Source organism: Setaria italica, chromosome I, assembly GCF_000263155.2.
Source record: "Setaria italica strain Yugu1 chromosome I, Setaria_italica_v2.0, whole genome shotgun sequence".
NCBI lineage: Eukaryota > Viridiplantae > Streptophyta > Magnoliopsida > Poales > Poaceae > Setaria > Setaria italica.
The window spans coordinates 34,333,330-34,403,120 of record NC_028450.1 but is presented as its reverse complement, the minus strand read 5'-3'; the positions used below and the strand labels follow the sequence as shown (position 1 = coordinate 34,403,120).

The following is a 69,791-nucleotide window of genomic DNA, read 5'->3' as shown; positions in this document are numbered from 1 at the left end:
CGAGTAGTAGTCCTAAATTAAGCCTAATTAATCCATCATTAGCAAATATTTACTGTAGCAACACATTATCAAATCATGGACTAATTAGGCTTAATAGATTCGTCTCGCCGTTTAGATTCGTCTTATGTAATGGGTTTTGTAAATAGTCTACGTTTAATACTCCTAATTAGTATCTAAACATTCGATGTGACGGGTGCTAAAAATAAGTCAGTGGAAGAAAACGGGGCCTAAGACCATGGGAGGCTATGCAACTAAAGAGGAAGGTGCTCAGAGGGATAAATGGCAAATTGCTCCAAATTATCAAAAGGGATTGGAGTTTGAAAAACACCTTGCAAGTTTTTGTAGGCCAATTTGTGCTGACAGAGGCATATGGCAGGTTTCAATGTCTGAATTCACCTTCATTGTTGATTTGAATAGCAGAACATGTGGATGCAGGAAGTGGAATGTAGCTGGTATACCTTGCTGCCATGCTGTGTCAGCCATACAAGCATTCAACCATAAGCCTGAGGAATATGTGGATGATTTGTTCAAAAAAGAGGCATATTTGCTAGCATATGCAGGACAAATCATCCCTGTTCCGGATAAGACACAGTGGCTGCAGACTCCATTCCCAGATGTTGGTCCACCTAGATTCAATGTACAGCCTGGGAGACCTAAGAAAAAGAGAAGAAAGGCTCGTGGTGAGCGACATGTGCCATCAAGATCTTCAAAACGAGTAGCAATCAGGTGTAGCCGTTGCAAGGGTTTTGGCCACAATGTTATGGGTGCAAAATGAGGAAGAGTGTGGCAAACAGGGTTAGTTCCTATAGTAGTACCTACAGCTATTGGCATGCCAGTGCTGTTCTGTATGATAAAAGGCCTAACAATTTTACTTTTGCAGGAAGGAACCAAGACAAAAGGTTCACAAGAGAAGAGGGGAAGGAAGCCCAAGACTGATGCAACTTCTAGCTCACAACAGCAATCTCAGCACGTTACTCCGATCACTGCACCACAGAAGGGAAGCAAGCCAAGGCATGATGCTAACTCCGGTTCACAGCAGCAACCACAAATGATGTCCACTTCTCAGCCTGAGGTTCAATTATATTCACAGCCACCTCCTGATCCTATACCAACGAACAATTGGTATGGGTATGGCATGTTACACCAAGTTGATGGAGGCCCAACAGTTGACCGGATCAGAGCTTCAAGGGAAAGATTTCTTAGGAAGAAGAAGTAGCCATGTGAACAAGTTAGGGCTCATTCGTTGTATATATCATCAGTTGTAATATATCTCTAGAAAAAGCTAGTCATGAACAAGGATCATATTTTGCATCGCCAGCAACAAGCAAACTGTCATTATAAAGGCATTTTGTGTCATTTCACCACTGAAAATGCTCATTTCTGACCACAGATAAAAAAAAAAGCTACAGAACAATATTTTCAGTGCTAAGCAAACTGTCCTTAATTTTGTGCCGATCACAGATCAAACAGGCACAAGACATGTTGTTCAGAACATGCATTACATCTCCAGAACCATAACACCTACAGCTACTGAACCATAACACCTATATTTACTGAATCTGCATGTCTACAATAGCATAATCTTGACACCTGACGACATTCCTTGGTCGCCTTCAGCAACTACTCGCGAGCTTGGACTGCTTTCTTCAAACAGCATTTGCCACAAGCCTCTTGCAGGAGAGTCACTCAGCAACACGAGTAATTTCAATTGGTGGCGTGGACCACTTCTTCCAGTTGTGAAAATGATGCTCACAAATTCTTAGCCTTGGGCTCTGTCTAAAAACAAGTAGTACCCATTCTTCACGTCGTATGTCTTCATTAAGCTGCAGGAAAAACAATAGCGACATTAGATGGATATGCATATTGAAATTTGATGCAAGGACCCAAGATGAAAAATTCGCTATTAGTAATCATAGTTTAATACATATGCTGTCTAACTATGTCAATATAAGAGATTGATTGGTTATTAGCTATAGGAACAACAGAAGTCCAAAACATTATCTAGATATTTAGGGCCTGTTTGGCTCCACCCTATTAAAGTTTAACACCCGTCACATCGGATGTTTGGATGCTAATTAGAAGTATTAAATATAGACTAATTACAAAACTAATTGTACAGTTGGAGTGTAATTGGCGAGACGAATCTATTAAGCCTAATTAGTCCATGATTTGACAATGTGGTGCTACAGTAACCATTTGCTAATTGTGGATTAATTAGGCTTAATAGATTCGTCTTGCGAATTAGCACAGGGTTCTGCAATTAATTTTATAATTAGCTCATGTTTAATTCTTCTAATTAGCATCCGAACATCCGATGTGACACTGTTAAAGTTTAGCACCTCGTATCCAAACACCCCCTTATTCATCAAATCCTTTGCCCTGTTAAAGTTTCAAAATGTTTTAGGTTCATTTAAGAAAAAAAGTCACAGAAAAAATTTCGTGCGCATCTTAGCGGTCCCTGGCACTAGCAGCCGCTCCTTCAACCTGCCCACGAACCTGTCAAGATTCCAACATCCCATAATAAAATTGAGGCATTAAATCATCTGGCAATCCACCTATACCTCATCCTGTACCATCCATATTTGAATCGCATAAAAAACCAGCAAATCCAAACCCTAACCCCCAATTAACAAACCAAATCCTCAAATTCCTAGACCGTAATACCAAGAGTAGTCCAAGATTGAGGGCACACCTGGTCGGAGCACAATCTCTTTTGCCCGCGTGATGGTCCCAGCATGGCCGCCTCGTCGCGCCGCTCGCTCACTTGCACCGTCTTGCCGCTCGCTGCCTAGCTCCGTCTCGCCGAGAATGAAGCGGCGGCCGCGTCGCGCGCGTCTTAGCCCACAAGCTATAAATTTTTAGATCTACAATATATATTCAAAAATTTAGATACGAGCATTCACCTATAAAAGGCCACATTCCTACAATATATTCAAATTCGAACGAGTATTATAAAATGTTGAATTTTATGTTAAGTATATTAAAATTAGTTTTTCAAAATGTTAAAAGGTGTAAAATCATAAAGTCACGATGTGATTTATCGCAAACAAGTTGCGGTTAGTTTTCATGGGCTGCAACTACTGGGGTCAGTGGGCTTCTAGCCTTCTAGGAAATTGGCATGTTCGGATGTTCCGGCCCAGATACTCCTCGCTCTTTGCGAATTAGCCAACTTTGCAGAATTGCAGGCTTATTTGCAGGTCTCACACGATACATTCTCTTCAGAGCGCAGAGACGATCTGCTTTCGGCTTTCCGCGAGATCCCCATTAGGATATGTTACCTCGGTTGATTCATGTCAGGAATTCCATGGCACACACCTGCTTACTATTAGTTTGCATGCGGCATGCACTGAAGGTGCTTGTTGAAATGTTTCTGCGTATTTTTCATCAAATCGCAAGTTTGATTTGATATCTTACTTGCTAGTACACCGAATGCTTCGGTTAACAGGGTAGGGTTGTTATTTTCATTAAGAATAGAAAGAATGTTTTGTACCAGAGGTCGGTAGTATCTGGAAGCTTTTTCTGTACGAGCAACTACACATTTTAACAGACTTGAGTGCCACAAACTATTTTATTTTTATTTTGGTCCTTGTTCAGAACAATGTTGTGGCAACTTAACTAAGAAAAAAACTTTAACTAAAAATTAAGCAAGAAACTGATCCATTTTAACTTTTAAGCCCCGCATAGCATTGGTTAGTACATTTTCTTTTTTTTTATGAGTAGTCAACTCGAATAAGAACTCGAAGAAGTAGACTCAACTTAATGAGTTCCAATCCCTGCAATTCTAGTGTCACATTTTGCATTTCCATGTACTAATTTAGATGTCGTCAACTGTTGTCGGAGTTTCAGATCGCGTGCTGTCATTGGCTATGTCATGATTTGATTTTATACTGTTTCTATTATATTCTTTGCTGACTTTCTAACCCATCTATTATAAGTGTTATCACCGATTAAACAACTGGTGTATAAGCAGGATACTATTAAAAGGAACTTATGAACAATTGAAAAAATGAAGTCAACAGATTGTTATATTGCATGATGTGCCCCTGTACCTTGCCTTTGAAGCTCATTTTCCAGGCAAAATTTCATTGGGGATCACTTCTGGTTGAGGGTACTACCATCCAAAGTATTCTGTTGCAACTGAAGTTCCTTTTCCGTTCCTAAAGCATTGGAAATGGAGCTATCTTGGACAGCTGCATAATGTTTGTAGGTGCTTCAGTGCTCGCACCTGTTCAACTGGGATCTACTGAATGTCCATCTTAATCTTAATTCGAAGGAGAATTTAAGAATATTCAGACAATCCATTCAAGTTGTTCAGTTTTTTCCCCTTTCAAATATCTCCGGATATATTTTTTTTAGCTGTGAATAAACCGGATTTAATGTGATTTCGCTGCTTGGCCGGTTGTATGATCTGCTGTGAACATCTTTTGACTTTTTTTTATCAGTATTTACTAATTGTTTTTCATGTCTTTCAGCTATCTCCCTTTGACAATGCATCCAAATGTCTGAACTTAAATTGTCTCGATGGCTCGATGATCATGTTAGTGCTGGGCGTGGTGAGCAGACTGAGCACAAACCAAAACTATTCTTTCGACTTTCAGAACGGCATGTGCCAAGAATAAATCTGGTTAATGCTGGCTGTAGTAATAAATTCTGAAGGAAATGGACATCATAGATTACAGAAAGTGCCTGTTTTATTCGAGAAAAAAAAAAAGGAAAGTGCGTGTTTGATTCACCTTAAAGGAGCAGACGATATCTTACAATGGGATCCTTTTCTGTCCGTACTGGTTAAGGCTAATTCATACAGTTTTGATACACAAGACACTGTCACCTCAGTCGGGCAAAATCATTGGGTACTGATGCTGAGCGATCTACAGTCGTTATCTACAACGATATTGAGTGCGACATGGTACCGTATAGAGTTAACATCTGAAAATCTGATGCTACGGAGAAGTGGCAATCGAATAACAACTCTAGGAAATTCTGAACAGCCATCCGTTCTGGTTCAGAGAATTTCAAATTTGCAACTCTAAACTTCAGGACTTCTGCACAATGCACGCCATCAATAGCTAAAAGTGCCGCTTCCTATAGTTCCATTATTTTCGTGAGCACGATTTATTTTCTTATCACAATATAAGGCTGCAGTTCCATACCTCCATCGATCGCGATATGTCTGTTTCCTAGGATGAAAACCCGGTCGAAGTGAATATTGTTACATGCCTTCTCTGAAAAAAATTCTTAGGAACCTTCCTTGTTGGCCGGTTAGTGGCTATAATTTTTTTTCCTTGAAAGCACATGCACGCCATATCCTTATGGACACTTTCTAGAGACTGGAGTGACAGATTTTGTGATTGAAATTGCATAACTCTGCAAAACTTATCTATGCAAGGCTAACTTTCTTGAGCATTCTGTAACAGAGCCTTACGCCCTGCAGGCTAGCAAAGTGCTACTTGAAAAAAGGATGAGAAAGCCGTCGTCGTCGTTGTTTTCCTTTAGCAATCAGAAAAACAAAATGGAAAAGGCACCCTCCATCTCAGGCGTTATTAAACAAAATTATCGTACTTGACGAATAATTTCCCACTAAGTATTTAACAAATCATGTGTCAGTAATGTAAAGTAAACGATGTCTCGATCCAGGCCTTGTACAACAAGTTGACATTCTTTTTCAAAAAAAAAAGAAAAACAGTTTGAGTTGACTTGCTAAATGCCAGCTTGTATATGAAATGCAGTACGTCGATATGTCAACTGCATTACTAAGGCTGAACTGAGGGGTCTCAGGCCTTTCGTTAACAACTGAACTGATGCTGCCGCCCTGTCAACACGCTCCGATCTGTTTGAGTTTTTATTGTTGGAACGTGCTCATATCATATACTAGGCATCTATTTATTTATATTTTGTTATTCACAAGCACATTCTGTTCTGCGCATTTGATCTAGTGGGCACGTCTTCAGCTGCCGCGCCGGCGCTGAGTCAGGGTCGGTGCATCCCCGCGACGACCCGAATATTGTCCAACTGGTCCATGACGCCGCACTGAGCCGCACCGCGCGTGCGGCCGGCCGTCACGGCTGGCCGCCGCCCACGGCGACCGCCAGCCCGACGCCGCCACCGCCCCTACACTAGCCAGCCAAGCCAGCCGGCCCGCCTCTTCCATCCGAGACGTCCCTCCCGCCCACGTCGGGCTGGCCGGGTCCGCGCGTGCGCCGGCCGGCCGGTGGGGAGCCTTTGCCCTTTGAACCCCCGCGCCGCCCCATCGGTGGCGCTGCTCCCCCACCACTAGACACGCGCCCAGGCCCAGGTCGCCCCATCCCCCCCGTGCCCGTGCCCGCCCGCCCCGGCTGGCTGGCTGGCTGACGGCTGCAACTTGCAACCGGCCGGCCGGGTCGCGCACGGCCGACACGCCCGCGAGCCGCGCCTGGGCGAGCGTTAAAGAAATCCCCCACGAGGCCACGAGCCGTCGCGATCGGCGGTGCTGTGCCCCGTTGCCACCACGGCTCCCCCGCCGGCTGCAAGCGACGGATTGGGACGGACGTGGCGCGCGTGCTTTCGGCGAACAGTTGGTGCGCGAGCGGGATGTGTAGTAGGCCGGCCGGCTTCGGGTTGGCACGTCACTCCCTCACCAGAACCACTGGTACTACGTTACAGGAAGCTCGACGCATTGCGTGCCAGGATCGTCCGCTACAAAAAGTTGCAGGCAGTATCGATTTATCTTGTTCCACATGCACTCTTTACGCTCTGGTTGGTCCCGGACTGTGGTAGATACGTACCGTGAACTCTGAACTGAGTGTTTGGCTCGGAGGCAAAGGTACTCGCAAGATCGTAGGCGAACCAGCTTGGTCGTGTCGTGATCGTGACACGCCCATCGGTTTACGCTGGCGTCTGTTTCTACTAATCCACAGGTGGTCTAGAGAGCAGAGGCCGGGCCGGCAGGGGAGTTCGAGGACGAAATGCAACTAAAGGTAACTGTTGTTAGGTTTCAGACGAAATACGATGAGATGGTGACTAGCATCAAGGATAACTATCGCTTTGAGCCTTTGATAGATGTTGACCGGACATGGTTCTGTGGGTCACTTTGCTTGGTAATCAAGGGCATATCAAATCAATGATGATTGCCAATGCCAAAGTCTGTTGACTTGTTGCCTTCTTTCATTTCTTCTCCGGAAAACTCTTATTGGGGAAGGAATTGCGGTATTACCCATCTAACATATATATGTACAACTAAGCATTTCATATGGCCATACAGCAATGAAAAATAGTATGTTTATCATAAAAATAATTTTATATATTTTATTTTGAAAGTTATTTAGTCTGGTGTTCTTTTCCATTTTCCATTTGCAATTCTTTACTTTATGTGGTCTTAAAAATATCATGCACATGCATATAATAAAAATATCTTAATGATAAATATTCGAAAATATCAATTGTGCAAATAGGTGGTCGCACTAGGGAAAACAACATCCCCTTGCCTAGAACCAATGCCTCACAAAGAGTGATTCAATTAGAAAGTGGGATAAATTGGAGGTGGAGGAATATGACTGACTAGGTTCATGGGATATTTATGCATCAATTGTTGATTCTCTATTCTGATATGCTAGTTTTTTCTTATTTAACTAGTCATTTATCTACCGCATACTGTTACATTTTCTAAAAAAATCTATTAACTACTAGGTTTTTGTAACATTGATAAAATAAAAAAATATAGTAATAACCGAGCACCATGCTCCAGCAAAAGCATAAAAATGGCATCAGATGGATGAATATAGAAGACCTCAATCATGCCTCATCATGAGGGTTCACACTAATAAGTATTAGAAACAATATCCAACATAAAAGATAAAATGATTAAGATTATGCGATCATGATTTTTATGTGATTACGATGGTTTACATATAACCCACAAAAATGTTAACAAGAAATTCTAATAAAAAGTCCAGCTTCAAAGTACACCCACAAGTATAAAATGATAGCTCAAGCTATAACTTACAAATATACAAATATTAATTGAGGTCAATTGATTCAATAGAAATAATATGATATTTAATAAAATAACATTTCATATTAATATAGTGAAATCGTGATACTCTAGCTCATATTGTTGGCATTGCTACAAATTACAAAAGGAATGATGTAGATATTGTATGCTACGTCGAATATATAGGATGAGTTGTAGGTAGACTCCATTTATGTGTGCCTCAAGCACGTCGGAAGATCCAAAAATCATGGAGAAAAGATTACAATTCGACTAAATCTTACATATTGTAACCGATTAGAGAACACATCTTGGAACTTTACTCCAAGATTATGTAAAGCAAGGAAATGACCCCTAGATCCGTGACACACAATCTTGTATACAAACTGAAAGGATCTTGATGTCGCCTAGGGGGTGAATAGGCATAACCTGAAATCGTCGCCACTTAAAACAAATTTGTTAGCGACCTGCCGATTATTCCGGAAATACTTCCGAAGATTCTGCAAATTATGGATTCTTCGAAGAAATCTCCGGAATCTCCGTTGAAGGAAACACACGCCTTAAGCAGCGGAATAAAGCTGTCTGCCTGAAAATCGGAACTTTTGGTTTCAAAACCAGAGCTTCCGATTTTGGCTCGAGCAGAGAGCAACCCCAAAACCTTATGCGTAGCAACTGAGGTAAAGATCAAACCAGATTTAGAGAGTATGCTTAGATATGTATTAGTAGGATTAGAAAGCTCCTGCACTTCACAAACACTAACACCCAAGTAGATCAACCAATATTACGAGATCAAAAATGAGATGGAAGTGCAATGCAAATGTAAGCAAACCAGTGAGGAGATACAGTGATTTGTTTCACCGAAGTTCAGATTCATCCTGAGTGAATCCTACATCTCCGTTGGGTGCTTCCAAAGAAGCCGGGTTGCACTCAACCCTTTCCCCACTTCACTAGTTAGCTTCTTCCCTTTGAGAAGCGAAGCTCAACTTGCACAAACTATCCCATAGCTCATCACACCTTGGGAGCTCTTGGACGACACCTAGCCGTCTAGGAGGAACACCTCCAAGAATAACAAATACTTCACTTGAAACTTGACAAGAAAAACCAGTGCTCAAGTGTATGAGTGCTCTTCTAGTGCTCTCAAATGACTCATCTCTACAACCTAACTCACAAGATCTAGTAAAGATCACACTACCTTACAAAGAGGGGTTAGGGAGAGCTATTTGGCTTTACTTCAGCTTAGAACAGGCAGGAAGCACACGAGCAACTGCAAAAATAGCAATAAGCCACTGAGGGGATCGAGGGGTATAAATACTCCACTCCCCAAAAACTAGCCGTTGGAGTTGTCAGACCAAAACCGGAACTTCCGGTTTTCCAAAACTGGAACCTCCAGTTTTTTAAACCAACTATCTGTTAGGGTTTAAGTTTCGGAGTTTTTCGAAACTTTCTTCAGAAACTCTGGAACCTCCAGAATCTTCCGGAACTCTCTCCGTAAACTCCGGAACTTCTTATTTTGCCACATCCTAACCCATTAGTGTGTACGTGTGGCTTTTGTGTCTCTCATCCCTCACATAGGATACTTGAGCATTGAGACTTTATCAAATGACCATGTGATGCATCCCTCTTGATAGTACGATACACTTATACTCAAGATCAAAATATAAATACTATATTCATCCTCTTGAGCTTCATTCCCATGAACTATGCCATACTCGATAATCATATCTACTTTAGAGCTGCATCCATCTTTGTCTCTTTGGTTTGAGCACTTCAACCGTAAGCTAGTGACTTGGATCAATATTCAATCACATATGAATGAAACCCAATTTTCAATCATAAGTCACTTCTTCATATGACTTAATAAACATTTGATACATTCCATTGCTATACTCGGTAAGGCTTGACTTGAAACCTCCAAGTCCTCCAGGCACTAGCTGCTTCACCCTAGCAAAGCTTATGGCCCAAGTCACTACTTGACCTAACTTTGCCTAGTACCTCGTTGCTAATCACTTGCTTGATTTCTTCATCCAATCACTGCCGCATTTGAGTCTAGCTATGTTTTGACATCACGAATGAAATCTACTTGAGATCATATCTTCTTTTGACTTCTATATCCCATCTATTCATAACAAGTTTCTCATTTTATTTAGAGACCAACTAATATTCCAATGCCATCATACCTCTATCCTTACTTCAATTTGCTTGTCACGTATCACACATAGCCATCATGGGATCCACATAATATCCCTTATTAGGACATTCATCTTTAACCCAAGCAATCTTGCAATATGAGGCTATTAACCAAGCCGCAACTCTCTTGTACACCATTGCTTGCTTAGATGAACAATGCTATATACCATACTTGTTTTTTCATTGTATGAGCCATTTAATACAATATTTCTCACAAAGATTATTTGTCAATAGCATTATACTTACTCATAGACTTAACAAGTTCATTAGACCTTTAATCACGTTATCATTCAACCCACCAAAACCCACTAGGGGCTAGATGTTCTTTCACAAACCGATCCACTGGAACGCAGGGTATAATATAATCCATCAATATAAAAGATAGTATATTACAACTCCTTAGTAACTCAAATATATATAATTTTTTGTTTCCAGTGTTATCATTAAGCTCTAGTCCTTAGCCTAGCTCTATAAACAATATTGTCAGTGTGAGACACTGATATAACATAATTCATATTGAATGTCAAATTTTAGAAATAACGACAAAGGATTTTTTTCTCAAATCATGATAGTGGTTTAGTAATATGTGATGTGCAACTCCTAATTCACCAAATTTGGAAGCCCATTAGCATATTTGTTATGCAAAACAAGATATGTACATGTTGTATGCTGAAATTGAGCATGTTTGTAATATTCTAGAGCTCCAAGGGCAAATCTAAAAAGTTGTTATTATATGTTTCTTCCCCAACTTGGGAATAGACAGAGAGTTGAGAGCTAAGGTTAAGGAGAGGAGAGGAGATGTTTAAATCCACCAAATCCATCCAATAGAAACTGAAATCCGTGGGGGATTAGGAGCCTCCCATCATTATTGGCTCTCACCTCTTATATTACTTCTTCATATAGTGGATTGCTCGCCGCCGCCTGTGGTTTTTCCTCGCAAGGGGTTTCCACGTAAATCTTAGTATCTACTCTTGATTTGGTATTTTCCTTACCTAAGTCACCATCTTGCTCGTTGCTGATCCATATGTGAAGTGGTTGCTTGTATGGATAAGTTGGCATGGAGGCATATGTGTGTTTTTTGATATGTTGAGATGAGATGATGGGGATTGGTATTCTAGTAAGTTAGCTACTGCAAGTATTTTGTTATTGAATCATTGGACACTTTGTTGTTTGAAAGTTTGAAGCATAGTTGCTGTTTTGTTCATGCACACAAGATGTTCGGTGAAATGCTTGTGGCAAGTTAGTTTGCTATTTTAATTATTCCGCTGCTCCATTGTTATCACACAATATGATTTTACTTAAATGGTCTCGATATTTTGTTTCATTCGGACCCTTTGGCTTTTGTTAGATGCTTTGGTGCATATATAAAAGCTCAAACTTTATATAGGTATCAACGTACCAATACTCAATCTTATGAAAATAACGCATACAAAGTAAATACACTAATTCAGTAAGAATTGTTATGAACGAATAAAAAATGGACACGGTAATGAACTTGCTTTGCTTCTAAGTCGATGGCTAAACACGGTTGCTTTCATTCAAAAGGTGCTAATCGCTAGCCAACCCTCCAACCATCTCAGAATGGAGCTCTCAAATATCGGTAGTCGAGTTCCAGTCCGTTAGTTTGTAATCACCAAATCCAAAGATACCATTGACTTCGAGTGCACAACTCCTGGACATCCATTACTGCTCCTTATATATCCCATCGGAAATGAGAGCTTAGGCTGTTGATTCAAGCAAGAAGTGGCGATTGCTTCCACGCAAACGCCAGATGTTACCACGCCGAATCGCAACGTATACCAACCCCAAAATCTACTACTACCGCTACTTGCTAACACACATACATAAATACATACGGGCACATCTTTTCTACGACAAGTGAAGTAGTAGCACGCCGAACCCACATGTCCAGGACATGCGTGATGAACTGATGAGGAGAGCCATTTTTTTTAACCGACTACTAATAATCTGGAATATAATACGTCCTGCGCTGGCTCTTTATCTTTTTCTATAAGAACCTGCACTGGCTCTTGAGGCCATCCAAAAAATGTTATCTTCTCGGAGTCCCAAGAAGGCCAGTGAGAGAGAGGCAGGGAGCCACACTGCCCACAGGCTGACCATTTATTTTACATTTTTTGTAGGAAAAAAACGCGCCACCCGTGGCCGGCAGCGGCAGGCATGGCGGTGCCGCCGGTAGCCGTCACGCCCACGAGTTGGCCAGTTTGCCACTGCGGCCACCGTACGAACTCGGCGTATAATTATGCGCGGCACAGGCGGATCCACCTCGGCCTCGTGGCGCCGTGGCTGGTTCGATCGGTTGCGCCCTGCGCCCTGCGCCCGGACACCGGGAGCAGAGGAATCTCATCGCCTTCGCCGGGATGCGAGCCGCGCCAGCGACCCCTGCATGTTGTTCGGCTCACCAAGTTGTAGGATGTGCATGTACACTGTACAGCAGAGGTAGGAGTTTTTAAGTGAACTGATCTTGTTTAAGACTGCCATTGTGGAAGATTACATTGTTAAATACGGGGTATGCTGTCACGGCAGTTCAAACTTCAAACTGAGCTAAAACTCCGGACGGTAGGAGTATGCTCGTTTAGGTTCTAGCTGCTTCTACAGTTTCTGCTGGAGGCCTACTAAATTGGGATGCTAAAAATGGCTCTATGCCTGGAGCACTAAAGAAGCTGGAGCCATTTTGTTAAAGAAGTTGAAGAAGAAAAAAAGTAGCTACTCCAACCTCTCTTGATTTCAGGAGGAGTCCGAGGCTTGCCAAATGAGATCACGGGAGTAAGGTTCGTTAGCATGGGCGCCGGCTTCAGATCGCTGTTGATTCGTGTGGAGGTACGTCATGGAATCTCCGATTGTTAATGGCGAGGTCTTAGACTTTGCGGTTGCAGGCGTGCTCCTATTGATCAGCAACCTGGCCTATCGTCGAACGAGTCCGTGACTAGTCTATTGGTGGCTTTGCATCGGTTTTGTCGACGATGAATAATATACCTAGGATGAGATGTAAATGTGGCACGAATCAGTAACATTTGACTCGTTTTGAAATGTAAATTCATAATAAACCACCTCCTCAAATTAGGATGTTTTCTCTAATACATATACCGTGTCCGACTCAGTTACTTTCTCGTTCATTAGACCACATTTTAGTGTGGAGACAGAGGCGGGTGGATGTGGCTTCACCAACCATGATTCAACTCCTAGAGTTCAGGATTTACACGTGTGCGTCTATGCGACGCCTATTTTTCACTTGGAGCAGCTGTGAAAGTAGACAGTGAATTGTGGGTGTTGAGGAAAGAGGCTGCTCAGTGCTCAACCAATAGAAGAAAACGAATCCCTTCGATATTTCCTGTCAATGTTCTCATCTTCTATAATATCCATCATCAGAAAAAGAAAAGAAAAGAAAAGAAATCATTTACAAACAACCAATTGGAAACAAAATTTTCGCTCTGTCAGCCTCTGGTTCCTCTCCCGCCAAAAAATATGACAAAAGAATGGCTCGAAATGTCGATTGGCGCACACACGGTTGCCTGCCCTTGTGTCAGCATTGATCCTTTGGTCGCTCGATCACTACGTCGATAGTCACGCCCGGCTTGTCGTCTCCTCCAACTTCCATGCCCTCTTTGGTCTCCACCGCGCCAGCAGCTCCGGCGAGCTGCTGCGCGCGCTTGGCCTCGGCGGCCCAATCCGTCCGGCCGATCACCAGCAGCATGCGCACGACGCAGGCTGCCTGCGCCGCGAGGAGGCCCAGCCACAGGCCCTGGAAGTCGTAGTGGTACCAGAAGGCGAGGACGAGCGCAACGGGCGTGCCCACCAGATAGAAGGATCGGAGGTTGATGCTGGCGGCGTCCTTGGGCCGAGCGCTGCCCCGCAGCACGCCGCAGCCGGCGGTCTGCGGGCAGTTGCCGAGCTCGCAGGCGCCCAGGATCGGCAGCACGGACGCGGTGAGCGCCACGATCGCCGGGTCGGCCGTGAACATGGTCGCCCACGCGCCCCGCACGAGCCACGCGAACGCGGACGCCACGCCGCCGAACGCGAACCCGAGCATGAGGCCGGCCGTGGCCGCGCGGCCGGCTTGGTCGGGGCGGTTCGCACCGAGCTCGTTGCTGACGCGCGTCGAGACGCCGAAGCCGAGCGAGGAAGGGAAGATGTAGATGAGCGACGTGGTCTGGATGAGGATGCCCATGCTGGCCACCGTCGCCTGCGGGTCGGCGAGCAGGCCGCAGAGGAGGATCATGATCTCGTACCACCACCACTCGAGGCAGACGCTGACGCAGCTCGGCAGCGCGAGGCCGGCAAGCTCGCCCCAGCCGCGGAAGCTCTCGGCCGAGAGCGCGAAGCCGCCGGTGCGCCGGTGCACGCCCTTGAACAGGATGTAGGCGAGGAGGAAGAGAAGGAGGTTCAGGTTGGCGAGCACGGAGGCCAATGCGACCCCCCTGATGCCGAGGCCGAGGACGGAGACGAGCACATAGTTGATGGGCAGGTGGAGCGCGATGGCGAGCGCGGCGCACAGGGTGAGGGGCAGGTTGATGGACTGCGTCCGGAGGTAGATGCGGACGGGGTGGAGGAACGCCTGGAGGAGCAGGTCGGGGAGGGAGGCGAGAATGTAGGTCTCGGCTACGGCGGCGATGCCGGCGTCCTGTCCGCAAAGCAGGAGCAGGGGCCGCATGTGCGCCCACAGCCCGCCGATGGGCACGGCGGCCGCGAGGAGCATCAGCACGGTGCGCTGCGTGGTGACGCCGAGGAGCTCGTAGTGGCCCGCGCCGAAGGCCTGCCCGCAGATGGGCTCCATGCCCATGGCGAGCCCCGACAGCACGGAGTACCCCGTGATGTTGGCGAAGCCGATGGCGAGGGAGCCGCCGGCGAGCGCCAGCCCGCCGAGGCGGCCGAGGAAGAGCATGGAGATCATGGAGCGGAGGTACAGCAACAGCCCCGTGAGGATCATCGGCAGCGCCAGGCCCAGGATGGACCGCGCCTCCGCGCCCGCCGCGCCGGCCGACATGGACGGCATCATGGGGAATGTGACGGACAGGGACACGGACCAGGCTTCCTTCACCGCCCTGGCGAGCCGGCCCCTCGGCTTGCGCGTGAGCACCGGTGGCGCCGTCAGCTCGTCCTCCACCGGCACGAGGACCTCGGCCTTGGGGAGGAGGAGGGAGGCCGCGAGGAGGGCCTCTTCGCCGGCGGCATCCCGGCACGCCACCGTGGCGGCGCCGCAAGACAACGACATGCCCGAAACAGAGGAAACGCTCTGCCTCCGCGTGCGTTTCGCAGGGAGAGGAGAGGAGCCCCGTTACTCGCTCGCGAGTCCCGAAACGTGCAGGCTAGCGAGCGAGCTGTCTCCGGCGCGGAGGCGACGCCGCGACGGTGCTGACAAGGAGAATTGAATAAATTATGCGTGGATGGCGAGAGTGCTGCCCCTGCCGCCGGTGCTGCAACTGCAAGGGGGATGGAGAGGGGCGGGGAGTTTATATAGGAGGCCGCCGCACGGGCACGGCCGGAGTGGGTTGGACTTTTGGACTCGGCCACTCAGCGACCGCCCCTTTCTCCAATTCCTAGCGGTTTTTTGGATGGCTCTGTTTCTCTGGCTGCCAGCAGGGGCCGACGACTGAATTTTCAGCGGAGGGTGTCAACAACATGAGGCTCCGCGCGTCATTCTTTACAGTCCCGCACGATGCTATGAATATCCCTGTTCAAAACAAACTTATCACCTGGTCTTTCCGTAAAGCGCACTGGCACGCGTTGATCGCCACAGTGGGCGGGCGCTTGGGTAGTGGCCGAGGTTGGTGCCGAGCTGAACGGATATGGGTGGCAATTTTTATCGGCCCGGACGGCAGGCCGGCCGGCTTGATCCCGTCGGACGGCGATGTGGGTGGCTGCATGCCTAGGTGCGCAGGGCACGGGGCTATCGGCTATCGCCCCTGGTTTGAGTGGCCGAGATGTTGTTTGCGTCTTGGGGGTGTCTCGCTCATCACTCATCAGTCGTCTCTGTCGTCTTCATCGATCTTGTCTAGGTGCTTAGCTGCTTATTAATCACTAGGATTTTAACTTTAGACAAATGGATCCGGTTTATACTGCTGTCAGAAATTAAGTCATGTGACACGTGACTCGCATTGTCATTAACTCGAGCCAACAATGCAAATCTTTCATTAAAAAACATACATATGGACCAGGCATTTATGCGAGAATAACATGGCAGTGGTTTTCTAAAAGTGAAAAACACAGTTCTTACTATCTTTTGCAAATATACAATAAAAATTATGGATCAAAAGTTGTGCATTGTTAACATGCCAATATCCAAAATGACATTGTTTCAACATGTAGCCCAACTTGAGGAGATCGTATTGATTCGGTGTAACATGTGTAGGCCATCTAGAGTAAATAATTGCTTTGTAGAGTCTCCAATGGTAAAATCAACCACTTTTTATAAGAAGCTTACAAGACATTTAAAGATAGCATAATAGACAATGGATCAACTGTATCCCATTAATTCTCCTAAGTTAATATGGGTCCAGATGTCGTAGACCTTTTTTAACTATACGATTGTCGGGAAATGTGAGTAGACCATCTAGTAGTAGTCAGCTTTTATATCTCATAATCTTTCCCTACCACATAAGCAAAATGTCGACATAAACAGACTTTTAGCTAGCTAAGTTGGCGCCAATGGCCCTTATGGCCTTATGCTGTAACAAGACATCTTATACCACTTGGGCGACCCTCCTCTAATCTTAGATTTCTGGCTCTGCTCCTATATGTAACAAAGCAGTTCTTAGCTTGTACAGCAGAGCTGTGGCATTTTTTTCAGACTAGGGCCAATCTCCTTTGGGTTACCTGTATTAATTATACAAAAGATAAGACGAAGGTTCCTGACTCCTGAGAGTCAACTGCTTTGTTCCATCGATCCAGCATATGGGCTTAGCCCACGTGATAACCTTTTGGATTGCCCATTCACAACTTATTAGCAGTTGACGTTGATTTCACTTCTAAGCTCTTAAGGTAATGATGATTACTTCATGTATACTGGATATATAGTGTATGTACATATCTAGACAAAGTACTTATTGCTTACCCTCTGTACGAAAGATCAGTACTGCTTGCATCCCGGCTCGAATAATTTTTCTTAAATGAACTTGAAATTTGGGATTCGCGGAAGAGAGATATATAAAAATGCTATAGCCTCACTTAGATGTAAATTGGCAAGGGAATGTAGCATTTCCAGCGTAATTGTTATAAAAATCTGATTGCTCCCTGCTTCCTCCAATCAAAAATGTAAATTTATCTAGATATGTTATAAGTTATTTTTTAAACCTTGGCTAGCAATATCTACAAAAATACATTATTTTGAATTAAAAGAGTTATATGCCACAAAAACTAGTTTTCATAGAGAACCTAGCAATGTCTGAATGTCAATCTTATGTTGTCAACCGTATAAAATTTAGATATTGATGGTAAAAGTTAAAAATGTTTGACTTAGGTTAAAAATGTATAAACTTATATTTATGATCATACAATGAACAATAATGCAGTAAATTAAATATGATTTTACACATAAGTGTTTGTGGCAATGAGGCCTCTCTGAACACCAGTTGCACCAAAAACCATATTTATTTCCGTCGCTTATTAATATTATAACCAGGCCTTGAAACTACTACAGGCAATTAGAGGGGATTTAAAAATATTGATGTTTTGTGAAGCTGAAGCATTTGTACGCTGCATCTGGTCACCCATGAAGAGTGCCATCCGCAACCGATATCATTATATATTCCCTCTAATCATAAATAATTAATATTTTATATATCAATAATGATCTCTAAACACCACTTTGGCTATCATTTTTTATTATATCATCGTATAAAATACACCTGACTATTTTTTGACATAAATATCCAAACCCAACAAAATAAAGTAAATTTGAAGCCAAAGTTTGCACACAACCCTGTCACTGTGAAGAATCAATCAATAGAACTACCATCATTAACAGTAAAGGATAATGAGGAACTCTATTGTATGAGTTGGAATCTCACAACAAATGCAATTGTGCATCAGATTAATTGTAACTTTGAATATTCTAGCTGCACAACTGCACAGGCAAATAGGTACATTAAGTCAAAATAATAGCCTTTTTATGGTTCTTGTGGGGGAGCCTTTCGGCATGGTTTTGTCAAAATCTCGATCACATCATATGATTGTGTTGACTCTATGGTCAGAATTGAAGTTCCTGGTTCTAATAAAATTAATTTCGTTTTTCTATGATTTCTATTTTTATGTTTTCTACGTGTCGATGGAATCATAAGATCCTATTTTGCGATCCTACGATTAGAATCTGTGAGTTTTCGGTACAACATTGCCTTTTGACTAGAAAAAAAAGTAACATATAGAATCAGGAGGTAGCATTAGTACGAATTTTCATACGACTAAAGCTACATCTAGAAGCAAATTCCACAAAATCACTTCTTATATGCTGAAACGGACAATGCTTATATGTTTCGGTGTTATGATTAATGTCAAGTAGCCTCACGTCCAATGCCTCTCTCGGGGACCGTACACGTTATTATACACTTAGAACGCGTTTGGCATGACTCCGAATAGTTTTGATTTACTGTTTGAGCATTTAGTTGTAGCAGGTTAGAGGAGCACTGCAGCAATCGGTGAAGGGGAAAAATGACTTCACCAGCCTAATCCATTTTAGGTGGAAAGAGAGACAACTTCTGCTACAGTACTCGTTGTTACCAAACGGGCCCTTACTCTCTTTCGCATGCCATATCTTGGAGACACACGATCGATCTTAATTCACAGATCAGTAGCAAAACCAAGGTTGTTACAGGCAGACGACGCAAGTTAGATGCAGGCGAGCAGAATATACGTACGCGAGATGCTTGACCATATGCACGCATCGTCCATGCGTGCATGTTGTAGCAATGTAGCATGAGAGTCGATGATCTAGCCAATGGTCATTGGAGCAAGTATGGCCATATTATAAGCGGGCACCGATCGAGCATTTTTGGGTAGATGGGAAGAGCGTTTCGTCGTCTTCCGTCAGGAACGGATTCTCCGCGAGATCCATGCAGGCGTCCTTTTGTCTGCATCGATCTAGAGTGCTCTTATTAGATGTATATAGCTCCCAATCCCAAATGTTTGTCCGTAGGTGTTGTGTCCAGTTTACCTCCAGCCGTCCAAAGCTTCACATTGTTCAGTTCAGATACCCATTCATTCACATGTTGAGCTACTAGTAGATCGATGGTTTTGCATGGGCCATGGCGCCTCTAGCTATATCGCTACCAATATACTACTATACTAGGGCATCATTACGGCATCTACGTGCTTAGTAAAAATAAAACCTAGCTAAGCACGCAATGCCACAACATTAGCGCTAGCTTACAAACGCCCATGGGGAGTCCACGAGTGGACTTTGTAGGCGCACTTGCGTTGGATTTTTGGCCTGAACGCAACCGCTAACAGGACGAATTCGTACGTGGTAACAAGGGTACGATGGAGCCCTTGTTGTTTCTTGGCTATGCATTGTTTGTCGGCACCCAATCCCCGGGTAGCTGAAGGACGTTAATATATATAAGCTGCCTTCAGCCTGCTGCGATACGGACGCACAGGGTCGGGCAGGCTATGCATGCGTCGTCTCTGCGTGCGAGCCATATGCACACTAAAAGCGCCTCGATCTCTTGGCGCGTCTGCTCTCTGCATTCGGCCAAAACTCTCTGTCGCCACGCCTTCCCGCAGTTGCAGTTTATACTAAGTACTGCGCTCAGCTACTCCACTTGTAGTAATGTTTTACTTAGGATATTAGCTTGCCAATGAGACTGCGTACGTGACGCAGGTCTTTGTATACATACGGTGATTCCTGCCAAGCAGCCCACATGCATGGGTACTTACGTCCATCAGCAGCAGCTGGTATGGTATAGTAGTATATATTATCTCGCTTAATTGTTTACTTGCGGACAGCTACTACCTCTGATCGGCAAATTAAAATTAAACGGTGTGAAATTGTTGTGACTCGTACCAAGACATTTTTTTGTTAATTTTGAAATTTTACGCTTTTGACCTCCCGGTTGTTTCGTCTCATCTCAGTTTGTCTCGTGCGGAGAACTTTCCAATGAAAGTGTTGTGTACGAATGACTCGATAGCCCGCGAGAAGCCTTGCATTTGGCAGGCCGGAAATGCAAGTTCAATTCTTCAACCTGGGACACAATGACGACGCAGGTGCATTATAAACATGAGCTTATCGTGTTCATGGGGGCGGGGGCTCGTTTCGTTTCTTTTTGACTAAAAATGCACGGCCCTAATGTCACTTTCGTTATCTGAACCGACCAGGCGAGAGTAGTTAGAACTCACACGGCCGGCCAAGCAAAATTTTTGCAGTGTACCGATCGATCTAAGAGTAGGTAGGCACGCGTCGCCTCGATCGTTTCGGCCGGCTTGGCGGCTGGCCTGGCCGGCCCCCTGCTCGTTATCCTGATTACATGTGGCGATACGGGAGTCGATGGACGTCCAGTCGGAGCAATGTTTGAGCCCGTTTCAGTACGATGTTCAGGAGTACGTCTGCTGTCACATTGATCCAACCCTTTAACTACTACAACGAACATGATGATTCACGTGTAACAGTGACATTTTTTTTGGTCTTACGCGCCGTTGTCGATTACTGGATAATGCGCGTGTATGTCCAAATGTAAAGTGTTTACATGCATGCACGCACGCAATGCGTGAAAATTTTGTCTGTCGTTGCGGCGTGTAATAGCGCAGCCGCAGATTGCACACCGGAAAATTGGCGACCGGCCTGGACAGATTAATTAAAACTCGTTCGTTCCAAATCTTTCCGTTCACGTGGGAAAGAAGTCTTGCATACGTAGGGGATGACGAATTGAAGCGTCGATCGGCAGCTGACTTATAGAACGAAGGGCGAGACGCGACCGCTTCAACAGATGCGCACGTACGGCCGGCGAGCTAGCGTTAGCTTGGACTCGAAATGAACTGCTCGAAATAAACTACTACTCCCTCCATTCCAAATTGTAGTTTGTTTTAATATTTTTAGGTACATAGTTTTTACTGTGCACCTAGATATAGTGCATGTCTATACGCATAATATTATGTATGAACTAAAAAAAGCTAAAATGATCTATAATTTGAAACGGAGGTAGTAACGACGCATGCCACAGTTTAGTCTCTCACATGCACACTACAATTCGACTTGATTTTAATCGTCAATGGATAATTAATCGCTAGTTTTAGACCACTGTGAGTTAAGTGTCCGCGCACGGTCAGCACAGACCAATCAGTGGACGCGTGCTGCTTGAGAGAGACCCAACCCAAGGCAAACGCTGCAGCTAGCCTGCACGCCAGCTGCGACGCAAAAGGACCAGCTGCTCCGGGCTAGTACTCTATCCAGCTAGAGCTGTTGCGCCGCGCGGTGCATTGCACGCGGCGCAAAAGCCCGCGAAACCCCGCCCCTGCAACGTAACGCCACGCGCTGCGCCGCCGCGTGATGGTGCTGGCTGCTGACTTGCTTTTTTTTTTTTTTTGATGGAAAGCTGCTGACTTGCTGCTGAGGGGCGGGCCTCTCGTAACAGTGGCGCACGCGCACACCGCTCGTCGGCCTCATCTCACCTGGCACCTGCGCCGCCTGCGCGAACTGTGGAGTGGAGCATCTCGCGCTGGGGGCCGGGGCCTGCCGCCTGCGTCTGCGTGTGTGATGGTGGATCGGCAGAAGCAGCCCGCGCTCCTTTCTGGCTTTCTCCTGTTGCTGCGTTTGTGGGGAGCATGGCGCTGGCGTCAGACGGGCAGGCCGCAGGCGAGGCCGCGGCTGGCAGGGCAAACTCTGCGGCTGATGTACTCCAGCGATGACGCCTGCTGAGCCTGCCTGGGAAAGCTGCGATCCTCTGCGTGGATCGCATGCATGCCAGCGGGCAGGTACGCCGGAGAGTACACAGACGCATTTCCCATGCAGCACAAACTAGTGACGCCTGATAAGGCTGGGGGGCTTCTTTTGCCTGTAGCAAATAGCAGAGCCCGTTGCAAAGCACTGGAGACCCGTGCCCGTTCGGCCGTTCGTGTAAAAAGGACTGGTCGCAAGTTGCCTGAAATCGTCGACGGGCACGTATCGTTGCAAAAGTTTCAGGTGGTCCGGTCGCTGTCTCGTCAGCCATGCCACGCATGCATGCTAGTGCGTTCATAAAACTGTGCTCTGGCGCTGACCAGTAATTGTGAGCAAGTCTGCGTTATCTTTGGAACGGAGGCCAGTCCTAGCAGCGTCCCCCGGCCGGCCAAGGCTGCAGCAAGCGCGCGCCCAGGGCATGGGCTCGCGCGGCGCCGGGCCGGCCCCGCCCGTTCGTCGGCGTGTGGGTGGTGAGGTGTGGCCGCCGCGCAAGCTCTGGTCGCTGGCACGCCCCCATCCCGTGCCGGTGCCGCGGCGTGGCCGGGTGGTCGTCGCCGGGTGGGAAGGAAGGGAGGAAGAACGACCGCGGGCGTTGGCGCGTGCGCGGCACGGAGCGCGAGACGGATGGGCGGCGGTGGCGCGAGCCGCGTCGCAATCAGAGACCGGCTCAGTGCCGCCGGCGTGGCCGATCTTCCCTTTCCCTTCCCAAGCTCAGCCGTCCGTGGTCGCAGGCGTTGAAGGTTGGTCGTGGGCGTGAGTGCCGCATGATAGGAACAGTGAAAAGACAGGGCGCGCGAGCGGGCTAAAAATCAATCAATGGCAAAATGAGCTGAGTTGTCTTGGAAATGCCGAGATTCCAAGTCCAACCCGATCGTGCGCAGGACGTCATCCGCTGGAGCTGGACCGTTTGACCCGAACATTCTCTATCTGGAAAGAAAAGGTTGACTTGGTATACGCCTCGGCGTTCTTGGTGGTCTTCGTGTCCATGACGCCGATGCGAGTGGCATCTAGTGCATGATGGATCAGTGATTCAGTAGATGCCCGTCACGGTCATGACCGGATCAACGCCGCGTCCCGTCCCGTCGCGTCACCATTTACCAACAACACTGTAGGCGGATAGCGCACCACGTCCCTTTTATACAAGTCGTCCGGGTGCGCCCGAGCCCCCACGCACGAAGCACACTACTTGCAGTTGCAGCATACGCAGTCCACGTAACAGTATACTAGGCCATGGCCCAGCACGTGAATGAGTATGACGCGACCAACACCCAACACCACATCACCGCCTCTGCCGCACGTTGGGTTGGACCGGGCCACCCAGGCGTGCGTATACCGCAGCAGCAGCGGAAGCACCATTTATACGACGACAGGCTCCATGGTTCACACTTCATAGTCTATGACCAGCGTCCATCACCGCATCATGATGGCTACGACTTCAAAACTTCAGCTGCAATCGCACCAAAACTGCATTCAAAGTGAGCAGTGGAGAGAAAAAAAAAGGCCGAGTCAAAACACGGATGCTCAGTTCTAGGAGCTCAGTAGGTAACAAACTAACAACTAACACGATGGGATGTGAGGTGCGAGCAACAAGCGCATTCACACCTCCATCAGGCTCCAGGTGGAAAGGCGTCCCAAAGACATTCATCAACAGGCAGATGAGAACAAAAGAGTAGAAGGCTCGACAAGCCAAAAATGCTTTGCAACATGAAGTCATTATGTGGAAGAAAAACCCGACGGGAGTGACACGTTTTAATGACGGTCAATTGCGATGGAGTTCCGAAATATGAGAACTGGGGGCACCACACTATCCTTGTGCTAACTTTGATATGGTTCAAAAGGAGAATACATAATCTGAAAACTAGCTGTGTTATCGTCGTTGAAGCTCTCTCCCATCTTTCTTCTGTGTAACGATCACCCGAGTATATATTCCTCACTCGGCCTTCTGAGCCTTCGGCTTCCTTGCTGGTTTGATAACATTGCCCAGCAGGACACATACAATGGGAACAATTGTGCCAACATAATACACGCTCTGGTAGGATGCCAACGTTTCCTTGAAGCTCAGTACCTTCAGAAAACAAAATTAAACAGCATATTAATTGTCATGATCCTGGCCCAGGAAGTGAAACAGACATCCATTCCTCATCCTGCTCGAGGAAGTAGGCGCAAACTTTCTGCATTAAGATACGTGGAAACTGAAACTACATTAAAAGGCAGCATTATTTAACAATGACGTCCATATTTGCTAAAATGTTGTTCCCCCTCTGTACCGTCCCATCATCTAAAGGACTTATGGAACCAAAGATACTCACGGGAACTTTCTCACGTGTATAATCGGCTGTTACAAAAATGCAAAAGGAAGCATAAAGCAAACTTATATGTTTATTTTAGTCATCAGAGGTTAGGACCATAACATGAGTCAAAAGTTTATGCAAGAATCTTTTGCTGAAAATTCATATAGAGAAGCACCATCATGTTCCAACTCCCAAGACATGATATGTTCATAGGTTTGAAACTAACCTGGAACCCAATGCACGAGTAGTTAAGCACCAGCAATGTATATGCAAAATTCAGAAAAGCCAGGATACCGCGGAAAACTGAATTGTTCACTGTTTGTTGCCATCTGTATATAACTGTATTGAAAGAAAAGGGAAAATCAAATTACAAGTTCAAAAGCCTTCTTTAAATAAACACATCTCCAAAATTGAGCTTAGCAGAAGCAAACCCAACAGTAATGGGATAGAGAGGTACCTCGTGAACCATTTATCATCAATGCCGATTGAACAAAGAATATGATATACCCAGGATACAGTCCCTGTAGAATGAGAATATCAGATAGGAGGACAAATTGGTGCGGATAAAGTTACAAAAAGTGTGAATCACCACAAGACAAACTTTGTTGGGATAAAAAAGATCAACAAGAATTGTCATCAATATGCCAAAAGTAAAACAAGTTCATGATCAGTAAGCTAAGTGCGATTTACCATTTTCACACGTGGACTCTACATGGCGAGGAGTATAATAAGACATCAGGACAACAGCAGATCTAATTTCCAAAAAGCATTCTTCTAGTAATTAGAAACTATTGGCCCAACTAACGTCAGGCTGCTCTATGACATGACAAGAAGTACAAGCAACAATCACCACAAACTAAGGGGGCGTTCGGTTTCTTTGCTACTTTGCCTGACCTTGCTTTGCCAGGCCAGCCAATTTTGCCGGCGCAAGTGAGCCAGATTGGCTCTCCGGCATCAGCAAGGTAAAACCTTGCCAGCGGAGACCCCAAGACAGGCTAGCTGTCCTTCCAAACGCATAGCCCTCATCCCTATCCTTGCTTCGCAAGGCTAAATAGTAACCGGCAATGGTTCCAAATGGCCCCTAAGTACATAGGAGGTGAGAGGAAATATATACTCACATGCCAGACGGCGCTGACTGTCTGTGTACCCAACAACTGAAGGAAACCAGGTTTCTTTCCTTTCTGAATCAGCCTCTCATAGACATCTGAAACAGTTGTGGAAACATAAAAGTGAGTTAGTATTATGTAATGAATAATGTACTGTGGTATGAATGAATGTAAGGAAAGTAAATTGTTTCAGTAGTGGATCCTGTATAGCACAAAATATGGCAGATAACTTAGTTAAATCTTTACATGAATAAGTAGTGTTATATTCTCTCCCAAACCAAGCTTCACAAACAAGTGGTACAGCCGTACAGGCAATCATGAGTGGGTGATGTAATGGATTTTATCAAGAGACAGAACTTACAGTATCGTAGCCATGTGCTCACTTGAATATTCCACACAAGGGGCAATTGAACTGCACTTCCAGCTAATTCAACACCTAATACATCAACATTCTTTGCACGATCCCATTTGGCTTTTGGGGGAGAAGACTCTGACCAACCAGTAAAGCCCAGACCAGATATAATAATTGCAGCTTCTGAAATTGACCATATAAAGTAATATTTCCAACGAGCAGTAAAGCCTGACATGTACTGATAGAAGAGCCGGTGCCAGAAACCCCATTCATAATAAAGGGGCTCACTAAACCGTGAGAGTGGAAATTTAGGTGACAGGTATAAATATAACCCCATGCATATACCAGCCTGAACTAGAGCACGCAAAGTAGGTAACAAGGGTGAAGGAGTTGGGCTAGCCCATATCTGCAAAAGATTAACGAATATCAGGATGAGGCAAAAGATAGCATAACACACACAAAGTTGATGGAGGCCACTTACTCCTTTCCTTTCAGTCCAATCAAGATAATCTTTCATCTCGTACACCGGTCCAGCAAAGTGGCTCCCACAGCAGAGGCAGTAACCAAAATATTCAATTAGAGAAGGAAGCTTAGTCAATCGGTACTTTTTCTGAGCATCACGCAAACCCTCTTCCTTCAAGATGCCATCACTGTAGTTTATTGCGCAGGAAATGACTTTCAGCGTCAAAACCATTAAAGCACCTGCATTGCACAGATAAATCAAAAACCATTAAAGCACCTGCATTGACAGACAAATCAAATTATGGAAGGATACTATAACAGGGTCCGAGACAGATATAGAACAAACTAAAGTTTGTAGACACAAACTTAAAGAACAAGTTGACAAATGGCCTAAAAATAAAGGAACCTGTACTTGCTTCCATTCAGTTACATTATTACATATCATTGCCTCTATTTAGTCATTATGTAGCACTTTGCTTACGCTTCTACTAAACATGCAGTATGAATTATTCCTTGCCTCTTATAAAATGAAAGCACTGTTCTCACTATCTGATCATAACAAAACCCTGACGTAACGCTGTTAACTATCAGCAGCACAATATAAAGAAATGAATTGAAACCCATGATATAACTATTTTTTTTTTGCAAGTATTTCATATATGCATGAGCAATGCTGCATAAAACTGCACAGCAAACGCTAGCTTTACTATGTGAAGTACAAACAGCAATAGGCATACCAGTTGCATCAATGCCTCCCTCCTTCCATGCATCTCCACTCATGTAGTACACATGACTAGTAATAAGAACAAAACACGTAAGGGATTTTGAATGTGTTATTATTATGTAATATACTACTGAACATAAAAAAAATTATTTTAGTTTCTTGCAAACATTATCTAACTTAGAATCGAGTACCAACATTTTATATCATGGCCAAGATTTTACTTTGTAAGATCTAAACTTAAAACCAAATGCACCAATACAAGAAGCCCCTTTTGAACCCAATAGTGGTAACATTCCTAACTCCAACCACAGCTGACTGATTCACCTCACTTTTCAAAACTTTGCATATGACACAAGGATTTAAGGGACAGTAGAAAACACAATATGAGAAACAGATAATAGCTATTGGCAGTGTATATGCTACACCCATGCAAGTAAACCTACATGTCAAAGCAAGGTTGGACACACACAAAAAAAAAGTGGATTGATATTCAGACCATACTCTCAAATCTCAACTCTCAAGACAGATACTTGGATAAGTTGTCCTAATTACTAAGTTAGGACAGAGGTCGACAGGACGACAATTATAGCATTTTATGGAAAAGATGTTGTATTGGCATATATAAGGTCCTCAATTTCAGTTACAGATAATCAATATACGGCGCCTTAGTTTGACACTTGTTATGCAATCAGAGGTGGTGTTATGCAATTACACGAGGTATGAGGACCTGCCAAATTGTCTCACCTTTTTTTTGGACCGTAGTAGAACAACATGAAACTTATTGCAAAAGTAGGCCCACTATTATGATAAGGCCATATTAGACACAGCATCCGCATTGCTACTTATTATATATATTGAAGCCTTCAATACCATTAAATTGGGCTAGAAATGTCTGTTTCCTGAAAAAAGTATGCCAGCTGTTTTGGTTTGATTCGCTATCCTAAGTCCTGTTTTGCACTTCTAACCAAGTATTAGCCTAAATATCAAATTGATTATCCAAGTTAATCAAATCTGTTGGAATAGCACAATTTTCATAAGAGGGTAGAGGAGAAGGGAGCGTCATTGATGAGAATGAAACTATGATTCATCTGTGCCCACAAAGTCAGACGTCATTGGATGTGGGTACTGCAGTGAAAACCCCTAAGGGCCTACAGTACAATTACATGTAATCAGGTTACAAAATTCATTAGATAGATAAAATAACAACAGGATCATTCCTGGATTGTTTAACTATGAAAAATTGAAATATTGAATTGATGTGCCTGATCCTAATAAACAGCACAGAAAAAGTTGGGGCGGCTTTGGATTATTCGGGTAACAAATGAAAAGCCCGTTAAAGCAGATCCCAAAAGACCACTATTTTTTCCTGGATTATATTTCTAGAGTAGGTATATTCTAGCCATTCTCTCTCGCCAATACAGCATGCTCCATGGATAGTGCCATCTCGCAACGTTGCATTTTGTTGTGCCTAGTGCCTACCATGGATAATGCCATCTCACAGCACCAAGTAACAACAACATCATCTCACATGGTTCCTTGCATATCCACGATATCTCTAGCTTTTACACACAAATAGCAGCGAACCATCCAAATAAAAGGGGGAAATCCTCGGAAGATGTAGCTTAACAATTTGTGTTTTCTTCTCTTCTCTTGGGTTTTGCCAAACAAAGTTCATATTAACTCAACTCCTAAAAAAACTTGACCGGTGAGGGAAAGACCGCTCCCACAGCTTTGACTTCAGAAGGAAACCTAGCCAAACCGGCCAAGAAACCCCCCAGACACTGACCTTACACCATAGGGATGCACCATAACACCTGGGTCGGCAACCACTGTCACTACCCCTGGTAGGCTCACACCGTTACCCGCCGCTGCCCTATTCTGTGGGGAGGCACAACAGGGGGATTTTTTTAACCAGTCCTGAAATTCGCTCCCACAGGGAGTCGAACCCAGGATCTGGAGATGCTACTAAAGTGTTGCTTCCATTGAGCTACACGCCCGTTCGCACAAGTCTTCATGGTGAATCATAAATATAATCTCAGAAATACCATTTATACTTACCATACAAAACAAAATTGACTGCACACACAGAACAAAACACTTGAGCTGGTGACTAATAGGGGTAGAAACAATAGTAAAAACCAGGCATGCAGATGAAAAGTTCCCGTGTTACTTCCATTATTCATGCAAATGTTCCATTGAGTAAACCGATGGATACTGAGGCATATACATGAACTAACAATGTCCAGGACACAACCTACAATAACTGATTGATTAAAGCGATGCAATCCAAAATAACAAACTAATGCTAAGACTTGCTGCAAAGGAAACTAATGTTTGGATGGAAAGCTCATGAACTGCTTGCAGTCATATAGAGTGTAAATAACATATAAATGGCAACAAAAAACCAGAGGCCCACTGGGGAGATGCTAATCTCAACTCAAAGCCCACGGAACAGTCATCTTGCTCTTAAATCAATACATTACCAGAAAGGATGCATAGAACTCTACCCCTCTACAGCACAGGACCTAGTTTCTGATTTGGCTTTGTGTTTGAAACAAAACCCACATATGATGGGCTACTGGTCAAATCTAAACACTGGGTTTAGATGCTATGAAAAAACAGTTGAACCGGAAGATGCAATCCATGCAACAGTTGAAATCTATTGTACGATGTTGCCAAATCTTAGCAGAGGATTTTGAGGCTACTAGTATATGATTGGATCGGAACATGCAATGCATGCAGCGGTTATGAACATCTATTGTAATTTGTAAGCCACTGCCACAATTTGCAGTTATCTAGACCGCAAGAAAAAAATGGTTACTATTTGAACGCATTCATTTCAAACAATAAGAGTTCCCCTATTGAAAAGTTAGCGGGCATGAGGCAAATTGGTACATAGTTAATGCAAGACCACAGTTCGCCCCCTTCAAAATCTTACTTGAAGCAGGACCACAAGACCCCAGAGGAAAGGTCAGAAACGCTCAATCAACTCGAGTACGAAAAAAAATCCAATGCTGGCGGCACCACACCCCATCCTTCGTCGGCAATTAATCAAGTTCACATCCGAATAAACTACAGTCGGTGCAATTTTCCTGCTCGGTTCTACTCAAATTTGAACATATAAGTACCGATCCCTGCTCCCAATCACCGTAAACTAAGCCCTGATATTAACCCGCTGGAGAGTGGAGACAGAGGGAGGAACTGAGGAAGGGCGAGTTTCACCATGCGATGAGGAAGCCGAAGGCGCCGAGGAAGGTGATGAGCCCGGCGTGGCGGCGGAAGAGGAGCATGGCGAGGTAGCCGAGCGCCATGGGCACGACGAAGAGGAGGTTGGACGTGGCCCCGAAGGAGAGGTAGGAGAGCGCGGCGCCCGTGAGCCCCGCGTAGAGGTGTCGCCCCGTGGCGCCGGGCACCGCGCGCCACAGGAGGCCCGTCGGGATGGTGGCCGCGAAGCAGAGCAGGAAGCGGAGCACGGGCACCGAGACGCCAATCGACGCCGCCATCGCCTCCATCTCCAGCCCCATCGCCGCCGCCGCCGCCGGGTGCCGAGGCGGCCAGATGCGGTGCGGGCGATAGAATACGGAGGGCGATTTGGTCTGCTTGCTCGCGTTCGGATGCGAGCTCCGAATGGCGTGTGTGTATGACGCGGCCGCGGCAGCGGCAGACATGTTGCGGGCAGCTTTGTAGAAAAGCCCCTTCCGTTTTCGGTTAATCGGATTCTGTAAAAGAGTAATCACTCTGTGTTTGCCCTTGATTGATCCTTGACTTAAAAGCATGGTCCACCCGGGAGGCATCGACATGATGCCGGCAATCTTGTCCCTATCAATAGTACAAGTGATTTCCCGCATACTCCCCAGCATACTTCATCTTTTCTTATGCCCATTGAGCTGCTGCTGGCGTGAAAATGAAGGGAAACTCATGGCATATGCAAACTGGTTTAATTAAACTTATTCTTTGACGCTTTGGCACATACAAGAATATTCTCTTTGAACTTTTTTATTATGGAACAAATGCTTTCCAACAATGAGATGATCACCAAGACCTCCAATAATTACAGTAATTTTCATAAGATTATAGTTCATAAATGCGGTGGTTTTGTTACCACATTCAAAAGTAGTTTGGTCCCCGAAAGGTAAATATGATCTTGAGTTGACTTGTACTAGGATCGGTCAATGATCCATTATCACGCTAGCTATCCGCTTTCCTAGACTCCCAGTACATTTAATCTCAAAATATATTAAGAAGATCAAACTTCGCAGTCCTGACCGATATGTAGGGCTCGTTTGGCAGGGCTGCGGCTGTGGCTAAAACGGTTGCAGCTATGGCTTCTTTGGTGAAGTAGTTTTTTTGCTTCGACTTGTCTTAATGGAAAAACGTTTAGCAAAACGGCTTCTCGTAGCTGTGTAACATGGATAAAAATGATAAAATATCTATAATACCCTTATCCTTTTTATTTTTATTTTTTATTTTTCTCTTTTCTTCCTATTTTTTATCCTCTCTTTATTTCCCATTCTCTCCATTTTCTTTTTTCCTTTATCCTTTTCTCTCCTCTTCCTATTCTTATTCACAGCCGTAGCCATTCGCCCGTGGCCAGCGCGTGTTGTCTTCCACCCCGCGCCCGCCGCCGCTGGCCCGTCCTCCGCCCCCGTGCATCCACGCCGTCGCCAGTGCCCTCCTCGCACCAGCGCCACCACCAACAGCGTCCTCCAGCCTCCCTGCGCCCGCCATCCTCCGGCCCCTGTGCGTCCATGAGCAAGATGGGGACTTTGGCCCCACGAAGGGGACGAAGCCGCGGGGAGTTCCTTTTTTGGGCTTCTCCTCTCTCTCCTGCCTCCTCTCAGCGTGATTTTCGGGGCTTCAGGTAAGAAGCCGTTTCATTCGTCGCTGTTTGGTAGGGCTTCTCAAGAAGCCGATGGTGAAGCTGGTTGAGAAGCCCTGCCAAAAGGGACCTTAGTCTAGTTTTATGCATTTTTAGTATAAAAAAAGCTGTAAAGATTCACATTCCATATGTATTTTCTAATGCGAACTGAATTTGTATCGACTGATGTTGATGAATCTCTATATTGTTCTGAAACAGTAAAAGCAACTGATGGTTGAAGCATGTATTCCTAAATTCTAATAGCCTTAAGAAACAGAGGGAGTAGTTGTCGATCCTTGCACGTCAGCGAGTGCATAGAGAATCAGAGATTGCTTATCCGTCGAGTATTCTAAATGGTCTGCTGACAGAGTCACGTGATGTGCGTTTATCTGCCAAAACCGTTGTGGTTTGTAGAGCACATCACTATCTGAAAATAACAGCAAGTGCTTGGCAGTACCAGCAACACGCCCTTCCATCCAGAACGAATGAAACGTGCAGGAGCCAACACACGGATCACCGGGAACTTTCGACGGGAGGTCGTCCGTCGCTGTCACCACCGTTGTATCCTCCAAACGGTATCCTGTGTATCCATAACACCAGTCCAGACCGATGTTTTAGCTGCTCCAGCCGCTCGCGAATTCTTGGGGACCGGAGGGGCGTTTCTCCAATCTCGAGCCGCGAGAATCCGCCGTGCGGAGCAGTGGTGACTGCACAGGGAAACGATGGAGCGGAGAGGAGGACACAGGACAAGTCATTTCTCGCGGGGTCGGAAGGCCGCGATCGGATCCGGCGGCAGAGCGATTGATGAGCGCCCGGCCTACCTGGAAGGCTGGAACCGCAGCAGCTGCAGCTGCAGCTGCAGCTTGACTCGCGGGTCGCGGGCCCCGCCTCAATTAACTCCCGCCGCGCGCCGAGGGCCGCGGAGCATGACTCCCACAGTCCCAGCCCGGCAGTCCCACGGCGCGGTCCAACAACTCAGGAGGCGGGCGGGGGCCCCGAGGCGACACAGCGACACAGGCACGTTGCTAAAGTTTTCACTGTGGTCACGGGCAAAGGCACCGCGCGTCCGCGCTCAAGTGCCGTGCGCTGGTACAGTACCAGCGTACGCCAGCCGGCGCAAAACAAAAGGGTTCCGCCGGGACCCGGGACCAGCTCCTCCCTCCCTCTCGCCCCGCTCGTGAATCATGGTCGCTGGTCAGGAACGGGGGAATTGGAGGTGCCGCTTGTCTTGACCTGGCGTCTCCGGCAGGCTCGGTTGCTGAGAGAGGGTAACTGGTAACTGGTAAGACGCTCACGCTCACGCTCACGCTGCCGAATCTGAAACTGCTACTCGTCGAAACGGGGCGCCTAGCGTTTTGCAGTTGCAGGCACTCTTATTTGTTCGTTTACCCACCCTTGCCTTGCTTGCTGGGCAGGCCATTCTCGAGGTATTTTTATGCGCGAGGTTGCCGCTGGGGGCAAGATTTGGATCACTGGATGCGTGGTCATCTTGTACGTGGCGTGAGCCGTCAGGTGAGGTGACGTTTGGCCACAGATAAGCATCGTGGTAACATACTGATTAGTAGCCGCCGTCAGTTCACGGTTCTGATTAGCTCTGACTTGGTTAAGTTCTTGACACAAGCTTTTTTTCCCCCGTCCTTTACTGACGTTACTTGCTAGTCTAGTTGTCCCAGCAACTCCAGGGACGGAGGAGGGAGTAACAGCAGCCTTTTTTTTGTGGGGACAAAGGAAGGGGTAGAAGCAACTTGTTTTTAGAAAAAGGAAGTAGCAGCAACTAGCAAGCAAAATGTTTGTTTCAGCTTTGCAGATTGTGAAAGGAAAAGTTTCCAGATGGTAGCAATCCACAATCTGAAAAAAACCAGATGTTGAATTGATACGATCCACATGCCATACAGTTATGAGGCAACATCTCTCTCTCCCCTAGTCCTAGCCTCCACGTACAATGTTACAAACTGCTTTTACGATGTATGGATAACCTGAAACCAACTGGAGGACCTAGAATGTTTCAAAAAAAAAAACTGGAGGACCTAAACATGTTTTTAAGGAGGGCCTAAACAAACAGCAAGACCCAAGAGAATGGGCTGTGCCGGCCTTCTAGCTCGGTCCGTGACGCAGCCCATACCACGATGCGCGACGAACCGGGCTAGCCCAGGTTTTGCGATCCATCCACGTGAGGCCCAGAATCCAGCGGAAAGCCTATCCATCTTCTGGAAGGTGGAAGACGTTGAGTCTTCCGATGTTGGAGATTCGTGCGGCCACTGCTAGCCGCACGATCTCCATCTTCCTCACAGGCTGCTTCTCTCTCGCGCGCCGCCGCTTGTCTCGTGACGCGCCGCCGCCGAGGTGGAAGCTGGGAGGAGAAAGCTCGCCGGAGGGGCGGGAGGTGGGCGGGGCGGCTCGGCGGTGAGGTCGCCGCCGGCAGCGGGCGGTGGTCGAGGCCGACGGTACTTAGGGTTAGGGTTAGGGTTAGGGTTCGGGGGTCCGGGTTTCGAGGGTTCTAATGGCCACCGGCCTTAGAGGAGGGAGGTCGGCGGCGGCGGCAGGCCCGGCGGTGGTGGCGGTTCGGCCGGTGGCGGGGGCAAGGCGGCGCGGGAGCACCGCCGGCCGGGTAGGGCTAGATATCCAGTGGGCAGTGGCCGGCGGCGGGGGTTATGCGCGGCGTCGGGCTAGGAAGGGCGGCGGTGGATAGCGGGCGGCGCGACAGCCGCCGGCCGGGGTGGTGGAGGAGGTGGCGGGGGTGGGAGGTGACCGGGGAAGAAGAAGAGGAAGAGGAGTTTAATGGGCCGGAGGTGGGATGGAAGTTTCCTTTCTTATCTATCTTCCACAGGAGCCCAGAATCCAGTCCCCTCCACACATCTCGCATGTGATTGGACTGCCGTCTGTCCGCAAGGAATGATGTGTGACAGTGTGACTGTGAGCGCGTACTTCGGGGACTCTGCTCAAACGCTCAGCTGCTAATCCTGTAATCCACATCTATGCTTCCAGGCCTGCTGTGGTGCGTCCACGCTCCATATGGTTGGATTAGGAATGGCATAAGCATTAAGCAGCACCGATCACTGCAAGTACGATAAACTTTTACAGTTTTGCGAGACCAAATAAGGCCGGGATCTGAATTCTTGAAGGCCAAAAGGCGCAATTATGTACTCCCTCCAACTCATAATATTTGATGTTGGTCAGTTCTTTTTTGAACTAACTAACGTCATATAAAATGATATCTGGTATTCAAAATCCTGTGTATACGCTGCACGAATTGCCTTGTAACATATCGAACGCATCATTTGTTCGAACAGAAGAAACAGAGCAGAAGCCGTACACAAGCTGTGTCTGCAGAAAATCGATTTTTAGCATCTGATGAAGATACCGATGCTTAAAAGATACAGTTTTTTTTGGCCGTAGGGCTAGAAAGCAAAGAGGAATATCAATCCAGTTCGCGAAACATCATTGTACTGATGAAAATTAGAGATGCAGATGGCATATCAGGCTATCAGCCTCTTTGAACTAATAGTGTGCACTCAATGACTCAAGTCTTGCTTCATTTCACCTGTTTCTAAACTCCCCTATTCTCCACCTGTTTAACTAACACTACAAAGAATACAGGAAATACCTTACATTCATGTAAAACTCTCAGAATGAAGGGGCAAAAAAAGACAAAAGAATGTACAATGGGCTTTCAGGTAAGAATGGCCAGGTAAAAGTCTAGCCACTCACATTTGAATTGCCTCTTGTTTCATCTTGCTGGAGGTATGAGGCCAACTCCGCTGAGCTACATGCAGACTATGTTCGCCCTCTCAGGCTTGTACCCTTTAGGATATATAAACACCGAATCAACGCACAAGCCACCTTTTGTATGGGTGCAATCAATCTGCATCATTGAGAACTTGAGTTTCATGGGCTCATCGGGGTTTGATACGACAAAATCACCAACATGGTAAAGCTTCCAGCCTCCTTGTTCATGTAGATGTAGGTAATACTCAGATGTCACTTGTTGCTCATCAGAGGTTGAGAGCTGGAACCGTGTGGGCGTGACATCCCACCCGTGCATGTGCTCGGTTGCACAAAGCCGACGACCCATGCGCCTATAGGGTCGCCCCAGGTGAAGATGGAAAAAAAGGCTGTAGGAGCCAGCAGGAAAGCAGAACTCAAGCTCCCCATCCACCTCAAGCCACCAAATTTGCTGAAGATAAGCAACGCTATGGAATCTGCAGTACCAGAAAGAAACAACTCATCAATCCAACATTCACACAAATCTGCAGAGGACAGGAAAAGTTTGTATAAAAAATTATTGACAAAAGAACTGCACGTGGTATGCAAAGTGTTTCATTTTCCTAGATATATCAACAGGTGCATAAGAAATGCAGTAGCAATCACATGGAAGAAAGGTTCTCCAATTGGAAACCTCACATTGCTAAAGCTATGTGAATTCCTACATGCAAGAAATAACAAACTATCTTCTGCTGGAGTATTTGGTAATCCTCCACAACACAGGCACACTCAACAAAAAATTATATTAGTGGTAGGTCAGGTAGAAAGATTTAGTAGGAAGAAGAAACCAATGGAAGGAATGAGGCGGTGATAAGAGTTGCCAGATTTTAAAGAGGAAAGCACAAACAGCTTTTTATGCCACTGAAATTATTTGATCTGACACATCCTGAGTTAAAGATCATGAACCATAATGAATGGTTTCATTATATTATCTCAGGTGACCTAAAGGCTAAAAGCATACAATTGTGAGTTCCTAACTCTAGGCTCTATAAAATGGAAATCGCACAAATCCAAACAAATGTTAATAGTTGGTGCAAACAACTGTTCATTCTGCAAAAACACAAATCCTAAAGGCTTTTGGTTTTGTTACTGTTGAATATAGAAGAATTGCATGGCAATAATATAAACTCAAATGGTCCAATGAACTATCCAATTGCTTAGACTTTTAGAGAAGTCATGGTTGTTAGAATTTAGCTCAAAGAAAACTATTTTCATTTTTCACTAGTTACTGCCTGATGAATGACTTTGACCAATTAAAAATTTGCACCATAGGAAAAACTATAAAAGCTACTCATAATTAACCCATCCCAAGAACAACAAGTGCAATCAATTAGCAAACCAAATTTGTAACATCTGGTAAACATAAGCTTAGATCCGCACTTTCTCTGGTTGGCCTAATGAACATGCAGGGGAGTCAAGAAATGTGCACTAATTAAGGAACTAATAGTTCCAAGAAAAAAAAATCAGTGAAATGACCATCAATGCCCCTAACAACATGATAAGATAACTTTTCTCTTTCAAATAGAGAGCGAAAATACTGAATTAACAACACTCTTGATATCACCAATGGACAAATATTGTGGAACATATTCTCCCAAGGCCATGGACAAGGGTCTTTGTTGTCAGCCTCCTATACCCCTCCTATACCAGAAACTTGATAGCCAATAAGGAGTTATGTTTCACAATCAGACAAAAGATTAAATAATAGCAATATCACTATTAGGTTTAAAATGTCCGTGAGCATTTTCTAGTTAATGTCACAATCTGTGCACAGTGTAACAAGAGTATGACTATCAGTAGTGCTGCAAAAGCTGAACTTAAATTGAGATTTGGAAGTGGTTGCAGCAATGCCAATTCTAATGGGATTCATTCGCTAAGAGAAGCTATGCAAATTAAATTCTTAAAGGGGAAAAAAAGCTACCTTGATTCCTCTGTGGCAAGGTGGCTCCAGTACCTCCGATCATCAATACCGGTAATAGTCATCGCCTTTGATGATATACTGATGCAAAGACCTCCCTTGTTCTTCAGAATCCAGAATTCCTACAATTGACAGCATGAATGCCTTCTAAGCAAAACAAACAATTTAAGCAAACAGAAGGCCAAGAACAGAACCGACAGTCCACTTCATATGAATATGGCACGATAGCAGATCAGTCCTAACAAACAAGTAACCTTCAAAGAGAAAAATATCAAATGAGCTACCTTTCTGCCAGCATCAAAGAGGGTGGGTCGGCACAGACGCGCGTAAATCTCCTTCTTCGTCGCCGCTAGAAAGAAACGCTTGTCATTGTCATCTCCATCGCCGCGGACCTCGTCATCGGCGGCCGCGGCTAGGGCCGCAAGGTAGCGGTAGTTGGCGGGGAGCTTGACGGCCCAGACGCAGTCCGCGGAGGCCGCGCCGCGGAAGGCGCGGTTGAGGCGGGCGACCTGGCAGATCTCCGGCGGGTCGAGGTAGAGCAGCACCGCCGCCACGCAGCTCTCCGGCATGTCGCCGAGGGACGTCTCCCCCCACTCCCCGTCCGCGCCCAGGATGCTCGAACCCGCCCCCATCTACAACCCAATCGCCGCCTTGGAGAAGGATTGAATTGGGAAGGTGAAGGCCGAGTTCTTCAGGATCACTCTTCTGAGGCACACACGATCGAAGCTTCCAAGGAGCCCCCGAGCACTTCGACGCCGGGACAGCGCCAGCCCCAATCCGTGAGAGGGAGCCTCTCGCACGGATAACTGCAGCCTTCCTGGCGAATTTGGCTACCACACCTTTCCGATTGGAGAAGAAACCTCAGATTTGCACCGCCCTTCAAGATAAGAACCGAACAATTGTAGAAGAAACCGCCAATTCGCCTTCTATGAAGGTGAGCGCGGCTGCACAAGGCAAGAAGCTCACATGCGCAGGGAGCAGAATGGTTCTCGGATTGAACCCGAAGCACCGCCGATTCGATCAAGAGCTCACCAGGGTGCCCCCTGTCCGCCTCAAATCGCGCAAAACCGACCCCCAAATGCTCCGAATCCCAGCAGGTTGCCCTCAATTCGAGAACTCAGGATGCTAAAGTTCTCGACCTCTAATTGAGAATTGGATCGCTTCCTGCCACGATCTTTTCTTGTAATGGAACGGGGACGCGCTGGGAGGAGACAAGGAGATTTTTCAGAGGGCCTTTTAAAGGAGAAGACGACTCGGTCCTTTCTTCTCCTCGTTCTTCCGTGTCTGGTGTAGATACAGACTATACGGTAGGTAGCGGACAACTAACTGATCGTGTAAAATACTCCTTTGCTAGTATTACTTGGTTAAGGATACAGTAGCAGCAGATAATGTTGGATAATTGAGCGTTCATGTGCACGAGTATGTTTACCTGTGCGGGATCACGTCTGGATAATTCCGACACATTGGTCTTTTATAAAATCCATAGTATTAAATATAGTATTTTAATGTGCATAAAGCATAGGTAGAACACTTCAAATTGTGGATTTTGAATGATCTGGCCTTTGAAGTCTGAACCTAAAAATGGAAATACTGTGTGCTCTTTAAAAGAACAATATCAGCATGTACCTTACTTAGTTACTACTCATCCCATTCCAAAGTCTAATGCATTCTACCTTTATCGTCAGTTAAGTTTTAAAATTTTGATCAAAGTTATAATCAATAAAGAAATGTCTATAACATCAAACTACACCAGGAAATATAATTTTGTTGTGCATTCATTTGATTTTAGATGTTAACATATTTTCTAAAATTTAATCTGATTTAAATTAAACAAGTTTGACTTATGGAGTATTAGGGAAGTAAGTGGATACCTAATGTATATTTGTGGATCACTATATTAGTTTATTTTCTTTTGTTTTTAAATCGAATTAGTTTATTACTTCATGTATGTACTCCATGAATTTTGGGGTCTACACAATAACTAGAGAAATGAAAAGTCACATCCCATAATCACGAGAGACGGTAACCCTCTCGGGCAATGAATGAAATGGCTTACTCTAGATTTGATGTTAAACTGGCGCACTCTCACCGCCCCGGTCTCGAGGGGAAATGCCAAAGCTGAAAGTAACCACCCAACGATATAAAAACAACGGGCGATTAAGCGTGACAGCGTGGTAAGGAAAACGTTGGGATTGGCCGGAATAAACTAGCCGATCCCGGTGCAGGGCGAAGCAGCCCATGGTTTGATCAGGACGTGTTTGCTGCCGCCATGTTCAGCGATGTCTTTCAGATTGCTTTGGGGGAGGTCTTCGCTTCGTCGACCCCCTTTTTCCGGGGGGCGCATGTTCTCACTTCTCAGCCTGCCGGTTACGTGTGGTGCGTGTTGCACGACGGTGCAGAACAAAACAAACAGGTTTGTCTGGTAATTGGAGGTTTTCAACGTTAAGGGAATCAGGGATGAAAGATGGAAAAATCAGTACGTGGAACGTAGTACCATGCGTGTCTTCGTCTCTTGGAGTTGGAACAGTGAAAGTGAAAGCGAGTTTGTTTTCACAGAGAGAGCTGACACACAGCTTCGTTTGTTTGTTTGTTTCGCTTGTCGGACGAATAGCTTTAGGTTGTAACATCGAACGACCAGCAGCTGAGCAGCGTGCTGATTTCCTGGGTGAAATGCTGGCCACAACCTTATATGCGTGTGGTGCACGTATGCGCATGTTCTGAGTACGCTAATTGCTGGGATGAGGCACTCATAGCTGAACCCCGTCCTGGCATTCATGCTTGAACCCCGCCCGACACCGGCTGGTCCACGGAACCGCCTGCACGTTTTCTCTCTTGCACGCAGTAGCCGCTAGACAGGTCCACAGCCACATCGTCTGTTGAAAAAAAAAATACACACAAAGGTCAACGAGAATTGGGGGACAACAATCCAACTCCAATCGCCGTTTGCTTTTTTTTGCACAAAGCAGGGTGATGGACTGATGGTAGAGTAAGTCGGTACAAACGCCCGCACGTACACCACCTGTATGCTACTGTAGACGAGCTCACCTTTCACCGGAGATGGCGCTAGTTCCCGTCGCCACTCGCACGCGAGCATACGCGCCGCCCCACGCGACAATACGAGCTGTCCGTTGCGCCCCCCGCACCGCGCCGGACACGACAGCGAGAGCAGACAACAATCGACGCACCCTGAATCCCCGATAGCCAAAGCCCCTGACTGGCTGTGCTCCACTAGCCAAAGCCTCTCTAGTCTCTGCCCACCAGCCTGTGCTCCACCGCCGCCAGGACGTGGTTGGCCGCGGGAGCGACGTGTGCTTCGGTCCATCGTCCGCGTGGTGCCGTGGTCCTCGATCCTCGACGACGACGCGCCGGTGGAAAACCGAGCATCAGTACCTCATATCTCTAGAAAAAATAATCAGCACTCTAAGAGGGTGTTTAGATCCTGGAGCTAAAATTTAGTTCGTGTCACATCAAATATTCGGATGCTAATTAGGAGGACTAAACATGAGCTAATTACAAAACTAATTGCAGAACCCCTAGGCTAAATCACGAGATGAATCTATTAAGCCTAATTAATCCATCATTAGTGAATGTTTACTGTAGCACCATATTGTCAAATCATGGACTAATTAGGCTTAATAGATTCGTCTCGCAATTTAGTCTAGGGGTTGTGAAATTGGTTTTGTAATTAGACTATGTTTAATACTCCTAATTAGTGTCCAAACATTCGATGTGACAGGAGCTAAAATTTAGCTCGGGGATCCAAACACCCCCTAAAAAGTCTCCTCTTTAATCACGGGTGGGTGATTCGCCGGGACTAAAGATCTCCTTTAGTCCCGGTTGGCCATACATATCCATGCACGTGACTCCTTTAGTCCCAGTTGGTATTACCATAATTTTTTTTTTCTAATTTTGAACTGATAAACTTATGTGTTCCACCAAGCCAATAATTACGAATATATTTCATAAAACATTTTTTCAAGAGCTTTATACAAATATGTTACAACATATTGTATACTATTGGCATTCACCTCTAAAAAATAAGAAGATGGAATGAAGGAAAATAAATAGTTTGCAACAAGCGCAATCCAAAAGCAGGAAGTAAGAAACCCATGAACAAGCTTCCTCATCCCGGTCCTCACGCTCGCCGCCGTAGCTACTAGGAGCTACTGATCCCGCATCGCCAGCGGCCAGGGGGGCGAGCCGGGGAGGCCCTGCGCGCGCGTGTGGCCGGCGGTCGGGGAGGCCCCGCGCCGGCGGCAAACAATGGAGGGAGGAGAGAGGAGAGGGAGGAGAGGAAGCGGTGGAAGGAGAGAGAGGCCGGTGGTGGGTTGGGAAAGGATAAGGTAGTAGTGGGGGAGAGAGGTCGGTGGGAAAGGATAAGTTAAGGTTGGTAGTGAGAGATAGTAGATCGGGGGGGGGGGACGGGGTAAAAAAAGAGTGGATATAGTCTCGGTTGTTAGTTTCAACTGGGAGCAAAGATCATTCTTTAGTCCCGGTTGGAAACATGAATCAGGACTAGTCCCGGTCAACTGGGACTAAATGAGTAGACTTTAGTCCTGATTGGTGTTACCAACCGAAATTAAATACCCTGCCAGATTTCCTTATCATTCCTAGTCATTACAACCGGGACTAAAAGGGGCTCTTTAGTCTCGGTTGATAGTTCCGGATAAAAACGATCAGAACTAGATACTGGATGGAAGATATATTCGCTGCTCGTGACGACTCTGATCCGAATCCGATCCTCTCCGGTCTCCCTCTCCGATGAGCGCTAGTTGCATCGACGGTGCAGCGTGGGCGGGGGAAGATGGGCGCGGGTGGTGGCTGGAGCCAAGCGAGCACGTCCACGGGTTACTGCGAGGACGGCATGGCGCTGATCCCGACGCGAGGCGCGCGGCTTTGTCGCCTCCCGGACGTCTGGAACCCGGACCGCATCGGTGCTTTCAGACGTCTTCGCTTCGTGATGCCGACTCGTGGGGTGCCTAGTGCCTACCGAAGGACGGACAAGGCGATCGCATCTCTGCTCGCCTGCGACGGCGAGGCCGAATTCGTATCTCTCCATCGATGTGGGTCATCGACGGAATTAATTCTGTTCCCGCTGTTTCTTTGTGTTTCCAGATAGCAGTTTACACGGATGCTACGAGTGGCGGACGTGCAACTGCTCGGTTACGACTCACAAGAGGTGCCGGTCTGTTCGAGCAAGATGGGAGGCGTACATCTCAACATCTGGCTAGCTCCTGCTTACAGTAAACGCTAGGAGCAAGTAGCCACTGTAGCTAGGTCATAAAAGGAGTTGGCGCCGATGATGTCGATCTCAATCGCATCATCCACCCATCGTGCCGATCACTTGTCGTCGCTCCTGATTGATTGTTGACGCATGACACATCCACCGTTCGCCACCACTCACCCACTGTTGATGTAACCTGCAGCGTAGGATCCATCCACTGCCCGTGCCCCCCAACAAAAACTCGTGCGCCACAGGTGTCCCTTCACATGCACGCTACCACACACACACACCCCTCGTCGAATTTGTCCGCAACGTGTAGCAAATGTCCGCTTTGTTCTGTTCTTGCGGCTCCAGAGATCTTTTGCAGGCACATTCCATGCCAGTGCCTAGCGCCCTAGTTTCTTCTGAACAATGCGGATGCCCATTGGCCATTGCCCAGTGTGTGAACTGCGCACCTGCTTTCTTTGCCACAAAGGCGCAGGCGCCGAACAACCGAAAGCTCCGTGCAACAGCTACTACTCCAGCAATTTTGGCTAAGGATCTATCTTCATTAGATCACGTGTAGTAGGAGCGTAGGACTAGGACCCTGCAATGATCGAACGGAGAGAGGGCGTGCAGCGTGGCTTGGCGTCTGCCACTGAACTCGCAATTTGTGAACGGAGAGAGTGCGTATTAAAAGGATGTGTATATATGTTTTTTTTATAACAAGTAAGGTTATCAAAAGGTAGCCGGACGGCTGTACGAGTACGACTATACGTCCTCCGGCGATTCAGAAAGATTTGTTGAATAATTTAATTCTTCATCACAAGGACAAGCAGGCAGTAGTTAGCCATTGCCATCACGCATGCCGGTTTGAAAATTGCGAAGCAAATCACAGTTCCATTTTCCGAATGCTAACAACCGTACCCCTAGCTAGCTCTATATACTAGTACGGCATGCATCTTTTTTCTTGATTTTTTGATAGATGTATATAAACGTACTTATTATTCATGTGGACCACGTGGGACCGATGTGTTCGCCGCAAATGGCTCCCATAGTTTATTAGGGTCTACGTAGTAACAGCGTGGCTACCTCATCGGTCATGCATGACTTCGACAGGAGGGCCGCCGGCCCGACCGGCACGGCGTTTCGCCGTCCAGTCCACAGGGCACCAATGGGGACGGACAGCCCGGACGAGCGCGAGGTTCATATGGTGAATGTTATAATGGCGCTGAAAGGTCAGCAAACAAAGGACAGTGCACAGTTGGCACCTGCCGTCTAGCTGGACACATCCCTGCTTGTCCTTTTTTCTCAAGGAATTCGAGAAGGAGGTCGTACTGTAATACGGAGGTGGCAGCATGGGGACGATCGCGGGGACAAAATGTGCAGGAAAACGGAGATTGGAAAACGAAAAAGAATGCATGCATGGAGTAACATGTTCTGGCCGGTTTTATCAACTCCATGACATGGAAGAACATGCATGGAGGAACCTCTCTCTCTCTCTCTCTCTCTGTGTGTGTGTGTGTGTGTGTGTGTGTGGTGAGTGGGGTGTGGGGTGCACCTGCACTCCTAATTATTCAGACTAGCTGTTCCTTCGGTTAGTGCCGCCGCAAAACATGCATCGATTTCCCAAGATTTCCTGAAGCGCGAAACTTTCTCATGTGCTGATGTGCACCATGCAAGAAACATTACTTAACACTTTCAGATTTTGCACTCGCATCCTTAGTTTTAGTTTGGCTTCTGGTTTCTCCTTTGTTGGAGAAAACTAGTAACCATGGACCTATATGCTGGGTTGTGGGTACGTTGTCATTGTGTTTCTGACCCGCCTTTTTTCTTTGCACAGGGAAACCGGACAAAGACATCCACTGCGTTGTGTGCACACTCGGGGTAGAACAAGATGTCACTACGTGCCAGTCTGCTAGATAACGATCTAGACGAAAGATGGTTTGGACCACGGCCAATCGAGAGATCCAGATGGGAGACATCGAGATGTTAGGATGGCACAAAATAACCAAGCACGTTCCTCACGCTCTAGTATATATTATTTCTAGAATGGAATGGAGGCCAGGGACCGTAGTATCATATGGACCGCTACCTTGCTTGTTCCTAACGCACAAGTGGTGACAACGATATCTACGTCTTGCGGTGCATGAGATTTCCTAGTTTATTGCTTGACACGTAATTCCAGTCTGACCACTACACAGATAGCATATGTGTTCGAAGATTTTAAATATAAAAAGGAAAATCGGAGAGTTATGGAACTGAACATGGAAGTCAAATGGAGGGGCAGTTGCAAGCAGGAGCACCGTTCGCACTGATTTCTTCCGTTCGGTAAAGAGCTTCCAACCCACCTTTTTTTTTTCAGTTCGTCCGCGTCTGCAAAATCTTCTCTGATGTAACGGAAGAAGATAGTTTAGGACTTTATTAGGTGCTTCCACACATAAGGTGGCTCTAGCAAACAACACCAAGGCATTCCGTAACTTGATCGGTAAAGACTGAAGGAAGAACAGGATTTTTTTATATAAACAAACTGAAGGAAGAGTGAAAGGACATAAGTCAAGGCCCGTGTGAATTGTGATGCTGCAAAGACATAAGTCAAGGCCATATAGCCCATGTGATGCCTGCAAAGACATATGTCCTCCGGTACCTTAGATTTTTTTTTTAAACTACCAGCAGAGCATTGCCAAATCATTTAAGACGAAGAAGAACTTCAGGTCTTACATAGGTTGTTATTACAAGATAACTAATGAACTCACTCATACTCAACAAGGGAACTAACGTAGGAAACAAATTACAACACAGATGGTCCGCCAACCGCTCGCTGTCTTACAGCAATTTCCTCTTTGATTATCCAGAACACTTGTGTCGCCGTCTTTGTCTTGTCTTCGATTCCTTTCCTTCCATATATTCTAAGTCGTGTACATAAGCAATGCGGCAATGTTCTTCTCTGAACTTTCGGAAACGGTGAGAGCGACGACCGCCACCAATCCTCAATCGAAATCCCAAATTCCAGCAGCTGGATAAGCCCTCCAGACCAAGAGCTCATGAGTGTCCAGACTTCACGCGCAAATACACAGTAAAGGCATAGGTGAGCAGCATCCTCCTGCTCCTGGTCACAAAAACAGCAGGTCGAGTCGCATGGCCAATTTCTTGCATGTGTGCAATTTTGGCTCGTACCTTAGATGTTGGGCCTTATTTTTGCATGTGTGCAATTTTGGGCCGCAGCAGAATATGGGTTTTGGCCGCCTCAAGCAGTCCAGCCAGTCCGCCACACGCCTTGTGGAGTTTTGGGCCGCAACGGGATATCGGGCTCCGGCCGCGCCTCAAAGCAGTCCAGTCCGCTTCGGCCTACCAACTCTCTCCCTCCTCCCTCCCTCTCTCTCTCCTGCAGTTTCCCTTTCTAGACGTACGGGTTGTTTTTGGGCCGGAGTACGATGGGGCCCTGCTCGTACAGATCTTATCGTATCATTTCGGCCTTAGTTCCTAATTTGGAGTAGTAAAATTGACATTTTGCCATAAATGCGTAACTGTAGTATTTCATTTGTATTTATGAATTATTGTCTAAATATTGACTAATTAGGCTCAAAAGATTCGTCTCGCAAAGTACAATAAAACTGTGTAATTAGTTTTTGATTTCGTCTACATTTAGTACTCCATGTATGTACCGTAAATTTTATGTGATGGGAAATCTTCTTTTTGCATAGTGTTAAAGTTGGGAGTTTGGAGGGTAAACATGGCCTTCGTCTTGTCGAGCCCGCCGGCCCGCGCTTAAAATATTGTGCCGACAGCGTACAACAGCGGACAGGACTTCCATTTTGACCTCTTCGATTCACGGGGAGCCGTGCGTGGTGAACTTCCCTCTTCGGCTCTTCCGGTCTTCCCGCAGGCCACAGGTTCCCACACGGAGTTCAGGACTTCAGGTGCAGGCGTCCATGGATAGTACCGGTAGTCATGGGCTCATGGGTGCCCTACGTGCCGAATTTCAGAGCAATCAGCATCAAGGCACACGAAGGAAGAAGCAACAGCACAGCACCCGACAGTCTACGCTCTACAAAACGCATGCAACAACCGATGAGGACGAGGACGAGCTCCTTTTTTGCTCCAACTGGGCCAATCCCCATGTCTCCGGCTACCGCTGAAGGGAGGCGCCACCGCGTGATGCCGATTGGACGTGTGGGCGTCGAAGACTGACCTGGGGCTGCCCGTTAATTGGCTCCCAGCTACGCTAATGTGCGTCGTCTCAATGATTACCGTGGGGGCTATCCACTACGGCATTTCCAGGGTCACTTTGTGCAGTACTGCCGCAGTTTACCGGACCAGCAAGGGGGTGTTTGGCGGACATGCTAAAGTTTAGCTCCTACCATATCGGATATTTGGACACTACTTAGAAGTATTAAATATTGGATAATTACAAAATTAATTGCACAACCTCTAGGCTAAATGGCGAGACGAATCTATTAAGCTTAATTAGTTCATGATTTGACAATGTGATGCTACAGTAACCATTCGCTAACGATGGATTAATTAGGCTTAATAGATTCGTCTCACGATTTAGCCTAGGGGTTCTGCTATTAGTTTTGTAATTACCACATGTTTAATCCTTCTAATTAACATCCGAACATGACAGGATTAAAGTTTAACTCCTATCTTCCAACCCAAAGGACTCGCTGATGCAGACCTGCCTAGATGTGCACTGCGACAGAGCTGCACAGCACAGTTGATGGGTGCTGGAGCTGGCATGGGCCTGCTGCACAGCTGCTGGCTGCAGTGCCCGCGAGCTAGGCGGACCCGACCCACGTGCGCCAGCCTCTTGTTCCCGTGCTGCCTCTACCTCAGGATGAAAACCAAATTTAGCGGTTACCATGGCATGGCTGTCGTACGTACGTAGATCTTCCTCATTTAGCCATTGTGTATACACGCGACACGCCTCGACGGATGTTTCCAAGCCGGCGTCACGCTGCTTTCCATATGGACGAAGGGACGAAGGAGAGGGGCCAGTAAAGACAAATAGCGAAACGTGATAAAGATGCGGCGTGTCACATGAGCGACGAGATTCAATGGCGTCACGGGCTCGGCATTCATTCCTCGCTGGATAAAGGAACCCGATGGAAGTGCAGGTACTGTTTGGTAGTAACGTTAAGTTCGGAGCTCTAGCTCTACACGGGCTGACAAAAGGTGAAAAGAGCACAGCGGCGCTGAGCACTAGGCGTGCGCGGTCAAAGTTACTTCCGCCGGTAATCACCATCCAAATCAAATACGGGCATGTCCCCGCCTCGTCACCCGCCTAAACCCACACTACACTGCTCATGCCCAAGAAACCACGCTCTTAAGCAGGGGCACACTCCCCACTGGGAGCGGCAGGAGCAGGAGCGAGACGAGAGGCAGGCAGGCAGGCAGCGCAATGGGGGTCCGCTCGGCGGCGACGAAGCTGCACATCCCGCCCTCGGCCGCCCGGCGCCCCACGTTCCTGCCGTTCGTGGCCGTCCTCCTCCTCTGCTCCGCCTCCTACCTCCTCGGCGTCTGGCAGCACGGCGGCTTCGCCTCCCCGTCCGAGTCCCCCGCCGTCTCCATCGCCACCGCCGTCGCCTGCACCACCACCGCCGCCCCGAGGAAGAAGACCTCGTCCGCCCGCTCCCGCACCCAATCCCGGCCCCTCGACTTCTCCGCGCACCACGCGGCGGCCGCGGACGAGGCGGTCGCCGCCGCCGCCGCCTCGTCCGGCTCCTCGTCCTCGTCCTCGTCCTCGGCGGCGCCGCGGAGGTACCCCGCGTGCCCCGTCAAGTACTCGGAGTACACCCCGTGCGAGGACGTGGAGCGGTCGCTGCGGTACCCGCGGGACCGGCTGGTGTACCGGGAGCGGCACTGCCCGGCGTCGGAGCGGGAGCGGCTGCGGTGCCTCGTCCCGGCGCCGCGCGGGTACCGGACCCCGTTCCCGTGGCCCGCCAGCCGCGACGTCGCCTGGTTCGCCAACGTGCCGCACAAGGAGCTCACCGTCGAGAAGGCGGTGCAGAACTGGATCCGCGTCGACGGCGACAAGCTCAGGTTCCCCGGCGGTGGGACCATGTTCCCCAACGGAGCCGACGCCTACATCGACGACATTGGCAAGCTCATCCCGCTCCACGACGGCTCCATCCGCACCGCGCTCGACACCGGATGCGGGGTACGTAAATAAATCCTCTTGCTCAACTACCGCAGCTAAAGATCCGTAGAAAGCAACCACTCCACTCGTTAGCTACAGAACCAGTTCTAAGTTGATTGACCACTGGATTAGAGTGGGGAGGAATTTGCTAGGCACAATCAATTGTTTTAAAATTTTAAACCAACTAGACACAGTCCAATTGAGCAATGTCTGTACCACCAAACATAGGAGTAGTTGATTGTCTTGTTGGAATCGGGAAAATTTTTCTATTTCCCTAGAGACTAGAGCACCGCGTCGAGATTTGTGCACCACTTTCTCTGGATTTGCTAGGAATTGTTTTCCCAAATCGAGACTGCATTGGTAAAATGGAAAAGATGTTTGTCGGTGTTGCTTGTCAGTCGATTTTACCGAGTTCAACAAACATCCTACGGGGTTTTCAAGATTGCATTGTAAAGCTCTACCAAAAACAGCACACTGGCTAGTACCTCGACAACATGTAACTGCGGAAACATATTCACCATTTGTGTTTCGTGTCACTCCAGTTTCTACAATTTTTTCCGCGAAAGGACAAATTTGATTTTTATTGGTAAGGTAGATGCTCAATTGTACTCTGTAAAATATTCTGTCCTCACGTGCAACCTAGGGGGTGTTCGGATCCCAGGTTAAACTTTAGCCCCTGTCACATCAAATGTTTGGACACTAATTAGGAGTATTAAACATAGGCTAATTACAAAACCAATTTCACAACCCCTAGGCTAAATCGCGAGATGAATCTATTAAGTCTAATTAGTCCATGATTTGATAATATGATGCTATAGTAAACATTCGCTAATGATGGATTAATTAGGTTTAATAGATTCGTCTCGCGATTTAGCCTAGGGATTCTGCAATTAGTTTTGTAATTAGCTCATATTTAGTCCTTCTAATTAGCATCCGAATATCCGATGTGACAGAGACTAAATTTTAACTCTAGGATCCAAACACCCCCGTACAAGGGTGAAACTTTTACTGGCGCTGATTGCAACCAGAAATGTCGGTATGCTACTAACGAAATGCCCGTAGAAAGCACCCGCAATTTACCATGCAACTTGGAAGAAATTAGAGTAGCAATCGTGTGTAATCTGCTTGTTCAATTCGCGACGAGAAATTTGGCTTCCGCCGGCGTGGGGCTAACGCGGGCGTACGGCGCGCAGGTGGCGAGCTGGGGCGCGTACCTGCTGTCGCGTGACATCCTGGCCATGTCGTTCGCGCCGCGGGACTCTCACGAGGCGCAGGTCCAGTTCGCGCTGGAGCGCGGCGTGCCGGCCATGATCGGCGTCCTCGCGTCCAACCGCCTCACCTACCCGGCGCGCGCCTTCGACATGGCGCACTGCTCCCGCTGCCTCATCCCCTGGCAACTCTACGGTACGCACGCACACCCTCTCTGCTTATCTGTCCGAACGCACGCTGCTCCATTACCATTTAGCTGTTCACTCAAGTACCCAATGCGGTCGTGCAGATGGGCTGTACCTGATGGAGGTTGACCGCGTGCTGCGGCCGGGAGGGTACTGGATCCTGTCCGGCCCGCCGATCAACTGGAAGAAGTACTGGAAGGGGTGGGAGCGGACCAAGGAGGACCTCAACGCCGAGCAGCAGGCCATCGAGGCCGTCGCCAGGACCCTCTGCTGGACCAAGGTCAAGGAGGCCGGCGACATCGCCGTCTGGCAGAAGCCCTACAACCACGCCAACTGCAAGGCGCCCTTCTGCTCCCGCAACAAGAACCCCGACGCGGCATGGTAACAAACAACCACCAATCATCGCAAGTCATTGTCCTAAGCTTAAACCAACCGATCGCGATGCTGCAACTTGTACGTGCTGCGTACGTGCATGCATAGCTCATAGCTGCTGCGGCTGATTGTGATCTGCACGTGCTACGCAGGTATGACAAGATGGAGGCCTGCGTAACGCCGCTCCCGGAGGTCTCCGGCGCGAGCGACGTCGCGGGCGGCGCGGTGAAGAAGTGGCCGCAGCGGCTGACCGCCGTGCCGCCCCGGGTGTCCCGCGGCGGCGTCAGGGGCGTCACGGCCAAGTCGTTCGCGCAGGACACGGAGCTGTGGCGGAAGAGGGTGCGGCACTACAAGTTGGTGATCAGGCAGTTCGAGCAGAAGGGCCGGTACCGCAACGTGCTGGACATGAACGCGCGCCTCGGCGGCTTCGCCGCGGCGCTGGCGGCGGCGGGCGACCCGCTCTGGGTCATGAACATGGTCCCGACGCTGCGGAACACGACCACGCTCGGGGCCATCTACGAGCGGGGGCTCATCGGAAGCTACCAGGACTGGTGAGTTCGATCGTTAGCGCTTGCAAGTTGCGCCGATGGTCCTTGGACGACCAGTGGGCGGCGATTCAATGGCGACGGTGTGAGTGTCGGTGGCGTGGTTGCGCGGCCGTCGGTTTCGCGATCTGACTGGGCACATTCACTGCAGGTGCGAGGGCATGTCTACCTACCCGAGGACCTACGACCTCATCCACGCGGATTCGGTGTTCACCCTGTACAACAACAGGTAGATCGACAGCCGAACCTGCGTCAGGAAGTGATACATGCTGGCGTGTTTCCTGGTACTAATTTTTCACCTCTTCTTTGCCATTCGAAAGGTGTGAGATGGACAGAATTCTGCTGGAGATGGACAGGATCCTGAGGCCCGAGGGCACGGTGATCATCAGGGACGACGTGGACATGCTGGTGAAGGTCAAGAGCGTAGCGGACGGGATAAGGTGGGACAGCCAGATCGTCGACCACGAGGACGGCCCGCTCGTCAGGGAGAAGATCCTCCTGGTCGTGAAGAGGTACTGGACTGCCCAAGACCAAGGCCAGTAGCAGGAGTGTCAAGTAAACTTCTGTATGTTGATATAAGCACATTTTTCGTGATTGGGTCGCCATTTCTAGCTCCTTTGAGCTAGTATTTTTTTTAACGTTCTTCTATGCTGTTCTTTTCGGACGGTAATTTCTCAGATAGGAAAATTGTCTCTTAAGGTGTAAAAGGGGGGTTAATGAAGGAAGGGTGAAACACCTGGCCCCCCACGGCAAAGTTTTTACTTGAATTGTCAAATTGTGCCAAGTGGTAAATACAAGTTACTGTTGTGGGTCACCCCGGAATCTTTTTTCTCTTAACCTGTGGCCAGTAGTGGATTCAAGATCCCAGATCTATATATGATATATAAAAGATTGCAATTCTGGTCCCAGACTGGAGAGGAAGGCCCCAACCAATCGTGACGGCCAAATGGGGCCTCTGAATTGAATTTGGTACAGTCCATTGACGGGACAGTATGCCCTCTAACAGGTCTGAATGTCTCATCCCAAACCAGACCGTACGAGAATCGTCCAATAGCTTACAGCCAAACTATCTCTTGATACTTTATGGAGGTTAGAACAGCGACAAATGATTCCAAGGTCTACATAAGATTCTAGTAAGCTCAGAAGTTTTACAGTACACAAACAGGTCAATTTATCCAGTGTCTGTCGTTGGTTGATTGCAGCATGCTGTGGATTGGCCGCGTGTTGGTGCAGTGCATTTACTAGGCCGCGTGTTGAAGCCCATATAGCCTCTTTGTCGGATACGTGCATAAGATTCCGGCCCAGGAAAACAAGCCCCAATAAGCTGTAAATAAACATTGATGTTCCTATTTTGGACCGAGGGCTCGCCAAATAAATACTATTTTGGATAAGTACAGTCTGCAAATCCGACAAAACTCTGGAGTGCTAAAGACCAAGAAAAGGCGACGGTATTTTAGGGTCAATCTGAGAATGAATACATTTTCAGCAAAAGGACTTCACTTGGATGATCAATACTCAAAGAGCGGCTAGCTTGAAAATTGTTCAAAGTGAGTGACTTCACTGAGAGCAAACTAATGCTGGCACAACTCACTTGCAAGTTGCACTTGTTGCTTCAAGGGTGCGAGACGAACGATGCGTACGAGGTTTGAATTGACCAAACTCTCGTTGTTATGCATGATGCATGAGTGCGTGACTGATGGCAATGTTATGGTCTACTAACAACTGCCTAAAGCTATACTGCTAATTGTTTCATTAGTGCGCAAGTGCAGATTATATGGTAGATAATACCTGGTTGGCATGCGTAAATCGATTGATCGGGTTGGTAATGGGTGAAAGAATCCAAGGCACGAGGCATCTCTAAGGGGGTGTTTGGGAAACACCTGTTAAAGTTTAACACCTGTCACATCGGATGTTTGGATGCTAATTAGGAGTACTAAACATAAGCTAATTACAAAACTAATTGCACAGATGGAGTATAATTCGCGAGACGAATCTATTAAGCCTAATTAGTCCATGATTTGACAATGTGGTGCTACAGTAACCATTTGCTAATGATGGATTAATTAGGCTTAATAGATTCGTCTCGCGAATTAGCACAAGGTTCTGCAATTAGTTTTATAATTAGCTCATGTTTAGTCCTCCTAATTAGCATCCAAACATCCGATGTGACACTGTTAAAGTTTAGCACCTCGTATCCAAACAGCCCCTAAGTTAAAGTGCCAAATGGGGGACAAGAACAACACATATGACCTGCAAATTGCGTTAGTTCTCGTACCCCCGAGGCTGGTCATTGGCATGCACGTCCGAGGTTCGGTTTGAGGAACCTTGCAACGATAATATATGTCCTCAACCATCTCAATCTATTGCAATTGCATGTTTAATGTCACCTTGCACACCGATAGCGAGACCGACCACTGAAAATGGGAACATCTTTTGTAAGCTGCTTCCTTCTTTATGTGCTGTCATTCTGAAGCTCAGATTCGGCGCTGCCAACAGTATCCAATGCCACAGCAAAGAATACAACTTGCATGGAGGCATGCAGTGGAAGCATGGGTTCTAGCAACTCGCCACTGGACTGCTGGTGTATGGGGCAACTAAATAGCCCGTCGGCATATTAACTTTTGGATTGTGCATGTTGGCTTGTTGCAATTACTTGCAATGTGCTGTGGTCTGGATCTGATAGACTGCTGGACTAGCAATTCAGCAATCAGCAGAGATCAGTTGTCGACTTGTCTCAGCTACGAGTCACAAGTGGCAACTCTGGCAATCTAATCATGTTCTTGTAGCATGGATCAGCCTGCCACTTGAGCTACTGCAAGCTCCAAAAGTTGCCAACTCAACGGTTTCAGAGTACTGCATTTTTTTTCTCGAAACGAATCGGGCAGGAGTACTGCATTCAGAGATGTCGCCTTGTCATTGTGTTGTGTGCAGTGTGCTTAGCCCAGCCTGGCGTATCGACAAGCAGTGACCTTTTAGGTGACGATGTACACCAAGCAGCCCACAGTGTCCAGACGTGTTTGCTTGTCTCGCAACTTGCGGTTTCCAGCCAAGATCCGGTACCAGCTGCAACTACAAGTGCATTAGTTGTTTCCTGACTTGGTTAGTTCTTTAGATCAGCAGTCAAACACTCAGACAGTCCTTCCATGCTGCAACTTTAGGTTGGATTGCTCCCTTCACGCTAAATCATCTGAACTTCAATTTTGGTCAAAACGTTAAACCATTCGAAAGAGTCCAGTAAGCTACCTACTGAGTCAAAAAAGATCCATGCATGCTTGTAGTAGTGTGCTGCGCCTGCCCCACCCCCCCGACACACACACACACAAAACAGAACAGAACAGAAAAGAAAGCTTCACACACTTGTATTTTTGTTGCACTCGCATGTTGATATACCTTGGTGAAGGTGCGTGCAGCGTGCTGAAACGCCAATACTCCATGGCCCACGTACTTCGGTCGTCGTTTGCAGTTTGCACTGCATGACGGTACACAACTTGAAAGCGCTTTTTTATAAAAAAATAACTGAAAGCGCTTTGTTGACCGGCAATAATAACCTACGAATATATAGAGGCGACTTTGACCGTTTGACTGGAGGGAAACCTATCGACGCGGCCACGCAAGGAGATAAGCATACGTCACCAGTGACAATTGGTTCAAGAGTAATGACCGAACACCATTTTTTTTTCGTCTTTTTAAGCTTCTGTCGGCTCCTCATCAACACTGCGAAATTTTGCGCTTATATCGAAATGTGGAGATGGCATGCTAAACTTTACTTTTCCAAATGCAGTTCTAGCTGCTGCAAATTGCATTGACATATATTAAACTCAAATACGTATACAAAAATAAAAATCTATGGAGGACGAGGTGATCTAGGTAGCTCCTTGTCACCATCGTGTTGCAGCGATTAACGGTGATCTCGGTCGATGGTTGCACAGACCGATGCTGGGGTTTTGCTTGCAGCGGCGCATGGACATGGTAGCGCCAAAGCTAGATCACGATGTTGGCGGCTTGGCGCAATGCTTGATCTGGAGCTTACGTGCATGTGCGAGTAACGATGCATCTAATGGCAGAACTCCGAGAAGATGGAAGCTGCAGCTAGCCTAGCTTGGAGCTAGGATCGCCAGGTCCTTGCAGTACACACAAGTGTACTGGAACTCGAATAAGATATTAAAAATACAAATAGGCTTGTCTAGTTGTCTCTCTTGGCTTGTATCACGGCAGATGTGTCGAGCAGATCCAAACGAACTGCAGCAGCCACGTTACCATTCGCTGAGCCTTTGCTTAGCTTTGCCACAAGCAATTTAACTTCGTTGAGCCATCCTATTCGCGGCGAGATGCTACAGGTTGGAATTCAGATACGAAGAATATCTGCAAGATTTGGGGTGTGACTGCGAACGATTCTCTGAGGTAAATTACGCCCGCCCGCATTCTCTTAGTTTATCTCATATATAATCTAACCGCCAAATCTTATGGCACCTCTTAAACTAAAACAAATTGGCAAATGGACAAATGGTCAGAGGAAGCCGGGGACCCAGAGAAATAAAATATAATATCATAAGCAAAATCTTACTTCAACTATCTAACTACCTTGCTTGTCATTGCGCAGAAAGAAACTGATTTACAACTGCAAAAGGAAATTTATGTCTATAAAGCTTTTTGTTGCTTTTTGTACAGTTGCCCATCTGGAAGTTCATTCTTTTTAATATAATTGACGGCACTGCCATCGGTTCATTTTTTAATAAAGGAATTTATGTGGAAATTTAAATATGCTGAAAATCACATCAGGATTTATTTAAAAGCAATATAAAAAGAAAATGATAAACTGGGCAGCCTCCTTTTTATGCATCTATCATCCTTTCTCAACAATGCAAGAATACGATGATCAGGTCCGCAAGTGAAAAATATGGAGAAAGGGAAACTAATTAGTGAAATTTGATATCAACATCTTTGTTTCATGATATAGAGAATACACTCGATCTATCGGAAACTTTGAATTTGAGTTTCACATGATACATTGGATTTGCATTTTTCACTTAGGGTTGATTTCACAGCTGTCCTTGAACTTGATCCGTGTTCTCGAGTAGGTTGACAAACTCTAAAATTGCATATCCTCTTAGGTTTCGTGATAGGTCTGAACCGGTCCAAAACAGCCCTTATTAGGAGTTGGAAACGGTATCACAATATAGAAAATAAAAGTGGTCATTTTGATATTTTTCACATTTATAAAAAAAAGTACAGAAGAGATAAAATATGACTATAAAATTAGCTGAACTAGCAAGTTGTCCCGCGTTAATAGCGCGGCTAGATTTAATAAATTTCTTCTTATGTTTTTCTTACAATACTATAATCATTTTATTATGGATGCTATATTAGCGCTTCCTATTTTTTTGTCCTTTTTAATTTTGTTTTCCAACCTCTTGGCATCATTAAGTCATCTTGTGCCCCGATGTATTTATATGTCTTGTGAAAAGAAACTTTGAAGCCACATGTACATACACATTCCTTATCAACATCACTCGCTTATGTTAACATTTGAAGAGCTCGAAATAGAGGATTCTTAGCTCATTAGCAAAATTTGCTGCTGCTACACACATCAAGATGTCCATGCTATTGTTGCACTGCGTCTAGACAAAAAGAATACAAAGCTAAAAAAGATCATGTATCTACCTCCAAGTCCCCTCAACCATCTCAGTAAAAGCAACTGCCTTCACTACCAACATAGTGAGGTCTCTCTTTACTCCCCTATTGTTGTTCTCCCTCTAAAATTAAGGATCACTCATGGTTGGAACCACAAAATCTTTAGATTTGATCAACATCATCCAAGTCCATTTAAACCCAGCCCACAATCATCTAGATTGGGCTTTGTCAGAGTTTCATCATCGCATTCCTCAAACCATGTCATGTTGCTAGTAAGTTCATCTATACATTGTAGATGATGTCGCTATCCCCATTGACTATGGGCAAAACACAATTTGAACTCCTTCAGTTTCAACACACATCTCTCCACATCATCTAGTCCACAAAACCACTTCATCATGCATGAAGGTGCATGGCCGCTCGTGGGTGCGCTTCCTATGATGGGTGGACGGGATGGCCAAGGATGGGCTGCAGACAGCATGGGCATGTTTTTTTCCGCATTGGCGATGTTTGCATTGATGCATCATTGGCGGTAATGCCTAAGAGGCTCCATGGTTGTTTGACGGGAGAGATGGCCATGGCCACATAGTGTTTGCAGTCTATGCCGAAACGTGTTCTTTGAGCTGTCAGCGCCCATATGTGGTTTGCGCCACTGGATCCAGTTGACGGCCACGCGATTGGGGCTAGATTTGGTCTTTGGTGGGCGGGGTTCGCGCACGATATAGTGAACAGTAATTGTGCAAGTACTTCTCGCGATAACATCTTCAATTATAGTTAATATCTTCCATACAGTCAAAGACGCTGAAGTCACCTTGGCACCGACTCGCGGATCGCTTATGTACTCTAGCAGCGCATCCTATGTGTGGATAAATTCTGTGGACTTTGTGCATGTGCCTATTGGCTAATTTGTGACATATTCATCGCAAGGTGACTCAATCATTTAAAGATGGTTTCCAAGTTGTGGAGTTTGTGGCTGATCTTAGTTGACTAAGATTGGGTGATGGTGGTATTGGCTCGAAAAAAATGCAAAAGCAGAAGCACTGAGCGAATTTATTTTGGTGCTACCTATTTGGGTATCGATTCCTTGAGTATGGGGAGAAATCCTTGGGTCTAATCTTAGCTAGTTGTTCTTGGCTATGGTGTTGTTGAAGATATTGTTTGGAGTTGGAAGAGTTGCTCTTTAGGGTAAAAATTGATATTAGGTCTTTTACTGGTTGGACCATGGCAATGATGATGCGCGCGCGCCATTTCTTTGTTAGATGTTGTTTTTAGAGAGCACTTTCCCACCCTCCAGGTGTTTGATGGTGGTTGTGCACCGAGAACGGGGGTCTGATGAGGTTTCCTTTTAGAGATTCGGCCTAGGGGTTAGTACACGCAAAGCTCAAGAGCGTTAAGACTCGTATCAGGAGAGGTTTGGGGTCAAGCAAGTTTTAGATAGGTTCGGGTTGCACGGATGCGTAACATCCAAAGTCTTTTATGTTTTTCTCTTCTTTTTTCCAGGATTCGATCCCCCCTTACATGTTACATGCATGTCTATTTATATCCATGTTCGAGGCTCCAGGAGCCTTGCCCGGCAATCCATTCCCACCGCGTTAGGTGGGAACGCAGCGGCTAGATCGCTACCGCCCTTGCTATAGTTCTTTGGCCCAGGGCCTTAGATCTGACGTCCTAGGATGACTTTTGTTGGTCCATCATGTGGGACTCCTTCCCCGGGAAGTCTTGCTCACCAATCTTCGCCCATCGCTTTAGGTGGGAATACGGCAGCTGAATCGCCACCGCTCATTGTTTGCTTCAGTCTTCTGGCCCCGGGGCATTAGGAGCACCAAAGTTGACGCATCGGGGAAACTTTGTTCGGTCCGCCTTACCGGACTCCTTCCCTAGGAAGGCTTGCACTTCGATGCGCTTGGTGGCAGGGCCTACCCCTGCCACGACCGTGTGGCAGCCGTGTGAATGAGTTTCCTAGGGGAGCCGCTCTAGTCGCTGTTTGATGGGACGGAAGGGACTATCGCCTGCCCGGCCGCAGGCGGTACCATCGTGCCTCCCTGTAATCATGATGTTTTATGGGGAAGGCGCGACTGGCACATGCTTGCCTCGTCTATCACGCCCGTACGCACGACGGTGCCATTTAATGCGCCTCCAGCCGTTTCCTTCTCCTCGAAGCGATCCAGGCTTCGGGGGCTTCTTGGGGAAGGGACCTCGGGTGTCACACCCTGAAATTTTTGGATTTTAGGATGTGATTAAAAAGAATAAATAAACAATAATTTTCTCATAATTTTAAAAATTTTCCAATATTTATTTCTTTACAGGAAATTTAGTATAGGAAAATAATTGTTTGTTTTCAAAAATTAAATAATCTTGTTCTGTGTCCGTGCATTCATGCTGATGCATCTTGGTTTTTCTTGAGTGCAAAAGGTTTTAAAATGCGTTTAGACGATGTTCAGACCCTTCTGAGAATTTTCCAACTTTTTCTGGAATTTATTCTCATTCTTCCTATAGCCAAATCTATTTATTAGAAGGCTCTACAATCTTTTTCATAGGCTCCAAATATTTTATTTAGACTCCTCATATCCCAATCTATCTCCAGGATTTTTCCTGAAATTTTTGGGATTTTTGAAGTATTTTTCATGAATTAAATGAATTATATGAAATTTCTAGATTTTTCTTTCATGAGAAATATATTATTCAAAATAAAAGAGAACCAATCCTATCCATCCGAGCCAAGCCCGTGGGCTCAGGTTGCTCTACCCCACTCCGGCCGCCTCCCGACCCATCCGACCCGTCGAGGCCCATCGGGCGGCGCTCGACCGTGGGCTGGCCATGGCCGCCGCCGCCGCCGTGTCAGCGTGCGCGCCACGCCAAGGCCGCTCCCGCCAGCCTATAAAGGGCGAGCGCCCGATGCCCTGCGCCTCCTGCTAGCACCGCCACCACCACTGCTCGCCGCTAGTCGCGCGCCACCGCCACCCTAGGCCGTTTCGCTGCCGCCTAGCACCGCCGCGCATGTGCGCCGGACTACCGCCTTGTCGCCCACGTCCCGCGTCGGAGCACCGCCAATCGCTGAACCTGAGCCGCCCACCATCCTTCGTCACCAGCCACCAGCCAATTTTCGACCGTCTCCGTGATCCTCCGCCGCCGGTAAGCCCATCTGTGAATTCCCCTCACTCTCCTCTCTCGGTTCCCCTCCTTGCCTTGGTTCCCAGCTCGCCGGAGCACTGGCAAGTCGGCCGACCAGAGCCACCACAGACCAAGGAAGAAGATGGTCCAATGGTTGCAAAAAGGCCCCTGGCCAAATCTATAATTACTGATCCTTTTCTTTGTGTCTTGGCAAATCTACAGATAACCCCCTGAAAACTTTAGGTCCGTGCAACCAAACCCAAGCCATCATATTTTGCAGATCTAACCTAGAGGTTTCACCTATTCACAGTGATTGTTTATGATGTGTCGGGAATCTTCCTTGCTAGCCCTTGTTATCTATGGTTAATCACGATTAGGTCCTTCTAACCTTGTTTAATCCATAGATTACACGTTTTAGCTCCGTTTCTATCCGTTCAAGTTGCGTTGTATTCATAAGAATATAAATTACATGTTAGTGGTGATGTTTTCCATCATTGCAAGTTTTTGAAAATAAATTTAATATTAATTTTATTAATGTATGTGGAACATGTTTTTGTTTAATTTAGTGATGTACGCCACTTTTCATAATAAACATTAATTTGGTTAATATTTACTTCATATGCTTTTATGAATAAAAGCCAATTAGAATTATACCTTGATTTTCATAGTCAAAATTAAATTGAGTAATGTTTATTCAATTTGTTTTATAAATAAAAGCTAGATAGTTTATATCTCGAGTTTTCATAATTAAATGCTAATTTTGCTAATATAAACATAAATGTGTTTTTGAATGATAATTTGATTAGTTCAACATGAATCATAAAGTTATGTGCTTAGATATTCCCACATATGATCTTTTCCAAATTAAATGTTTAAAGTGGTGTAAACTATACATGAACATTTGTAACTAAAATTTGACTAAGCTTTACTTTGTGGTTTCGAAATATAAATATAATGTGAGTTAATTCAAACATAGGATATTCATCCATATTGATTTCTATGTTTAAAATGTATGAAGCACATAGTTCTTTTCTTTTATAAATTCAAATCTTCAATAATGTATCTTCTCAACCAAAGCTTCGTGTTAGTCGGTTCTTGCTATGTTAATCTTCTAATCGTCAGCTATAGTTTAGCAACATTATTTCACCATGTTTCGTGTTTTTATAATAAATATGGTATTAATTTTGATTAATACTTATTTACTCATCTTTTCCAATTAAAAGCTAATTAGGTTTACACAACGGTTTTCTTCAAGCAGGTGTTAATATGATTAACATCAACATAAATGAGTTTCTAATTATAACTTATTTTAGTTCAATGCGACATATAAATTTATCGATTGGATGTTATTACATATAGTTTATTTTTCAAAGTTAAATGTTTAAATGGCATAATTTGTACATGAACATTTATAAATAAAAGTTGACTAGGTTTTACGTCGTCTTTTCAGATACAAATATAATTTGAATTAACTCTAACTTAGGGTATTTTCTAAAAATATCATTTACATGTGTTTTCTAAATAAAAATAAATGCAGCGTATAGCTCTTGTCTTTTCCTTTGCAATCAAAGTTTCCTCGATAGATGTATGTTTTCAACAATAGCATCGTTCTTAGTGTTTCATGCGCCTTCACGATTATAGAATCGAGCCCTATCTTTTAGTACGCTCTTTTAAAACTTTTCTTTGATTGGTGTATAATTCTTAGTTGTATTTGTTTGTTTGCTTTGTATGTTTGTGCCGATGATTGTTTCGAGTAGAAGTATCGTTGTTCGAAAAATTTAAAGATTAAGAGTTTCAAGAGAGTAAGAGCTGAAGAGCAGTAAGAGTAACTTTTCTTTGGAGAAAGGCAAGTGTCCCTAACCACCCTTCTGTCTATGCTTATCTATAATACCATGATAATTTTAATTGAAACATGGAGAACCACCCAGGAAAATAGTGTGACCATAAGTATTATATGGCTCTGGTCTTGGCTAATTAATTAGAAACTCTAGTTTATGGTAGCTTTACCCAAAAGGGGTAAGAGGGAGAGACAGTAGTTGGTGTATAACCCGGCCCTCTGACTGATCTGCTCTATGGTAGCTTTGCAGTTTTAGAGAGATTTATGCATTGCGCTGATCATGAAACCTTATCGAGCTATCCTTACTAGGGAATATTTGTAAAGGCCTCGTAGCGTCCCTATACAGTCACCCCTCGGTAGTGTGATGAGTGACTGATCAGCACAGTATGGTTGGGTCTAAAGTTCTTCTGAACTTTCACGCGACTTGTGGGGCAAGTGTACAACCTCTGCAGAGTGTCTAAAATTGATATATCAGCCGTACTCACGGTCAAGAGCGGCCTGAACCCTCACATGATTAATAAACTTGAAGATGGATTTAAATAGTTATTCTGGTTATTTCTTGTAATCTTGCTGAGTACCAATTATAAGTGTACTCACCCTTGCTTACTGCTGCTCAAAAGAAGAAGGTGTGTGAAGTTTTCTGAAGATGATGCTAAGTTCTAGGCGTACGCAATCCCCAGTCGATTGCTTGTGAAGTTTGGAGCCTCCGTTTCCAGGATTTAGCTGTATATCTCTGATAGACTCGTGAGTCATTATTTATATTCATTTACGTGATACTGTTACTGTTATTCACTGATGATGTCACTATATGTATGAAACTAGATCCTATCATACATATAGGTAGTACTTGGTTTTGTTTTAAAACTGGGTGTGACATGGAGCCTTTGCCTGCATGACGCGTTGAAGCCCTTCCCCAGGGTCTCTGCTTCCCCCCGGGAGGGGGCGCGTCGCAGGCCAGTGGAGAGGCCCACAGGCCTCCCTAGGGGGTCTGGACCGCCTATTTTCCCTAGGCCTCCTGTTGAGGTGATCAAGCTAAGGGAACGTTGAGGCCCGTTCCGCTGGCACCTTCTCTAGGGACCCTCATTCCCTTAGTGCTGACAGTGTTGCTACGGTTCGTGCACGGGACTTCAAGATCAAGTTGTGTGATATAGTTTGTGGAGACATGATATAGATTTTTTATGTGTGTTTTTTATAGGTAGTGCGCATCACGACTATTCATAGGCTAGGACGTGGTCTTAGTATGCTTGTATTGTCTTGATGGACTTATCTAAGATTAAGAAAAGCTTTTGTTATAAAATAAAACTCCACCTCATGTGTGACGCTTATACTTATGTCTTGAATTGTTTTTGAGCCTAAATCATATAAACACCAATGCTTCAGTCTTTTATTGCCCCCACCCCATCTAAATGTTATGAATTGGATCGGTTCAGCTTGATGGAGCTTTGACACTCCACCTCTTTGTTGTGTTATTTAACTGTGTTTCTCGATCCTTTGGCCTGTATATACTGTGCAGCTCCATGGCTAGTCTGATTGTGCACGCAGGTAACTACATTACCTATGGCCTATACTAATTAATCTAAAAATGGCCTATACTAATGTTTCTTCTTATTTCTACCTTCATGCTAATAGACTAATGGTGCTTGAGGCAATGCTGATGCTTGCGTGCTGCTAAAATACTAAGACATCGAGCAGGCTCACTTTTTTAATTCTCCAAGGAATCCACGTTTATTTATTTGACTTTTAGTTACAGGTTCTAACACGATATGAGTACTTCCATATTACTAAACCTTATATTTCTAAATTTTTCTATTCAGTAATTGTATTTGGCTTGGACTTTTTGGATCTTTGGATTAATTTGCACCGTTAGATCATCATAAAATCCAACGGTGGATATTCTTCTCTTTTTTTTGATTAACGTGTGAATTTCTACACTCTCTCGGCGTACGTGATGGTTTCTTTTAACACAATTGTATTAAGATAATAGATAATAAATATGATGTTTTTAATGTTTTGCTAAAAATGTAAAGGTTGAAATTGATATCATAACACACAAGATTTTTAATCCATCTCCCCTGCTCAGGACAGTAAGGGGAAGTAGCGATATTTGGATTCCTTCGTGGGGAATCAACGAGGCAGCTGAGGGTTGTTTTCACCTTTTCCTCACGGTACTACGCTATCTACATAAATCGAAAGACGTTAGTTCGAGATTTTATCCTGACTGATTTGGTACGGTTGTGCGGTAAAGTTTGTGTTGATGCGGTGGAGGCATGATGATATATGATTCTATCCACTAAGATTTCAATATGTGCGTGGCAGTGTGTATTTTATTGTCATCCTTATATAATAAAGAATACACATCTCCATGCGAGAGGTTGAACACCATTTGTGGTTGTTGTTAACAGCCTCGTGGCCAAAACGAGTTTGCTAGCCACATCGCAACAGCCACGGAGATCTCGTTAGGAAGCTAGGCAGGCATCCATTGTGATTCACCGGTGTGGATGCAATCTAATCTAACAGTCGTGCAACAGAGGCATCAAGATATGGTGGCTAAGTTTTCTAATACCAGAGATCACCTATTGTACTGTCGTCAATCCTTTGTCGTCATCTGAGCTCGATCTTTCATCCATTTTATTACGATCATACGGTGGTTGGGAAGCAGATTCTACCGGCCGCCTTCTGATCGATCCCCCGCAAGCGTATCTTGGCGAATCCAGCCCCCGTGGTTTAAATTCCTCGGCCGGCGCTAACAAACTCCCCACGCGAACAGTGATGCGGTTTTAACAACAGCAATCATGGACCCAATCCAGAACGGGGCTGTCTACACGGTACTCGAGAATCCTTCCTATATCTGAATTTTTTTTACCGTCGGATCTGAAATCAACCATCGTGATCGCTCCATCCTCCACCTTATTTTCTCCCACCAGCCTCCCTCTACCTTATCTCTTTCTTACCGAGCCACCGTCGCCATCCGCCTCCACCCCACCGCCGCACCGGCGAGTCCCACCCTCCCTCCACTGCCCCTCCCTCCCTCCCTCCTCCCTCTACCATTCGTTCTCATCGTCGGAGGTCACTTGAGCCGCCCCCGCCTCCTCCGCCACCCTACTTGTCTCCGGCGGCTCTCGTTGCCGGTGCTTGCCCCACCACCTCCACCACCCAACCAGGAGTCCGGCGCAGCTCGGCTCCGGCGGCGCCTCGCCACCTCCGCTCACCCGCCGTCTCGACTGCCACCACCGCTGGCCGACAAGCCACCCGGAGCTCCTTCTACATCCGAAGGTCACAGGTAACCCCCACCCCCTAAACCCAACCCCGAACCCTAACTCACCGGAGCTCAAGAAGAAGGTGCCGTCTAAGCTCAGGAAGGTGTTGTGGCATGGAATGATTGGGCAGCAAAATTTGAGTGTGGGGAGGAGTAGAAATGCTCGAGTGTAATATAGCTTTCCCCGTCCAGAGTACACTGTCACCGCAACGTCATGGCCGCCTCGTCAGTCGTTGCGTCCTTGCATGGGTGAAATGAAGCAGATTCAGGGCTCCCTTTTACCAGCGGTGCCTTTCACTGAGACGGATGCCATTTCGGTCTCCCGGCCGTCGGCAGCGCTGCTGGTCGTCTCCAGCTCCAGGATTTGGATCTTAATTCACCGTCATCAGTCGGCGGCAGGCTAGACCGGCCGGCCATCAGCACATCACTTTCTTTGAACCTTAGTACTGGCTGATTAATCCTACGAATTGAATGACCTGCCAAAAGCTAGCTCATGTCACGCGTGCCTACGTGGCGGCGCCCGAAGCAAACAGCTCCGGCGGCCGCGGTTTCATACCTTCCGTCGTCGTAGAGCTCACGCCCGGGACGGTGCGACGCAATCAATGTCGCTCATCCTGGGATATAACCAACACGTGTGCGTATGATTGATCTGTGGCAAGGTGCATGAACATCCCAAGAACTCCCGACGCACGCACGAGCGCGACCGACGAGACAGACATGCGGACAAGATGGCGGCAGGAGCAGCGGTAGCATACCGTCATCTACAGGTGGCAGGACGCGCGTGGAAGCACGTATGCCACCGGTGGTAGTGTATCTGATCCATCCTCTGGCGTGGCGAGTTCACGCGGGATGACGCGCGATCCCTGCTTAAGTTCGTGGAAGATTCAGTGATCCAATCCTCTCGCCGAGCTCAGGACAGGCTCCCGCGGTGCTGGGCTGGATTCAGGCTTGCACGAGTAGAGACGATATGGTCCGGGACAGAGAACGCGTGCTGCTAGCTAAGCTGGGGGCTACGCGCACCTGCGATGGCGACGGCCTACTCGATCAAAAGCGACCGAAAGCGACCCGGTTAAGCACAGACCAGAACTAAACTACAACTCCAGACTTGCACTCAACATTAGTACTTTACAGTTATAGGGTGACGGTGGATATTCAATTCTTTCTTCACACAGTTCCCCCGTTCTGTAGTAGACTGATAACTGTACCCATCAAAACCCTGCAATGTGCCGAGGCGTAGTTATCCTGAATGAAGTTTTAAGTAGGCGCACATATTCTAGTCTCCAAATAAAAGAGAGCGATTTTTTCCTAGGAAATAATTGCATTTGAGGGTACTGAAACCTTCCCTTCTAATCCGAATGGGAGTCTGTTAGGACATTGCAATTCTAACTGCAGTTGTATATTTGGTATCAGTGGCAGTAATAAAATTCTTTAGAAATTGGTCACTCTGGAGCTTAGACCTTAAATGCTGCTGCATCTTACAATTTTTGACATTTTAATTTGTCAAACTGACTCAAATCTTCTGTCTGAAAACTGGGAGAATGCCCCTGCATATGAAAACTAGTAGTACAGCCAAAGTAGCTTAGTTTCTGCTGACGGCATAATCTAACCGGGAGAGAGGAAGGAATAATCCCTGGTCTGGAGAACAGCCGGCAGGCCATCGCTGTACATGTCTTGCGCTAAACAACACGGACCAAGCCAGCCAATCATAAACAGCAGCCAAAACCACGCTGAAAAAGAACATAAACACAACAGCCTATTTCCTGTGGCGTGTATCACTCTCTTCAGAACAGAACAGCCCAATACAGGCTTCTCGGTGGATTCTTTCCGTCCAAAAGAAAAACACTTGCAGCGATTCCGTGGCAACAATTCCTCCTCCAAGCAAGTTTCTTTTTTATGTTCCTGGCTTCCTGTCTCTGGGTCTGGGACTTTATATAAAGCGAAGCAACTCCTGCTATAACAAGCACACAGCTCTCGGTTCTGCAACCAGATCTTGCACTAGCTTCCCTTGCCTCTCTACAGTCTGCAGCCTGCACGGCCATTGGCAATTTGGCATCAAGAGCCACCAGACCTTTCTCTTTTCTAGCTACCTCGGCGGCCATGGAGGCACTGGTCTGTGTGGCACTATGGGCTGTGACCTTGGCCATGGTGATGACTTTCATCATGTGGGCATACAGGTGGAGCCATCCGAAAGCCAACGGCCGGCTGCCTCCGGGCTCCCTCGGCCTCCCCCTTCTCGGGGAGACCTTGCAGTTCTTCGCGCCGAACCCTACCTGTGACGTCTCCCCATTCGTGAAGGAGAGACTGGGCAGGTACCCAAGCAACCAATCTTCACATGTTGTCAACACAAAGCAGCTAATAAGAAGATTGATACCATTTAATGTCTGAATTATTTGGTTGTGTAGGTACGGAAACATCTTCAAGACGAGCATCGTCGGGCGGTCGGTGGTGGTGTCCGCGGACCCGGACCTCAATTACTTCGTGTTCCAGCAGGAGGGGAAGCTGTTCGAGAGCTGGTACCCGGACACCTTCACTGAGATCTTCGGTCGCGACAATGTCGGCTCCCTGCACGGCTTCATGTACAAGTACCTCAAGACCCTCGTGCTCCGGCTCTACGGACAGGAGAACCTCAGGGCCGTGCTCCTCGCCGAGACCGACCGCGCCTGCCATGCCAGTCTCTCGTCATGGGCGAGACGCCCCAGCGTCGAGCTCAAGGACGCCATTTCCACCGTAAGAAGATATAACACCGTGTCTCTTTTAGCACGACCATCAACTTAGATTGCGTACTCTTGACGCACGATGAAATTAATTTCCTGCAGATGATATTCGATCTCACCGCGAAGAAGCTGATCAGCTACGAGCCGTCGAAGTCGTCCGAGAATCTGAGGAAGAACTTCGTGGCCTTCATTCGCGGGCTCATCTCCTTCCCGGTGGACATTCCCGGCACAGCCTACCATGAGTGCATGCAGGTAATATGCTCGCAGAACCGCACATGCATGCGGATGCAAGTTGAGCAACGTAGGGAGCAAGACAGCACACATGCATGTCAAGTCAAACAAACGACCGTTCACTCACATGCACGCGGTCAAATGATTCTGGAGGAATCTGTTCCGCTAAGCTTCTTACCACAGCGCTACACTGCTTTAACTGATCCTAAGTAAATTTCATGCATTTAGGGGAGGAAGAACGCCATGAAGGTGCTCAAGAAGATGATGAGGGAGCGTATAGCGGACAAGGGTAGGCAGAGCGAGGACTTCTTCGACGTCCTGATCGAGGAGCTGAGGAGGGAGAAGCCCGTCATGACGGAGGCCATCGCGCTCGACCTCATGTTCGTGCTCCTCTTCGCCAGCTTCGAGACGACGGCACTGGCACTCACGCTGGGCGTCAAGCTCCTGGCCGAGAACCCCAGGGTGCTTCAGGCACTAACGGTTAGTACTGGACATTGAAAAACTCCATCCGCGATTGTTTACTAAACTCGACGTACGTGGTGTGTGCCTGATGAAGCAGGCAACAAGGCCTGGCTTGTGCCGGAAACAATTGACCAGAGATGATTCTGTGTTGTGTGGCCAGGAGGAGCATGAGGCGATTGTCAGCAACAGGAAGGACAGGGATGCCGAACTCACGTGGGCCGATTACAAGTCCATGACCTTCACATCTCAGGTGAGCCTAACCGGGTCTAGCTAGCTAAGATACCGCACGGATTGCTGAGGCAACTTGAACCGTTAAGAAAGCTTGCTCGACATATCTTACAGCCACGGTAACCAAATGGCGATATAACAACTTTGACAGAAAAATGCGATTGTGCAAGTGCATGGTCAGTGCTTCGTGCCTGTGAAACCAAATGCATGGTCTGCGAGGAAGAAGATATATACTAATTAGCTTAATAAGTAGCTAATAACAACTGTGAAAAAGATAATCATGTGCATTTGAAATTTTGAATCACTAAAAGGAACAAACAGAACCAAAATAGATTTGAGTATACAAAATGCAATTCTTAATTTAACTGACAGCCGGTTCTTTTGATGCTCATGAAGGTTATACTAGAGATAGTACGATTGGCAAACATTGTGCCAGGGATCTTTCGGAAGGCCTTGCAAGACATTGAGTTCAAAGGTACATATATTTATGAAGAATAATAAAAACCATGATATTTTTTAATAGAGAATACTTTTTTAGTTTTGGGATACTTAGAAAACATATTTTAGATATTTGTACATCCGGTGGATGCAGGCTACACCATTCCGGCAGGCTGGGGAGTGATGGTGTGTCCTCCCGCTGTGCACTTAAGCCCTGAAATCTATGATGATCCATTGGCGTTTAATCCTTGGAGGTGGCAGGTTTGTGCCCTTTTTTCTTTGTGCAAAATTGAAATAAAATATATCCATATATCTCCTATGATACTGAAAATTAGGGTTCCAAGAAGAGTAGAATATCGAATTAAATAGCCTCTATATATAAAAAAATAGTTTCAGATCACTTTAGGATTTTTTTTACAGTACCACCCATGCCCATCGAACCTTGATGATCCTACCTGAAGTCAAAAGGCTGCTGTCCACATTAAGGTGTATCATCATTTTAGCAAACTAACTAGCTACTAATATAAATGAGGATCCAAATAGTGGAGATTGCAATCAATGATATATATGTGCTTGAACTCTCTGGACCTTTTTCCATGTTGTAGCTTGCTTGGAAGGATATAAGAAGATCCCAGAAAGAGTATAAACACATGCATGGTATAGCCGAAAGTCCTAAACTCACTAGCATGCATAATTGGCAACCAACTGCACCAATCACCTTGGAGG

At 46.4% G+C, this 69,791-nt stretch overlaps 5 protein-coding genes across 6 annotated transcripts in view; 2 read left to right on the top strand and 3 right to left on the bottom strand.

The window, feature by feature from the left end:
• Positions 1–13,470: 13,470 nt before the first annotated feature.
• On the bottom strand, positions 13,471–15,510 carry LOC101786887 (protein DETOXIFICATION 49). The gene has a single exon (XM_004953377.3). It carries the CDS (start codon positions 15,378–15,380, stop codon positions 13,692–13,694), a length of 1,689 nt encoding a protein of 562 aa, XP_004953434.1. The 5' UTR covers positions 15,381–15,510; the 3' UTR covers positions 13,471–13,691.
• Positions 15,511–23,698: 8,188 nt separating this feature from the next.
• LOC101786495 (lysophospholipid acyltransferase 1) lies at positions 23,699–30,649 on the bottom strand. Its single transcript, XM_004953376.3, has 8 exons — positions 30,189–30,649; positions 26,980–27,035; positions 26,262–26,482; positions 25,790–26,186; positions 25,441–25,526; positions 24,780–24,843; positions 24,549–24,661; positions 23,699–24,096 (listed from the first exon to the last, which is right to left on the bottom strand). The coding sequence occupies exons 1-8, from the start codon at positions 30,632–30,634 to the stop codon at positions 23,962–23,964; spliced, it is 1,518 nt and encodes a 505-aa protein (XP_004953433.2). The 5' UTR covers positions 30,635–30,649; the 3' UTR covers positions 23,699–23,961.
• A 4,588-nt stretch (positions 30,650–35,237) lies between these two features.
• LOC101785825 (F-box protein PP2-A13) lies at positions 35,238–38,778 on the bottom strand. 2 transcript variants are annotated; one of them, XM_004953375.2, is made up of 4 exons: positions 38,471–38,778; positions 37,789–38,343; positions 37,508–37,626; positions 35,238–36,023 (listed from the first exon to the last, which is right to left on the bottom strand). In XM_004953375.2, exons 2-4 carry the CDS (start codon positions 38,134–38,136, stop codon positions 35,588–35,590), a joined length of 903 nt encoding a protein of 300 aa, XP_004953432.1. In that variant the 5' UTR covers positions 38,137–38,343; positions 38,471–38,778; the 3' UTR covers positions 35,238–35,587. The 2 variants fall into 2 exon arrangements, with proteins under 2 accessions (XP_004953432.1, XP_004953431.1); XM_004953374.2 differs by having other exon boundaries at positions 37,789–38,778.
• Positions 38,779–47,965: 9,187 nt separating this feature from the next.
• LOC101785415 (probable methyltransferase PMT16) lies at positions 47,966–51,971 on the top strand. Its single transcript, XM_004953373.4, has 6 exons — positions 47,966–48,867; positions 50,040–50,250; positions 50,345–50,621; positions 50,765–51,163; positions 51,309–51,386; positions 51,478–51,971. Exons 1-6 carry the CDS (start codon positions 48,109–48,111, stop codon positions 51,698–51,700), a joined length of 1,947 nt encoding a protein of 648 aa, XP_004953430.1. The 5' UTR covers positions 47,966–48,108; the 3' UTR covers positions 51,701–51,971.
• A 15,009-nt stretch (positions 51,972–66,980) lies between these two features.
• Positions 66,981–69,791, top strand: part of LOC101785014 (cytochrome P450 87A3) — a 4,130-nt gene continuing 1,319 nt past the window's right edge. Inside the window, exons 1-7 of the mRNA XM_004953372.4 lie at positions 66,981–67,301; positions 67,395–67,719; positions 67,809–67,958; positions 68,166–68,417; positions 68,560–68,649; positions 69,024–69,102; positions 69,220–69,326. Of these exons, the coding sequence (XP_004953429.3) occupies positions 67,090–67,301; positions 67,395–67,719; positions 67,809–67,958; positions 68,166–68,417; positions 68,560–68,649; positions 69,024–69,102; positions 69,220–69,326 (1,215 nt within the window). The 5' untranslated portion in view covers positions 66,981–67,089. The remainder of the gene's footprint in view (positions 67,302–67,394; positions 67,720–67,808; positions 67,959–68,165; positions 68,418–68,559; positions 68,650–69,023; positions 69,103–69,219; positions 69,327–69,791) is intronic.

What these genes read in the sequence shown, in the direction of transcription:
- LOC101786887 (XM_004953377.3), bottom strand. Translation starts at nt 15,380, where the DNA reads ATGTCGTTGTCTTGCGGCGCCGCCACGGTGGCGTGCCGGGATGCCGCC.
- LOC101786495 (XM_004953376.3), bottom strand. Translation starts at nt 30,634, where the DNA reads ATGTCTGCCGCTGCCGCGGCCGCGTCATACACACACGCCATTCGGAGC. An exon ending in TTCGGCTTCCTCATCGCATG is followed by an intron (nt 27,036 to 30,188) that starts GTGAAACTCGCC and finishes TCTTATTACTAG; the next exon opens with TCATGTGTACTACATGAGTG. An exon ending in ACTCGTGCATTGGGTTCCAG is followed by an intron (nt 24,097 to 24,548) that starts GTTAGTTTCAAA and finishes TGTTTTCTGAAG; the next exon opens with GTACTGAGCTTCAAGGAAAC.
- LOC101785825 (XM_004953374.2), bottom strand. Translation starts at nt 38,136, where the DNA reads ATGGGGGCGGGTTCGAGCATCCTGGGCGCGGACGGGGAGTGGGGGGAG. An exon ending in TCTTTGATGCTGGCAGAAAG is followed by an intron (nt 37,627 to 37,788) that starts GTAGCTCATTTG and finishes TGTCAATTGTAG; the next exon opens with GAATTCTGGATTCTGAAGAA. An exon ending in CTTGCCACAGAGGAATCAAG is followed by an intron (nt 36,024 to 37,507) that starts GTAGCTTTTTTT and finishes CTGGTACTGCAG; the next exon opens with ATTCCATAGCGTTGCTTATC.
- LOC101785415 (XM_004953373.4), top strand. Translation starts at nt 48,109, where the DNA reads ATGGGGGTCCGCTCGGCGGCGACGAAGCTGCACATCCCGCCCTCGGCC. An exon ending in AAGAACCCCGACGCGGCATG is followed by an intron (nt 50,622 to 50,764) that starts GTAACAAACAAC and finishes CGTGCTACGCAG; the next exon opens with GTATGACAAGATGGAGGCCT. An exon ending in ATCGGAAGCTACCAGGACTG is followed by an intron (nt 51,164 to 51,308) that starts GTGAGTTCGATC and finishes CATTCACTGCAG; the next exon opens with GTGCGAGGGCATGTCTACCT.